The 71,243-nt window shown below is 43.2% G+C and overlaps 3 protein-coding genes across 11 annotated transcripts; 2 read left to right on the forward strand and 1 right to left on the reverse strand.

Annotated features, from left to right (window-relative positions):
• The first annotated feature begins 596 nt into the window (after positions 1-596).
• Positions 597-19,503, forward strand: LOC130200555 (fibulin-1-like). Its single transcript, XM_056424946.1, has 23 exons — positions 597-1,003; positions 1,161-1,266; positions 1,858-1,993; positions 2,150-2,300; positions 4,139-4,247; positions 5,606-5,741; positions 5,898-6,051; positions 7,581-7,649; positions 7,827-7,916; positions 9,741-9,809; positions 9,984-10,073; positions 11,378-11,446; positions 13,402-13,437; positions 13,615-13,704; positions 14,526-14,669; positions 14,773-14,895; positions 15,001-15,126; positions 15,279-15,398; positions 15,519-15,650; positions 15,770-15,893; positions 17,987-18,126; positions 18,620-18,760; positions 18,861-19,503. The coding sequence occupies exons 1-23, from the start codon at positions 949-951 to the stop codon at positions 18,998-19,000; spliced, it is 2,550 nt and encodes an 849-aa protein (XP_056280921.1). The 5' UTR covers positions 597-948; the 3' UTR covers positions 19,001-19,503.
• Positions 19,504-20,897: 1,394 nt separating this feature from the next.
• On the forward strand, positions 20,898-29,928 carry atxn10 (ataxin 10). Of its 2 annotated transcripts, none has more exons than XM_056425418.1 (11): positions 20,898-21,028; positions 21,849-22,040; positions 22,171-22,256; positions 22,336-22,432; positions 22,663-22,827; positions 22,971-23,051; positions 23,285-23,441; positions 23,601-23,718; positions 24,097-24,278; positions 26,407-26,470; positions 28,019-29,928. In XM_056425418.1, the coding sequence occupies exons 1-11, from the start codon at positions 20,898-20,900 to the stop codon at positions 28,201-28,203; spliced, it is 1,458 nt and encodes a 485-aa protein (XP_056281393.1). In that variant the 3' UTR covers positions 28,204-29,928. The 2 variants fall into 2 exon arrangements, with proteins under 2 accessions (XP_056281393.1, XP_056281394.1); XM_056425419.1 differs by having other exon boundaries at positions 26,407-26,492; positions 27,983-28,049.
• Positions 29,929-29,986: 58 nt separating this feature from the next.
• On the reverse strand, positions 29,987-53,804 carry wnt7ba (wingless-type MMTV integration site family, member 7Ba). Of its 8 annotated transcripts, none has more exons than XM_056425425.1 (7): positions 53,788-53,804; positions 47,368-47,424; positions 38,664-41,675; positions 37,106-37,466; positions 35,877-36,099; positions 32,866-33,137; positions 29,987-32,090 (listed from the first exon to the last, which is right to left on the reverse strand). In XM_056425425.1, exons 4-7 carry the CDS (start codon positions 37,196-37,198, stop codon positions 31,611-31,613), a joined length of 1,068 nt encoding a protein of 355 aa, XP_056281400.1. In that variant the 5' UTR covers positions 37,199-37,466; positions 38,664-41,675; positions 47,368-47,424; positions 53,788-53,804; the 3' UTR covers positions 29,987-31,610. The 8 variants fall into 8 exon arrangements, with proteins under 8 accessions (XP_056281400.1, XP_056281401.1, XP_056281398.1 ...); XM_056425426.1 differs by lacking the exon at positions 53,788-53,804 and adding an exon at positions 49,777-50,376; XM_056425423.1 differs by lacking the exon at positions 53,788-53,804 and adding an exon at positions 49,166-49,234.
• Positions 53,805-71,243: the final 17,439 nt, after the last annotated feature.

A 71,243-nucleotide genomic window follows, 5' to 3' on the forward strand; every position in this document is an offset into this window, starting at 1 on the left:
CTTTTGGGTTTATATATTTGTAAATCTGACACTAAAGGAGTCAGTGCCTCACCGCATGTCACTGCTTCATAGTTATATTCATCCTGTCTGAATGCTTAATTTCCCTCCTGTCATTCCAGATCCTGTCATCCTCACCTGATTGTCTCTCATTCCCTTCACCTGGTCCTCACGCCCTTCTCACCTGCAGCCCATCCCCTCATTAGTCCCTCACTATTTAGCTCCCTCACTTCCGCGTGTCCTCTGCCAGATTGTCTTGTGCGTCAGCGCCAAACTCCAGCGATTTCCTAAATACTAATTCTGATCTGCCCGTTACGACCCTGTGTGCCTGTTGACCCGACTTAAGACTTTTGCCTGCCCCTTTTTGGATTTGTTGCCCTGTTTGATGGACCACCCGGTTTTGACTCTGCCTGAATCACTAAGTAAAAAGCCTCCTCCTGCATTCCTGGTTTTTTGTCGTGCTTTTGGGTTCCAGTACCTGTAACCCTTACAACATTAGTATCTAAGTACATTAGCATATAAGTATAGAATTAGTACAATATTATATTGGTAAAAAGTACATTCGTATATTATTATATTAGTACAGTGATCTTGCAGAGACACACTCCGTCTACATCTCTCCAGCTGTTGGAGCCGACTGACAGCTGTGATCAGCTGTGAGGAACAGACGTCGCTTCCCATGACGCTGCTGAGGAGAGGACGTCTCCTTTCTCTTGAAATCCACTCTCTCTCTCTCTCCTCACATGATGAAGGAAACGTGGATGAGATTTGGGGATGTACCCATGGGACGGTCCACCCCGCCCCCCACTGCCCTCTCATATCATACCCTACAAGGCTGGAGTCACCTTTGACTGAGATGCTCTCCTTCTTGACAGGACACTTTCACAGTAGAGGCACACACACACACACACACACACAGATACAAGCGCACCCACACACACAGTTGGCTCGATGGCAGAGTGGATAATACTTCTGTTTTCTTTCTACGGACTTCTGCACGGACAAGGTAAGACTTGACATTGAAATGGCCAATTGTCGTCTTTGTTAGTGGTTAGAACAATTTTAATATACACTAATAATGTAGGGGTCATGTTATAACCTTATGTGATACTTCCCAAGTACTGTCTGTCTCATCATGTCTCTGCTCTGTATTTCATTCTCAGGGATTCGGACTCCGACTGAAGAGGAGTGTTGCCAGGATGGGAGGAATTGGGCCAAGACTGGACCGTACTGTATCCTACCATATTTATCGTACTCCCACATATGCAGGTAAACAACACACTCTACAGTACAGAGGGAATGCATCACGTCTTTTGTGTTTATCCGTCACACACTTTCTTCGGGGTACAGCGGTTCAAAATAGATCCCATTGACTCTTCTAATGTGTGCAATTCTACTGAGGGAAGCGTGTGTGTCCTGTTAGCCGGCGTTATGAAGGTATGTTGTATCCATCCTGATACAGGAGAGGATTACCATAGTTCACTACACAGTGAGGACATGGTGTTAAGGGCCCCTCTGGATCATTTTAAACCCTGAAGGGCCCTGTTTGACTAAGAACACGGAGGGTGGGATTGATAAATAGAGGAACACCTGGTCAACACATGGAGGTCGGTGGAGAGAGACGTTTTGCCCATGGAGAAATTAAACATTTTCATTATTTAAAAAAATGCCAATGTTTCAGAGTAGCTGCTGACATTACAATGTCTTTTAAGCTAAGTTACTTATTGTTGCCAGTCAAAAGATTGGCGCTATCTTACTCAAATAGCAATCATTTCTTCATAGGCTCTGTATTCAGTTATTGTCTCATGGAGGATGCAGTTTCTCGTCTGGATGAGGTGAATATCTGACGTTTATTTCCAGGATCGCCCAGGAGCAGTGCTGCGTGGCAGCAGTAAAAGACCGACTCTGTGAAAAGGGCATTGAGATGTCCAAGGAGCCATCGGCCTGTTCCAGGTCCTCGTTCCAAGGAGAAGCCTGGGAAACCCAATTGTCTAAGGTTATCTCCTCCCGAAAGTCAATGTCTTTAACTTTTACATATCTCTCCATTCTTGCGCGCACAAACACGGCTAGTTTATTTGGACAATATCACAACGGAGATACGGTTCCTTCTTGTTCGACTCTTCCTGTTTCACCCTGCGTGTCTCCCGTTCAGACGTGCTGTGACTGCTGTATGCTCGGCCTGGTGACAGCGAGCCGAGGCTTGAGCTGCGAGCTCGAGGGTTTGATGATGGGGAGAAAGTGTATGCACACAGCTAGAGACTGCTGTGCCAAAAACACAACGGTAGAAATACAACCGGCGGCTGGTAAGAAAAGTTACCAATGTTTTGCTTTCAGTCTGTTGTGTCCACTCTGTCTTATCTAGTTAGGTTTTATTCATGGTTTATAAAATTCCTCATACTTCATAGAGCAAATATAGAATCCATTAATAAAACACGTCTTTTTATCAGTGGAATGTGAAATCTCAAATTGACATACTGCAGATGATCTGGACCAAAGTCAAATTATTTACCCCTCCTATAAACTCCAGGCTTTTACATTTTTTTTATTTATTGGGGAACCCATGACAATTTGTTCGAGGATTACTAATATTTATAATTGCAGTATTGCTCAATAGATAGAATAAACAAGTTTCAAGATATATATATAAAAAATGTAATAGAATATACATCATGGCAATATATATATAATACAATATATATATATATATCAAAGATACGTTTTTAAAAACACGGAGACCCAAAATGTGTTCAACCAAACCACTGACAGTCTGGTTGGATGTTCCCATGTGTTACGGTACGCCCTTAAGAATCTATTTTAATTTGAAATTTGAAACAAAAAGCTCCAACAGATGTTGACTCATGTGACATAACTCGAGGCAATTGTTCAGATTTCATGCGAGTCCCTCTGGAGCCCTTTTCACACATGAAGTGGTCCTGCCCTCGACCTGGAGTTCTCTCCTTTAGTGACAGGCCCTGTTTTAAGAGGTACTTACTTATTTATTATGTTATTAGCACAAGTAGAAACAACTCAGGGCCAACTGGTGTTGTGGCTGAAAGCTTTTGTCACCTAGCTGGCTTCAGGTTAACAACAAAAAACCTGTTGGCAAGGACAAAGTTTCATCAACACTTGATATGAGTTTAAAGCAAACGTGTCTCGCTAATCTAGATTGAAGGCCAAACCTCAACAATGTTTTGGCACAAAGACTTTACTGTTCACACTCTGAGATAGTTCAGAGACATAATTATCACCTCGATATCAGCCGCTAACAACAGTGTGTGTTCTCCAAATTGTGTCCTTGCCCTTCTGCAGCATGATCACTTTCGCGTGAGATTAGGCCTGAGCCTTGTGCTCTCAGCTGGTTTCCCTCACTTCAATACACCTTTCTGGAGCTCACATGGCATCGAACTCGTACTTCAGTGTAGATCACTTGGTCAAATATTAACACTTTTATTATTTATTGAGGATACACAGGACCTGTAAATGAACTCTGCAAACAATGTTATTACCTGCATGTACAATGTTTGTAATATACAGGGTTTAAAGTAGATCGTACTTGGTCTTTGCTCCCACTGTCATCTTTATTTAGTTTTCTTTATTTTATTATATGAGGTGACGTAAGATGCTGCACCCTGAAAAAAAGTTGAGGTTTTCAAACATTGGTCTGAATCCCCACAAGGGGTCGTAATAATACGTTGAAGGGCCACGAGCTGATTAACAACAGACGCAAACAGAAAAAAAACATTAAAGTTATGCCAACTCTCTAACTGCAGCTTATTTTAAACTTAATAAACTACTTGATACTTTTGCACATTATGAATTCTAAATAAGAAACAACGGCACATTCAAACCAAACAACCTCCTTGAAAAAATTACAAATTACATTTTTAAAAGAGTTCACAAAATAAATAAATTTTCTTCAAATTCATCCTTGTTATTTAACTTAGAACCTGCAACATCAACTTTGGAATCACTTATTGTTAATGGGGGAATATTCTAACCTTTTGTGAGGTATTGCGTGGTGATATTTCCCAACTGTTTTATCTGAGAGTGTGAGCCGGATTACATTCAATCTGGTTTAGTCACAGGCGCTTGGGGGCCGCCATGCTAATCACCATGTCTCTGCTATGTGTTTAATCAACAGAGATTGATCTTCCTACTGATCATGAGTGCTGTCAGAATGGGAGGGATTGGGCCAAGGGAGGAAAACACTGTGCAAACATCGAACTCTTATTAACTCCCCACACCTGTAGGTAAGCAACACTTGCTTTCACAAAGGAGAAGGTCTCAGAATGTGACGAGGGCAATACAGAGGGAATACATCAAGACTTTAGTGTTCATCCATCACACACGTTCCTCGGGGTACAGCGGTTGAGCAGGGTTTAAAATATATCCTATTTAATCTTCAAATGAGGTGTGCAATTATACTGAGGGAAACGTGTATGTCCTATTTCTGATGGTATGTTTAACAGTAGGAAATAGCCCAAAGGTTGCGAGCACCAAATTATCTCCGCGCCACTCAGCGATCCATCCTGCTACAGGAGAGGATTGCCACATAGTCACTACACAGTAGCGTTAAGTGCCCCTCTGGATCAGGGGTCCCCAAAGTGTAAAAATAAAGTTTAAAATTTTTTTTTTTTTAATCAGTCGGAAAAATATATTATTTTGAAAAAGGACCGGATACACCCGTGTGTGCGTCTGAGCCGCGTTCAGGAGTCTTAAAGTTCGGGTTTATCGCTGCAGGTGAGTCTCACGCGCCGAACCCTCTGCTGGCGGCACATTTCAGTGACAAAGAATCTTAAGACATATTCAACCTGCTCAATCAATTCTGTCACTTCAGGGAAATGACAACTGTTTTCAAGTTGGCCGATAAAGTCGCTGCTGTGTGGGCGAGTGAACAGTGGAATATTCGACATGTTTCAGACGTTGACCGGGTGGAAGAGGCTTTTAAAAGAGTTTGAGCGGTACTCCAACCACAAAAGACCCGACTGCAAAAGAATAGACCTGCAACCCATTTGTAAACAAACCCACCCAGTGAATCGAGCCCGTCCGAGCTAGAAGAAAATGTGTTGGAGATGCAAATGACGGTGGCCTTAAGGGACATTTCACACAACTGCCGGTGTTCTAATGACAGCGACCAGAACTCGGTTAGGAGCAGCGGACCAAACACACGTCTGTGTCGCCGTCTCCATTAGCGGCTCGTTGCAGGTAAACAAGCGCACGGCTCACACTAATTCGGCGTAATGATGAGTTGTAGTTTTGGCACTTTATGCCCTTCGTATAATTGTATGACGTCATATTTATTACGTCATTTATATTGCCGGTCCGTGAAAATAATTTCTGACACGGAACCGGTCCGTGGCTCAAAAAAGGTTGGGGACCGCTGCTCTGGATCATTTGAAACCTTTAAGGGCCCTGTTCGACTGTAAGAATATGGAGGCTGTGATTGATGAAATATGGGAACACCTGGTCAACACATAGAAGTCGGTGGAGAGAGGAAAGGCAAAGGGAGAGAGACTCTTTGCCCACGGAGAAATTCAACATTTTCATTATTAAAAAAAGAATGAAGTTTCTCTTCTGGATGAGGTGAATATCTGTTGTTTTTTTACAGGACAGCCCAGGAGCAGTGCTGTGCGGCAGCAGTAGAAGACCGACTCTGTGAAACTGGCATTGAGATGGCCAAGGACCAATGGGTCTGTGAGAGGCCCTTTTTCCAAGGAGAACCCTGGGAAACCCAATTGTCTAAGGTTATCTCCTCCCTAAAGTCAATGTCTTTAACTTTTACATATCTCTCCATTCTTGCGCGCACAAACACGGCTAGTTTATTTGGACAATATCACAATGGAGATACGGTTCCTTCTTGTTCATCTCTTCCTGTTTCACCCTGCGTGTCTCCCGTTCAGACGTGCTGTGACTGCTGTATGCTCGGCCTGGTGAGAGAGAGCCGGGGCTCGAGCTGCGAGCTCAAGGGTTTGATGATGGGGAGAATGTGTATGCACACAGCTAGAGACTGCTGTGCCAAAAACACAACGGTAGAAATACAACAGATTGCAACTGGTAAGAGAAGTTAACAATGTTGTGCTTTTCAGTTGTTGTTGCGCCACTCTGTCTTATCTAGACCGAATGGCTACTCGCTGTAAGTGACCCTCAAAACAATAAGTATCCTCGGCTTTTTGCTCACATTAGTTGCAAAGTGATATGGTGGTACCTAATAAGGGCTTTTAGTAAAGTTTGTAATGCTTTATAAAGTTCCTTAATACATCATAAAACAAATATATTAGCCATTAATGAGAACACTTTTTTTATCGGTAGAATGTTAAATCTCATTTTGACTTACGAGACCATTTATTTCTAGACAAAGACTGCAGACAATCTGGACCAAGGTCCAATTATATACCAGACTTCATGAAGCCTTTTTAGAAATTGGGGAAGCCATGACCATTTGTTAGTAGATTATCAACATTTAGAATTGCAGAATTGCTAAATAGAAAGGATAAACACGAACAAAAGAGATGTTTTATAAACCTGGTGACACAAAATGTGTTCAACCCAACCACTGACAGTTTGGATGGATATTCCGATGTGTTATACTACGCCCCAAGAATTTTCTTAAAATTTCAAAGTGCGTCACATCAATCCAGGCAGCGTTTCTAGAAGCACAGACAGCGGCCTTGATGTGGCATCTGTGTAGCAGATCGCTAGCAGAGAAGCAGACACACTGGGTAACAGGGCTATTCACTGGGCTAATCTGTGGACACCTTGCCAAAGGGTCTCAGGGCCAACTGGTGTTGTGGCTTGTAGCTTTTGTTGCCTAGCTGGCTTTAGGTGGAAACACCCAAACATCTTGTAAACAGAGCTGCAAAAACAATTGATTTGAGTTTCAGGCAAAAGAGTCTTGCTGATCTAGAATGAAGCCAAAGCAATGTGAGCATGCCAACAGGAAGGCCGCAGAGCTTTGTGGAGCTCCACTGTGTGACGAGATGCCGAAGTGTTTGACCCCTGTATACTTTGTCTCGGTAGCTCATTACACATCAGAGCTGATGAGGATGATATGTGGGGTTCCCCAAGGTTCAATTCTGGGGCCCCTTCTGTTTAACATCTACATGCTTCCACTGGCTCAGATTATGAAAAACAACAAAGTGTGTTAGCATAATTATGCAGACGACACACACATCTACATAACTATACCACCAGGGGACTATAATCCAGGGGCTGGCTAAATGCAAGCCTTCAGAGACCCTCAGAGACCCTCAGCTCCTTTAAATCCAGATTGAAGACTTTTCTGTTTGCTGTTGCCTTTAATTGAACAATATTCAAGGATATAAATCAATTTCTGTATCTCACTGCAACCTCACTGCAACATGTATTCTATTTATTGCTTTTTGACTACTTTTTATGTTTTAATGTATGTTATTAATTGTTTTAAAATCTTGTTTTCTTTTGCATTATGTTTCGATGCTTTCAATGGTTTTATTTGAAGCACTTTGATTGGCCTTGCTGTTGAAATGTGCTCTACAAATAAACGTGCCTTGCCCTGTGCTTGTTATTCGGGGAATTTCTTTTTCATGAGGCCTTTTCTTCCATAGCACCAGTGACAGAACAGCCTCAAAGAGTCGTTATCCCTAAGCCTACAGAGGAATCGGAAGCTTGTATAGGTTTGTCACCTTCATTTCTTAATATAATCTCCTTTGTTATAAAATGAAGAAAGAGGTTTAGGCACCTGCCTCTTGGTGCGTTGCCTTTCATCAACCAGTGACATGATTCCTGCGATGTAGAACTCACACTGGATACAGTGATGTTTACTTCTTCACCTGTGTGTCTGCTGTTTTCAGACTCCCTCTGCTCCCAGTTGTGTGAAGGTAACGGTATATGTAAGTGCCTTGCTGGATATGAACTGGACCATGATGGAGTGACTTGTCAAGGTGAGTAATATACATTGCTGTAATCACCTATTTCCTAAAGTATTCCTTCTCAGCAGCATGGATCTGGGGATGGCAATGTCAGTGTATCAGTCTGTTGGTCGGCCCAGACTGAAATATTAGATGGATTAGATAGATGGGCCCCTACAGGATGAGATGTGATCCACTCCTTTTTCATTTAGTGCCGGCAGCATGTCAGGAGTTAAATTGGTTCAATACTTTGGCAAACCACCTGCACTGTGACGAGGTGCTGAAGTGCTTGACCCCTTTATACTTTGTGTTCGTAATTCTTTACACATCAGAGCTGACTAGGATGACATGTGGGGTTCCCCAAGGTTCAATACTGGGGCCTCTTCTGTTTAACATCTACATGCTTCCACTGGCTCAGATTAGCATAAGTATGCAGACGACACGCACATCTACATAACTATACCACCAGGGGACTATAATCCAAGGGCTGGCTAAATGCATTGAAGAAAGCAACAACTGGATGTGCCAGAATGTTATACAGTTAAATAAAGATAAAACAGAATTAATTGTTTTTGGTCCCAAGGACAAACGATTGAAAGTCAGCGCTCGGCTTCAATCGCTGATGTTAAAAAGCACAAACCAAGCCAGAAATCTAGATGTATTTATGGATTCAAAACTTAACCTGAACAGCCAAATCAAGAAAATTACAAACTTAGCCTACTATCACCTGACGAATATATCAAGGATTAGAGGATTTATGTCTCAACAGGATTTGGAGAAACTTGTCCATGCATTTATCTTCAGTAGACTCAACTCCTGTCACCGTGTGTTCACAGGTCTCTGTAGACAGTCAATCAGAAAGCCGCAAGAGATCAATCCAGTTCTGAGGTCTTTGCACTGGCTTCCTGTCCAAAAAAGAAAATGTACTTCAGTGTTTCTGTTCCACATATCTGGAACAAAGTCCCTGAAAGCTGCAGGTCTGATGAGACCCTCAGAGACCCTCAGAGACCCTCAACTCTTTTAAATCCAGATTGAAGACTTTGCTGTTTGCTGTTGCCTTTAATTGAACAATATTCAAGGATGCACACTACCGTTCAAAAGTTTGGGATCACTTTATAAATGACTTTATTTTTCAAAGAAAAGCACTGTTTTTTCAATAAAGATAACATTAAATTAATTAGAAATACACTCTACATTGTTAATGTGGTAAATGACTATTCTAGGTGGAAGTGTCTGGTTTCTAATGAAATATCTCCAGAGGTGTATAGAGGCCCTTTTACAGCAACTATCACTCCAGTGTTCTAATAGTACATTGTGTTTGCTAATCGCCTTAGAAGACTAATGTCTGATTAGAAAACCCTTGCAATTATGTTAGCACAGCTGAAAACAGTTATGCTGGTGATATAAGCAATACAACTGGCCTTCCTTTGAGCTTGAAGTTTGTAGAACAAAATTAATACTTCAAATATTAATCATTATTTCTAACCTTGTCAATGTCTTGACTATATTTTATATTCATTTGATAAATAAAAGTGTGATTTTTCATGGAAGACACGAAATTGTCTGGGTGATCCCAAACTTTTGAACGGTAGTGTAAATCAATTTCTGCATCTCACTGAACCTCACTGCAACTTTTATTCTATCGATTGCTTTTTGACTACTTTTTATGTTTTAATGAGTGTTCTTAATTGTTTTTAACTCTCGTTTTCTTTTGCATTATGTTTCGATGCTTTCAATGGTTTTATTTGAAGCACTTTGAATGACCGTGCTGTTGAAATGTGCTCTACAAATAAACGTGCCTTGCCCTGTGCTTGTTATTCGGGGAATTTCTTTTTCATGAGGCCTTTTCTTCCATAGCACCAGTGACAGAACAGCCTCAAAGAGTCGTTAGCCCTAAGCCTACAGAGGGATCGGACGCTTGTATAGGTTTGTCACCTTCATTTCTTAATATAATGTCCTTTGTTATAAGAAGTAAGAGGTTTAGGCACTTGCCTCTTGGTGCGTTGCCTTTCATCAACCAGTGACATGATTCCTGCGATGTAGAACTCACACTGGATACAGTGATGTTTACTTCTTCACCTGTGTGTCTGCTGTTTTCAGACTCCCTCTGCTCCCAGTTGTGTGAAGGTAACGGTATATGTAAGTGCCTTGCTGGATATGAACTGGAACATGATGGAGTGACTTGTAAAGGTGAGTAATATACATTGCTGTAATCACCTATTTCCTAAAGTATTCCTTCTCAGCAGCATGGATCTGGGGATGGCAATGTCAGTGTATCAGTCTGTTGGTCGGCCCAGACTGAAATATTAGATGGATTAGATAGATGGGCCCCTACAGGATGAGATGTGATCCACTCTTTTTTCATTTAGTGCCGGCAGCATGTCAGGAGTTAAATTGGTTCAATACTTTGGCAAACCACCTGCACTGTGTGACGAGGTGCTGAAGTGCTTGACCCCTTTATACTTTGTGTTCGTAATTCATTACACATCAGAGCTGACTAGGATGACATGTGGGGTTCCCCAGGTTCAATACTGGGGCTTCGTCTGTTTAACATCTACATGCTTCCACTGGCTCAGATTAGCATAAGTATGCAGACGACACGCACATCTACATAACTATACCACCAGGGGACTATAATCCAAGGGCTGGCTAAATGCATTGAAGAAAGCAACAACTGGATGTGCCAGAATGTTACACAGTTAAATAAAGATAAAACAGAATTAATTGTTTTTGGTCCCAAAGACAAACGATTGAAAGTCAGCGCTCAGCTTCAATCGCTGATGTCAAAAAGCACAAACCAAGCCAGAAATCTAGATGTATTTATGGATTCAAAACTTAACCTGAATAGCCAAATCAAGAAAATTACAAATTTAGCCTACGATCACCTGAAGAATATATCAAAGATTAGAGGATTTATGTCTCAACAGGATTTGGAGAAACTTGTCCATGCATTTATCTTCAGTAGACTCAACTCCTGTCACCGTGTGTTCACAGGTCTCTGTAAACAGTCAATCAGAAAGCCGCAAGAGATCAATCCAGTTCTGAGGTCTTTGCACTGGCTTCCTGTCCAAAAAAGAAAATGTACTTCAGTGTTTCTGTTCCACATATCTGGAACAAAGTCCCTGAAAGCTGCAGGTCTGATGAGACCTTCAGAGACCCTCATCTCTTTTAAATCCAGATTGAAGACTTTTCTGTTTGCTGTTGCCTTTAATTGAACAATATTCAAGGATGTAAATCAATTTCTGCATCTCACTGAACCTCACTGCAACTTTTATTCTATCGATTGCTTTTTGACTACTTTTTATGTTTTAATGAGTGTTCTTAATTGTTTTTAAATCTTGTTTTCTTTTGCATTATGTTTCGATGCTTTCAATGGTTTTATTTGAAGCACTTTGATTGGCCTTGCTGTTGAAATGTGCTATACAAAATAAACGTGCCTTGCCCTGTGCTTGTTATTCGGGGAATTTCTTTTTCATGAGGCCTTTCTTCCATAGCACCAGTGACAGAACAGCCTCAAAGAGTCGTTAGCCCTAAGCCTACAGAGGGATCGGACGCTTGTATAGGTTTGTCACCTTCATTTCTTAATGTAATCTCTTTTGTTATAAGAAGTAAGAGGTTTAGGCACCTGCCTCTTGGTGCGTTGCCTTTCATCAACCAGTGACATGATTCCTGCGATGTAGAACTCACACTGGATACAGTGATGTTTACTTCTTCACCTGTGTGTCTGCTGTTTTCAGACTCCCTCTGCTCCCAGTTGTGTGACGGTAACGGTATATGTTAGTGCCTTGCTGGATATCAACTGGAACATGATGGAGTGACTTGTAAAGGTGAGTAATGTACACTACCGTTCAAAAGTTTGGGGTCACCCAGACAATTTCGTGTCTTCCATGAAAACTCACACTTTTATTTATCAAATGAATTGAAAATTGAATAGAAAATATAGTCAAGACATTGACAAGGTTAGAAATAATGATTAATATTTGAAGTATTCATTTTGTTCTTCAAGCTCAAAGGAAGGCCAGTTGTATAGCTTATATCACAAGCATAACTGTTTTCAGCTGTGCTAGCATAATTGCACAAGGGTTTTCTAATCAGATATTAGTCTTCTAAGGCGATTAGCAAACACAATGTACCATTAGAACACTGGAGTGATAGTTGATGGAAATGGGCTTCTATACACCTATGGAGATATTTCATTAGAAACCAGACGTTTCCACCTAGAATAGTCATTTACCACATTAACAATGTATAGTGTGTATTTTTGATTAATTTAATGTTATCTTTATTGAAAAAACAGTGCTTTTCTTTGAAAAATAAAGACATTTCTAAGTGACCCCAAACTTTTGAACGGTAGTGTACATTGCTGTAATCACCTATTTCCTAAAGTATTCCTTCTCAGCAGCATGGCTCTGGGGATGGCAATGTCAGCGTATCAGTCTGTTGGTCGGCCCAGACTGAAATATCGCAACAACTATTAGATGGATGGGCCCCTACAGGATGAAATGTGATCCATTCCTTTTTCATTTAGTGCCGGCAGCATGTCAGGAGTTAAATTGGTTCAATACTTTGGCAATCCACCTGCACTGTGTGACGAGGTGCTGAAGTGCTTGACCCCTGTATACGTTGTCTCGGTAGCTCATTACACATCAGAGCTGACTAGGATGACATGTGGGGTTCCCCAGGTTCAATACTGGGGCTTCTTCTGTTTAACATCTTCATGCTTCCACTGGCTCAGATTAGCATAAGTATGCAGATGACACACACATCTACATAACTATACCACCAGGGGACTATAATCCAAGGGCTGGCTAAATGCATTGAAGAAAGCAACAACTGGATGTGCCAGAATGTTATACAGTTAAATAAAGATAAAACAGAATTAATTGTTTTTGGTCCCAAGGACAAACGATTGAAAGTCAGCGCTCAGCTTCAATCGCTGATGTTAAAAAGCACAAACCAAGCCAGAAATCTAGTTGTATTTATGGATTCAAACATTAACCTGAACAGCCATATCAAGTTCACAGGTAAACGGTCAATCAGAAAGCCGCAAGAGATCAATCCAGTTCTGAGGTCTTTGCACTGGCTTCCTGTCCAAAAAAGAAAATGTACTTCAGTGTTTCTGTTCCACATATCTGGAACAAAGTCCCTGAAAGCTGCAGATCTGATGAGACCTTCAGAGACCCTCAGCTCTTTTAAATCCAGATTGAAGACTTTTCTGTTTGCTGTTGCCTTTAATTGAACAATATTCAAGGATGTAAATCAATTTCTGCATCTCATTGAACCTCACTGCAACCTTTATTCTGTCGATTGCTTTTTAACTACTTTTTATGTTTCAATGAGTGTTCTTAATTGTTTTTAAATCTTGTTTTCTTTTGCATTATGTTTCGATGCTTTCAATGGTTTTATTTAAAGCACTTTGAATGACCTTGCTGTTGAAATGTGCTCTACAAATATACATGCCTTGCCCTGTGCTTGTTATTCGGGGAATTTCTTTTTTATGAGGCTTTTTCTTCCATAGCACCAGTGACAGAACAGCCTCAACACACGGCAGCAGGTTTGTCACCTTCATTTCTGAATATAATCTCCTTTGTTATAAGATGAAGTAAGAGGTTTAGGCACCTGCCTCTTGGTGCGTTGCCTTTCATTAAACAGTGACATAATTCCTGCGATGTAGAACTCACACTGGATACAGTGATGTTTACTTCTTCACCTGTGTTTCTGCTGTTTTTAGACTCCCTCTGCTCCCAGTTGCATCAAGGTAACGGTATATGTGCGTGCCTTGCTGGATATCAACTGGAACATGATGGAGTGAATTGTAAAGGTGAGTAGCCTAATATACATTGCTGTAATTCGTCTACCTATTTTTCTAGTATGAGCATGTTAGCATACAAACATTAGCATAAGCGGTGCTTTTTAATACAAACTATACTAGTATGCCAGAAAACGGTGGACCAGGCTATTTATTGTGCCAACAGATTGAAGCTGCATATATATAATAGCCAACAAAAACATAGGCTACTGGCTTCCATACTGCAAAATGTGATCGGATGTATTAAAACATTCTGGTATTTTTGGCATACTGCCTTTGTCATGTATTGGGGCATCCTAAACCTTTTCCAACATACCAGGTAATATGGGGATGGGAAGGCACAGTTAGGATGTCCTAACACGTAGCATGTCAAATTCAGTTCCCTCAAAAGAAATTCCTCGATGTTCTGCCTCATCCCATCCCACAAGGCAATACAGATGCACTGCTTTTCTTATTTTTGATTGGATGTCTCTCTCCTCAGATGTTAATGAGTGCCTGGCTGAGACTCACAACTGCGTCGTAGGCCAATATTGCGTTAACACAAAGGGTTCCTTCAGATGTCAGAAGGAAACCAGTTGTGGCACCGGATATGAACTCCAAGACGATGACACTTGCCAAGTTAACAATACTGCTATTTTAGTCTGAGGTCAAATAGCCATCACGTGTCCTATAGCTTAGTCATTCATGTAAAAAAAATAATTTATGCATAGCATATTTATGCTCTCTTTATCTGTTCCTCCTTGCCTGTTCCAGACATAGATGAGTGTGCCTTGGGTAAAAACTTTTCCTGGGTAAAAGTTAACCTGGCTTTGCTCAATGTGTTTTCTCATTAGATGTAAACGAGTGTGTGGCCCGTACCAGTTCATGCCCGCTTGGCCAGACTTGTATCAACACATTGGGCTCCTACACTTGTCGCTGGCCCATAGTACCCTGTGGACGCGGCTATCGTCCATCTCAGGACGGCTCGCGTTGTGAAGGTGGATACTGTCCCAAAAAATGTTTTTTGTGTTTTATTTGCTGCAAGAAATCACCTTAATTTTCCTTCATCTTACTTGTAACTTCTCCCCTTCATGTCTACAGATGTGAATGAGTGCGCTATTGGGAATGTGTGTAACGGCCACAGTTGTCTAAACCTGGTGGGCACGTTCCGCTGTAATTGCAAAACTGGCTATACCTTTGACAATATCAACAAACGGTGTAAAGGTGCAGTACACATTATTCACAATTGCTTTTTAACATCATCTTTGATATGTTCTGGACATCAGCTGTGATATATATATATATATATAGTCTGTCCCCTGTGCTAAGATATCAATGAGTGCAGGCAGTATTCCGGACGACTCTGCAGCCACAAGTGTGAGAACACAGCAGGGTCCTACAAGTGTAGCTGCACCGCTGGCTTCAAACTGTCCTATGACAAAAGAAACTGTCAAGGTAAGATCACTTTTCATTCCATGAATTCATTCAGGCACGTGATGTTGTGAGCTCAGCTTCCTGTGATTCACATCGTATCGTAGACTTGGTCTTGTGAGGGTCCTGATGTGACACGGTTTGAGGTCTCTGTTTCTGTGCCTGTGTGCTGACAGATGTCAACGAGTGTGATGCCAACCCTTGCAGCCACGAGTGTGCAAACGTCTATGGCTCGTACCAGTGCTACTGTCGCCGTGGTTACCAGCCGAGTGGCACCGATGGGAAAACATGTGAAGGTGCTTGTCGACTTCGTGGTGCTCGGTGATGTTGCAAATGAACCCGGGACGGGATCACGTGTGACGGACAAATGTGTCACAGAGTATCTCTAACTATCTTTTCCTGTCTGCCACTCTCAGATATTGATGAGTGTGCTGTGGCCGGCGGAGGCCGTGTGTGTCCCTACCGCTGCGCCAACGCCCCGGGAAGTTTTTACTGTTCCTGCCCACACAGAGGCTACACACTCGCAAATAATGGACGCACATGCCACGGTCAGTAGACAAACCATCAGTACTCATGTAATTTAAAAAAACTCAATTGTAAATCAGTGGTGTTATTTTTTTAGTTCATGTCTAACCTTTGCCCCCCCCCCCCCCCCTTGTGTTTCTAGACATTGATGAATGTGCAAACGGGAGACATACCTGTTCTTACGCTGAAAAATGCTTCAACATCCAGGGAGGATTTCGCTGTCTGACCTTCAGGTGTCCTCAAAACTTCCAGCAAGGAGATCACAGGTGAGTGCTGACGGCTACCTGTTAATGGCGAGCCTTTGGAATGAAAGGGTTGATTGTCCCGGGCTCGGCATGATGCATCGTACTCTGCAGTTTCGTATCGTCCTCAGTTTTGCTCTAATCTTCTCTCATTTTTGGCGGCTGGTGGTTGAATCCCCGCCCTAGTCGATGTGTCCTTGAGCAAGACACTTGACCCTGAATTGTTCCCTGTAGCTGTGTCTACAGTGTATGGATGGCATATGATTGTAAGTTGCTTTGGATAAAAGCTTATGCTAAATATACAAATTACATCTGTATAAGGCCAATATTGCAGTGTTTGTCACACATGAGCAGCCCATCCAGGCCTCAAGAACATTTACATATTTAAAGACTGAGAAATTTAAAAGGTATAATTTGGAGTGTTTTAAGTCCACCCCTATTTTTCACTCACTCCTCATGTATTATGAATCGGGTTTTCATTAGCCCAGAATCCCAAATTCCAAATTTGCCTCAATGGGTTTTACAATCTGTACTCATACAACATCCCTGTGGAAAAACACTGATTGACCCCAAACTAAAATGCCGCTCCAGCAGTCGAAATATGTCAAATTTCATTATTCTCAGTATTCAGAGAATATTAGTATTCATCTTCACCTAATTTAAAGTTAGATTTGTATCACATTACTCTAAAAAGAAAAAAAAAATATTCCTCAAACGTGTTTACAATTAATTATTGGTCAAAATTGCTGATTTGATTTAATTTTAATTTGCGACCTGGTCTTGGGGATGACTTTCTTTAAAACAATCCCTTGTTTTTCTACTGTTTTAACCACTCAATGCCTTTAAAAAAAAATCTATTCCAGCATACGAGCAATAGATACAGATAAGAGTAGGAAATACCACTAGATGGGGCTCATTAGCTTTTGAGGATCTCGACAACGCTATCACAGGATGTGCATTAATTTGCATGATGGCAGCTCACTCTACCTCGTTTCTGTGCGGCAGCTTCCCTTTATGTCTACTTTCTATGTCTTTGGAATTAAAAAGTGACAGATGAAAACGACTTTTCACTCTTTAATATTCAAACACACACACACACCGGCATTGGTTTCTCCCACTACTCTCGCGCTTCCTCTGCTGTGGTCGTTCCTAACGTTTTCCTATGATCTGTTCCAAGTGGCCTCACCATCGGATCAAACAGACCTCGCTTAGCGGATAGAAAGAAAAATAAGCGTGGCACTTATTTATGGGCACCTGGGACTCAGCCAGCATGGGGGCTCAATTAGTGGTGAAGTAGCATTGCAGCTCACATGATGGATAGTGCTTTTAGTGTTGGTATTGGGTGGTTATCAGTTGATTTGCTGTAAATGATACAAAAAGGCCCGTAGCTGTGTTGGTCAGCTGGTTAAATGCAGCCAGAGAAATGTTCCACTGTTCCATTTCCTGGTGGTTTTGGGGGTTTAATGCATAGCGCTGATTGAAATTAAATATATGAGGTAATTATTCTCTTCAATCTTTGTATTATATAACCACCCACTTTCCAAATGCCAAACTGATTATTTCAAATATGTAAAACTAGGGGAATGCTGTACGTAATGATAATAGTATCTGTATCTGTCTTTATTTGGAGAGACGCTATACAATCATTTGGAAATACAATTATGCTGATTCTGCTGCGGATTTTGTCAAAATTGAATATCCTGGTGTTCTACCATCTTTTCTTTGTGGCATACCACACAATCATCTCTGTGGCTTTGGGCGAACAACTTGGACTCACCTGCGTGCTGCTGATTGCATGGCTCTGCTCCCTTCGCACTTTATGAGTTCCCATTGAAAGTGCTGCTGTCCTCATGGTTAACCATGGAGGTCTCTGGTAGCTGTTCAGGTGGTGCCAGGTTCTTCTGGCTCAACCCAGCTGACAAGCTGTGGTCAACATGTTTCTTATAAATACTGTTGTCTCCTGTGCAGATTCAAATTGTGAGGAACCCCACACTTCTCCTTGTGTGTGTATTCCTCTTCTCTTGGCACATATGCAATACGTCTCTATCTCCTCCCCATTGTCTTCATCTTTCCATCGTGCATGTCTACTTACCATCACTTCTGTTTTTTCTTTACAGATTCACAGATCCTTCAGTCCTTGGGAGTTGTGTTAAGAACTGCCAACCCAAGGACACCGCCTGCATTCAAAATCCCGTCTCCTACATCACCTACACCTCTATCTCGCTGACGACCATGAGAGAATTCAATGGACCACAAGGTAAGACAAATATATTGTAGTATCCTGTATCATATGATTTACATTCCCATAGTCCTTAATGGGGAATAACTTTTAATTGGTTATAATAATCAAGTAAGAGTTACCTTGAGTAAAAGTTTGTGGTCCTGGCAGAGTCAACTGGTTAGTTAGATCAATGTTTCTGTAGTGACACCATCAGAGTTCTATTAATTATGTATTTTGGGTCAAGGTAAATCCCACAAGTTTTGAATTGCAATTATTTACATACTATATTGATTTTCAGTGTTTATTCTGATCCCAGGTTTCAACCAGGGGCTGAAAGGGTTAACTTGGTAGCTTCAAATTCTAAAGTTATTTGCAGCCTCATTGAAATTCAACTTTCCAGCCACATCAATTACTTTGTTCAACCCAATTATATCATAAATATACATGTGATATTATTTGGAGGACCAATTGCACTCTGTGGTTTGCTACTATCAGACTAATCCAAACTTTAAACCAAATCTTCCAACAGAAATAGCCTTCCTGCAGACAGCTGCAGTGGCTCACAATGCTCGTCAACGACATGCCATGGACGTCTTCTTTGACATCCTGGTTGCAGATGCCCAGGTCTCTTTTGATGTGGTCAAGCGTTCATACCGTGGCATGGTTATCGGTAAGTGGAGAGACGAGACTATCACTTGGAACCAAGCAACCATTGCATTTAATCATAAGTTTCCAAAAATATAATTTCTCTCTTCTGTGTCATCCCTCAGGTACGGTTCGTCTGGTGAAGCCTATCTTTGGCCCCAAGGACATTGTGTTGAAAGTGGCTCTGAACTATGTCAAGTCAGGGGATTTCTCCCATCGCAACATTGTCGTCATCAATGTCTTCGTCTCTCGCTCGTGGTTCTGAGTTAAGGAATTGAACGATACAGCGTTAGCTTCACAGCACAAACGTGTTTTTTGTGATAAAGTTACCGAATCAGTCTGCAACCCATGAGGTATTTATAATTTCAACACAATACATATGAAACACGAACAAGTTATCAAATGATATGGGACTAAGAGTCTGCAGGACTGCTGACTTGCGTTAATAAGCCCTGAACATAAAGCACAGGGGAATGTGATCATCAGTGTTTGGTTCAAAAACCAAAGAATTGGACACTAAACTAAATTTCACCTAATGGCGGCATTAGATTAAAAATAGTGGAATTCATTGATGTTATAGATTTACACGGTGCTTTCATCTCCTTCATCACTTTTCCAGTCCAACTTGAATTCAGACGTTGTTGTCACGGGTGCCATTATGACAGACCATTGGCGGACCTATATGGCACTGTTTAATATTTCTCCATTTCATCTGCATTGAGAGACCAGATGTGACATGCTCCATTTGATAATAATAAAAAAGCTTCATCTCTGGACTTGCTTTCAACATGAATTGTGTACCATCAGACTATGCGACCATCTGTGGATAATAATACTCTGTGGTTAATTGTGTTCATGTATTTCACTGAAAAGAGCTGGATCCTCGACCACTACCGACTCCACCAACTGTCCTCTAGTTACTTAGCATAACTGAGGTTCCCATAATAATAACAATAATAGTATGTCCTGTTTTTCCTGTAATTCAACTCTGGTATGGTCTGATTTCCCATCACACCATACCACTCTGGAGCAGTTTGCAAGGATATTGAGAGTTATCCAACTAAATTATGGGAATCCTCTACTGGGAATGTTTGGATCTTGGAATACCTCAACTTAAAGCTGACAAATTGCTTGAGGTGGATAGCTTTCACTATCCACAATGAACCCTCTTTCCACATTGATTTGCCTTTCACCGCTGCTGTGCTGTGCCTGGCCAGTGAAAACACAGGGGACAACCACATGGAGGTACATCCTGTAATCTAAAATGTGCCACTTTAAATGAAAATGCCAAAGGCTTGTACTGTGGCTTCGCCGTTGCAGCTGCAACCATTGTCCCATAATGTGTCTGGTCTCAATTAATCGATCTTCTGACCTTTAATCATTGTTTCATGTGGGAGTGCAGCTGCAGTTTAGAGCCTGTACAGAACTTGTTTCTCAAAAATGATTGGATGTTGTATTGTGGGTAATTCTAAGTATAGGTATACATGTAATGACTCGAGTGCTGCCCACTTGCCCAAATGACACTCTCAAACACTCTTAGATTAATGGATATAGTCTGCATGTGGATAAATCTCAACAGCGTATTGAATAAATCCCGTAAATTGCATTTTTCCCCCTAAAAAGCTATGGTGATGTTCGAGGACAACAGGCACCAGCCAAACGGATTGTTCATAACTGATCTATATCAAATACATTATTTATCAACCAATATTAAATCTATTAGTTACCGTTTATAGAGGGTTCCTTTATTGAAAGTTGTATCGTTATTTTGACCCAGCTAATAAAGAATTGAATATGAGGAAAGTAAAGTTGAAGTTGCCAAGAACACCAGAAGGCAATGGAGCATATTTAATTATTATTTTACACCATTTCATGAATTAAGGGCAATGACTAAAACAAGTGTAACGCTGGAGATACGATACAGGTTCTTATCACCCTAGTTTCTCTCAATAAATTACTACATCTCCAACACTGACCAATATTTTGTATCAGAGTTCTCCAGTCTGTTTCTTCCTCTGACAGACACGTGTCACCGCGATGCAGGTGACTTGTGTGTGCAAGCAGCACATGCTCTGACTCCGCCCCCTCCCCGATTGAACCAATAGCGAACCTTGATATTTATCCGGAAGTCTCGCCCAAACGAATAAAGCAGACGGGGAAACATGGCAGCTATCACCGACAGAAAGTTGGACATCTCGGCGTCTATCGCTGGCATTTTGAGTGAAGAGCACCGGCCCGAGCACTTGCGGGTTTTAAAGACATTCACGGCTGCATTACGGGATAAAGAATACAGGTGCGGACACAGTGTTGTGGCTTCTTCGAGAGGAAACGGAGGGCGTTAGCTTACCGGCTAAACTAGCCTGACGTGCAGTTAATACGGTCATGCGGGCATCACTTCACGGGTCCATCGGCTCCTTTTACCGGGGCCTGTTTCCGGTCCTTTCTGTGGTAATGAACAGAAAGGTGGACATTCATTAAGCTACCGACCCTGCAGTATAGCTGTGTTCACTGCACTGACCTGTTCACTTCAGCTGTGACTTGCAAAGACGGCTGTCCCAGCTTTCGGGTTGTCGCCACAGAAAAAGCACAGGTGCCACTATTTACTGGTGATTACAAGTGTTACAATGTAACCAGCAACAGCACATTATAACGGTATTATTACTTAGACCTGTGTTTGACCAACGAAGAAGAACTATTCCTTCTAAACCTCCCCCCTCCCTTCACACACACCCTGGTGGACCCCAGACTTGGGTCCCACTACAATAGAGTAACAGTCCAGGGTTGCCAGGTCTGTGTGACAAAACCAGCCCAATATCAGAACTCAAAATATGCCCGTGCCAAACCATATACACTGCTTTTAAAGTCCATGTCCATGTGTGTACGTGCTGATCTGGAGTCAGTTTGGTAGGATTTGGGTATAAATAAATTATTTGATTTAAAATATGGATTTTTATTTCAAGATATTCATGTAATTTGCATGCAAAATAGGTCTACCCGAACCAGCGGACAAAAAATTCAACCCGCGGCAACACTTCAAAAGTAGCCCAATACCGCAGACCTGGCAACACTAACAGTCCCTCCCGTTTCTGTTGGTCCACTATTTTGCGTCCCAGAGATGCTGTGGAGGAGGAGGCGTTCTCCAGCCTCCTGAAGGTCTTCTCCCGACTGCGCGATGAGCTTCTGACCATGAGCTGTGACGACCACGACCTGCAGTCCGTCGCCCTGCAGCTGCAGCTGACCGCCGAGTGCTTCCGGGCTCAGAGGAACGCCTGTGTCCAAAGTACTCGCAACCAGAGTCTGCTCAGGTAACGGGATGAGACGTTGCATCCTCCTTTGAGATGTACGTGTTCATGTTTATGTGTGTCTTCTTTCACGAAATAAACATGAAAGGAAACAATTAATTGCACATTTCACACAATTCTCTTTTTCCTCAAGGGAGCTTGGCTTCATTGATGTCTCCCTTAAACACCTGAGCTTCCTTCAGAACACGCATGTACAGCGCAGAGATGGCATTTTTGAACGTAAGTCACGATAAGGTTTTTCATAAGGCAGACTTTTTGATACTGAACAAAAAAAAAGTCATCATTCTCCATGCCCCAGCTCTTCGTTGTGGGATCCAGTTCATCGGTAACATGTTGGTTGGAAACCAAACGTGTAAAGATGACATTTGGCAGATGAGCTTTCCAAATCTTCTGCAGTAAGTTTTGTGTGCCACAGTTGCAGTTATGTTTGTTTTGTCCCACACTAAGCAACGCTCTTGCATACAATTGTTTTATGTCACATGGTTTATTGAGGGGTAATCTTTCACCACATTAAGCCCTTCACTTGCTCCACTAATACACATTCTGAATCTGTATATATATATACATATACAAATAAATAGTATGTTTGTCCTTGCATTGAGTCAACCCGAACATGTGTTAACAGGCAGCTTCTCAGTGTTGATGACGAGAAGGCGGTAAACTATGCCTCTATGGTACTCCACACGTGTCTGGATGAAGCCAAGGTGGAAGAACTTTCTGATCCGCAGAACATCCACCTGGCTCTCAAGGTGATGGAGCTCTGCAGGACCCAACCTAACCTGGACTGGACGTAAGTGTGTGTGTCTATGATGGTGTGTGTCAAGCAATGGTTAGTTTACATGTCTGTAGAGTTAACAGTGCATGTATCATAATTAAGAAACCATCTCTGCTTCTTGTTGATACAGTTTGTATTTGCTATTTATACATTCACAGGGTTATCATTGCTACCCAGTATTTCCTCAAGTCTTCAGTTCTGGTGGAGAGCATGTACTCTGGGATGTCTCACCATGAAAGGTACTTTACTTGATATAGTGACAGGCAATAAATGCCACTACTGACCTATAAACCTTCTTAAATTACACAGAAACTAATTTTATTATAAACACCGCCCCAGCAAACCTCTTATAAAGACTTGTCTGATACTGCAGAATAACACGTTACAGATCTAATCCTACCTAGTGCACATTGAGAATACTAATATCCAATAAAAGTGAATCGATGTTTCATATAGGTGTGTGTGTTTTCAGAGTCACTCTTTTAGAGCTGCTCTCTGCCCATCTACAAGAGGAGGACTCGGAGGAGTGTGGCATCCCTCCCAATGTGGCTCGCTTCATCGCTACTTCCTTCCAGGGAGGTTGTGGGGCTGTGCTGACTCTCGCTACCAGCTCCGCTTCCAGTGATGAGGTACAGATAGTAAACCTGACTGATGTGTGTAAACACAGTCAAGTGCCCTTTCCAGTTTTAGTTTTCTATCTTCTAACTGACAAGTCCCCACCCTAACCTTATCTCACATCCAATACCCTTTCCCCATGTGACTGACAACCTTGGTGCAATCCCCTGTAGGTCCTGCAGGAGGCACTGACTGTGATTAATTTGCTGGACGTGCTGTGTGAGATGACCTCTGACCACACGCAATTCATGTTCCTCCAGGAGCATCCTAACCTTCTAGTGGCGACTGTTGGTAAATGAAAACATACACTCATTAAACTTCTCTGACCGGATCCACAACGAGAGTCTGAATCAATTGTGGTCGTCTTAGTTTAAAAATGTCATCTGTACAACGTATAGACGCTCCTTGATCCAGATCCCTCATTAAGTCACACAACCCTGCCTTATGTTGACAAGAAAATAAAAACAAAGCAAATAAGACTCACTCAAATTACGTTATTAGTTACTAAAACGTCATGTCTTATTTGGATTTATTTAGGAATTTAAATCCATAAATTGAATAATAAGTGATAACAGCTTGAATTTATGATTGGGTTGGATTTTTTTTTTTTTTTTTACATCTCACACTCGTGTGCTCTCTTGCTTTTTGCTCTTTACGTTTTCTTTGCAGAGCTCCTGCGGCAGGTGCACGTTATCGGGAAGGCCAGTAAGAACATTTTCAGTGCAGCTCAGAACTTCACCTTCAATCCAGAGACAGACCCCGCCTCCCAATCTCCTGTCATCAGCTTCAAGGCACACCTCATCAGGCTGATAGGAAACCTCTGTTACAGCAACACCGACAACCAGAACAAGGTTTGGAATAGATGGATGGACAGAAAGAGGGCGCTTCACACATGTAATTTGGTTGAGTTGCTCTGAATCGTGGGAAATATTATATTCTGAATCAATTTGCTTTGACACTAACTTATTAACAACAAACCAAGAACTGTAAACGGAGAGGTCAGATCATAAACAAAAAACTCACTTCTGTTAATGTGCAGATATGAGTGGCTATCAAGTCATCTTGCAGATAGCATCCTTGACAGTTCACAATCAGTAGGTGAGTGACAATAAATGAATCCAATTCTGTTGTTGGTTCGTTTGCTTTCACACCAGAAACCAATCGAGCTGAAGTTTGTCTGTCAGCGGAACCAGACTCTCCGGTTCAGGACGCGGTTCAGTGGCTGATTCTTAAATTTTTGTGTGCAATTAATTAGTAAACTTAAATTACTCATCAACCTGCAGATGAGCTTATTAATATATAGTTGTGCAGTCATATTTCATGTTAAACACACTGGACTGTGACCATGCAGCCCTGTTTACAGCAGGTAAAATGCACTGAGGGTTTTCAGTTGTTCTACACACATGCACAAAACCAGCTCATCTGCCATTTCACATATTGTAATGCTTGTGTTGAAAAGCACAGTTCCCCGTTCTACACTAAGCCAAACTATAATTATTATCATATCCAGTATTGATATCTGCTTTTGTAAAAATGTGAGAAAAATATGCTTCTTCAAAATGAATGACATTGAATCAAATGATGGTCTGGAGAAAGTAAGGGTTTTAGAAAGTTGAACTTGGGTGAGCACCCTAGATCAGTTTTAACACAATGGGGTCATAGGTCAAATAGAGACTAGGAGGTCTAGGAGGTGCCCCTGATATTACTTTAACCGACCTATCCTCACTAAATGGGTGAAGACAGGTTCTACGAATGGGCTGCTGTGTCAAACCACACGAACTCTTGAGGACCAAGGACAACCGAGTAATGAAAATGATATAATGACTGCAAGATTATCAGTTCCTTCAACACAATTTCTTGGGTTTTATAGAGAAATGTGAAACATTTCCTCCCTCACTTTGGTGATGTTATCAGTTTCCCTCCATCGCCATCTGTCAGCATCTCACTATTAACATAAAGCACAGACGGATAATAAAGCGGGTGGGGAGGAGTTGGCCTCTATCTGTGGCACATTATGATTCAGTTCTGCCAAATAGAAACGGATTAGTGGAATGCTTGTGGGGTGGCCACCCTCAGTTGACCTCTCCAAATAATTTATGGATGCTGATCTGCGGTCTGTCAGGGCTCTGGAATCACCCTGTATCTGTTTTCAGTGAGATCTCTGCCAGTAAACCGAATGTCGTTCTGTTCACCTTTGGGAGATATTGTAATTTAAGATGCATGCAAAGTGTTTTACGGCGTGCACCAGACAGAAGTCAGGGCCCAGTCGCTTGTTATTCATCCCTTTTTATGGGTTTGGACATAATGTAAGCAACTCGGATAATCATTTTGAAAAGTGGAAAATCCGCCCCGGTTGCTTGTAATGGTCAGCGACTTTGTTTCCTTTTCAGTTTAAATGACATTTCTGAAACTCAGCACTTTGTCTCATTCTGGAGCTCCCGCCAGCGTGTAACCGCAACGGCAACTCGACGGCGAGCACGGACAACAATTAAGCCTATAGAATCAGACGCATGATACGAAGCAGATCGCCCTGTTGTGACGGGTTGTTGTGCTTTCGCATGGCGGTGAGGCTCGGCTGAGGACAGCCACAGAGTTTGTCTCTGCTCCTGCGCTTGTTTTTTACCCGACAGAAAGCTAGGACATCAGAGTTGCCTCGTCGTAAACAAAACCTATTTGTGCCATTAATAATAAATTACCTATTGATTGGAAAATGCAATGAGAGGCAGTCCAACCCCACATTTTGTTTTTCATAGATGTAATGTCAATGTTTTATTTCTTTTCCCGTAGGTGTTTTTTTTTTTTTCAATAGATAATGCACTAATAACTAGTCTAATATAATCACGAAGCAAATAGTATTTCCAGATGGTATACAATAATGTATTATTGAGCTATTGTAATTGTCTGCAAAAACATTGGTACAGAACTCGTATTAAATTGTGAAAACTATTTGATGTTCATTGACGGTGAATGTTTCCTCAGGCGAGAGACCTGGAGGGCATCCCCCTCATCCTGGACAACTGCAACTTGGACAGCAACAACCCATGTATCCTTTTGGTCTGGAAACGGTGACCCCATCTGTGTTTATGTACATATATTTAAAAGTGACTTTTTCTTTGCTCCGCCCCGATGCGCGCAGACACGGCATCAGAGCTCTGCGGCGCGCGAGACTGAGAGCCGAGTAGTGTTAACGCGACACGTAGAGACAGAAATGACGGCTGTTTAGTTAGTTTAATAAAAGAATAAAGACGTGCTCTTTAAGAAAAGGGACCTTAAATTACTTCCGCTGTATCTGGCGCGATAGAGAAAATTACAGGGTGGCGGGCGGAGATTTTTTTTTTAAACTCAAAATTGTCTTTGAGCCATATGCCGTCACCGGAAGAGCCATATATGGCTCGCGAGCCATAGGTTCCCGACCCCTGTATTAGAGCTTTGATTACAGCAGTGTGTTGAGAGCTCTCAATAGATCTCTGCCAGCAGCCGGTTAACTGCATTCATTACTGAAGTTTGTTGGGCTGCACTTAAATGCTACCATTTGTTTTGAGGAGCAATCGCGTCAAGTCTGTCGCTATCAGAACATGAAGTCCGCCATTAAGACCTTATTTGTGCTTTTGAATGAGGTTACATTTGGATGTGTTTTCTAAAGTTTCACCATTCCCTGTTTACATGCATGTGGGAGACGAGTGTCAGTCTGATACAACACAACTACATCGCCAACGACACAGACACATAAGCTTCACAAAGATATATATATATGTATAAATAAATAACTAAAAATCTGCTTTTAGTGCCCGTTTTCACAATAGTTTGACAGACGAGCCACATGGTGTTTCACCGAGTCGCTCTCGTGTCCTGCTACCAGTTGGTATTAGCTGGCTGAAGCCAGGGCGTCGTGCCAGATTGTCATTTAGCCAGGGCAATAGCTTGAGCCCATCCTTTGTCCCCGTGTCCCTCTCCCACTTCCACACACACACACACATTTAATCCACTTCGTCCTGTTTTTTATTTCGCTGTCAGCGTTTCGTTTCTGTGCAGAAAAAGACTGTCAAAGAAAAAAAGTGTTTATAGATGAATGCAGGAAACCTGAGAGCGGAGAATGTTTTGTATCACAAAACCTAACTTGTCTGCGTAAGTCTTTTGTTTGTGGGGCTGTCTGCGTACTTGGCGACCTGAGGAAATAGCAGGCACAGTTTGAGTTTGGCCTGTGTTGCATGTCACATTGTGAGCTTCTCTAGCAACCCTTTTCTATATCTATCTTTCTTTTCACATCTGCATTTATTCATGAAACGAGTTCTGTAAAGGCATCCGCTTGCGCAAGTCTAGTATTCATTATTAATATATTTGAGATGTTACCAACGGTCTTGCTTTTTTTTAAATCTACAATTGGGACATACGGAAACAAATTAATTTTGAACTTAAGCTATTTTAGTGTGTTGTCAAAATAACACAACTTGTTAGTTTTCCTCTTTTAGAAAACAAGTGCTGGAACAGGCTTTAGGAAAATGCACGACAAAAACACACAGAAGCAACAACGGTGCGTTTCATTCTGTTAACTTAGGTTCAGACGTTGCTGTCCTTAACCAGGGGCCGGTAGTCATCAGCCAGTGGGCCATCTTCACCATCAGGAACCTCCTAGAACACAACACGCAGAACCAGGACCTGGTCGCCGCCCTGGAACGCCGCGGCACCGCCGACTACTCGGCGCTCAAGGAGTTGGGGTTCGTGGTGGAGAAGCGAGACGGAGGCTTGCTGCTCAAAACTGTGAGGAAAGACACTTGAGGGCCTCAGAGGAGCAGCCAGGAGCCCACCAGCAGGTTTCCATGTGAAGTATTTGTTTAGAAAGGAATACCGTACGGTCCTCTTGTTGCGCTACAAGCCTCATTAATGTTACCTAATACTTAAGCTTCATCTGCAGGTGAATGACCTCTCCACTACTAAACACACACCTGTTGTGCCTGCCCAGAATAACCGACAGCCACACTGCCGATAGTTTCAGAAGAACAACGCTTTAGAATTTAATTTCATCAGAGAAGGATGCATACGTGACTTAACTACCTTTAGTGTTGCCTCCCCTCGTGCCCAGATGGGGTTTGAGGTATTCTTGATACACAAAAGGCCCATGGGGTGTGAAAGATGAAGAGTTTGGGAGAGGCGAACACATGCTGGGTCCTTTGGCCGGGCGGATGCTTTGTGGTTTAATCCAAAGACAAAGAGCACCACAGTGTCCGGACTTTTCACTTCTCACAGACACCGATGTTACCAGCAGGGGTTGGGTTTTAATCCCCGGCCCATAGTGACTTCTGCAGTAACCGCAATAACAGAGAATGACCAAAACATGATGTAATCAACCCCCTCACCGCCTTCGCTACTTAAACAGTGGTTTCGTTGCCAGAGGGACGTTCCAATGCTTCCAACTATTTCTCTTAACAGGCATGACATTAATATTATAATCTGAGAACATCTCAGTGCAAAAGGCAATACTGGAACTACTAACTGAAGCTATGCATGTTTTGTCATTGAAGAACTGCTCAGTATACAACATGAGCTCGTCACGCTCTCTGCTTCTTGTATTCAGGCTATAACAGTAATGAGTTTTATGCTCAAACATAGTGTCATTAATGTAATTGTATTCCTCATCACCTTATTATTAATCATCTATTTCCGTCCTATTCCATAGTACTAGATAAATAGGAGATGAGGGCTGATGGCGTGCGTCATACATCATTAACCATCTTTAGACTCACAACTTTGAGTTGGTGTGACTGCTTCTCTTCGCTTTGAGCTCGCTGTATTTAAGTTTTACCAGACTCCATAGACGTTCTTAGAGTATTAGTGATTACTGTACTTCCTATCTAGCAAGATATTGTGATAGTGTTAGTAGCCGATGAATGAGATCATACTTATAGTGTACGTGCAAAGAGTGAGTGGGACCAGAGCCATTAGTTTGCAGAATGACATCGCTCCCTGCTCCTCCCGCTGCTGGATAAGCTGAACCGTCCTGACACCTCAACAATGCCGTGCTTTACTGGCCTGCTCCACCCTGTTTGCTCTGCCTCTTGATTTTTTAATGACAAAATGTATTGAAACAATTGGCTGGACTCTCGCCTCAATCCGCCGGCATAGTGACGGGAGCTCACGCTGTTCCGGTCCCCAGGATTTCAGACGGCTAACAAAACAGCTGTTACTTGCGCTCGACTGCCTGGCTGCAATGCTTTTCAGCCCCACAGAAAAGAGGCTGTGCCAGTCAGCCGGGCTGAATGAGGTGGCATGGCCGCCCGGTCACCTCCCAACACATTAGTCCACATCAGTCGAGGCCAGAAGTTCTTGTGTTTCTCATATCAGCGTTTTATACCGCAGGCCTCTACGAGATCGTATTGGCGCCTTCTGGGTTGATATTCGCCTGAAACAACAACAAAGACACTTTGTCGGGGTGTTAAGGAGTATTGATGCTTTGGTTGAAATATGTTTATATAATGCTTAATAAAATATTGTGTGTATGACAAACAGCTTTTTTTGTGAATGTTTAAAAAAAAATGTTTATTTATAACTCAAGAGGCAAAAAAAGGATGCTCAAATTTTATTGGAAAAAAAAATACAACTGTCCCATGTTTCGTAAGTGATGCACGGGACAAATAAAGCTAAACGAGCTCAATATGAAGTCCCAACTCTAGTTGTTGCTAGTTTCTGAAACACAAATCTCTTGGTTCTAAAGAGGCACAGCTAGTTCTCCGTGTGTTATCTACTCGCCATTTTATGCATTTACTCAAATACTCAAAATATCCTGGACTTTCCAACACTCGATGAATCACTCGGTTTTTTTGAGCTACGTTGAATTGTGAAGGTTCGCATCGAGGTGGACAATCTGTGGAGTATTTACAAGTTGGGGACTTTGATCAAAAAACATGAAAACCCCAAATAAGTTATAGCTCTCAAATCTGAATACAATGACATTAGAAAACACTTGTAAATAGTGACTTTCTGCTCAGTCTATAAATGACATAAAGTGCCACGTTCCTCATATAAAAATAAACTCTTCAAATTGTTTTGTAAGTTATATAAAGCCTAAATAAACATTTCTGAATACATTAAGGGTGCTGTCCCAAAATAGCTCTGAGGCCTTTGATCCTCCGGTCCCCCCCTCTGTGTGGTTGGGGGACATGCCGTCCACCGGGCAGGCCTAAACCGCGCTGCGAGGCCTTGTGTAAGCAGAGGCCATCATGTGGAATTCCACGTCTCTGGCATTCATGGGAACGTTGGATGTATCCGAACCCGGCTGCACCTCTATGGCGTTCCGACGAGGCTCACGTGCTTTTTCTCAGAAGTCGAGAGGCCTCCGAAAACACAGCAATGAACACGGTCGGGGTGGAAAGTGCCGCTCAACTGACACGTCGGATGCTTTAAATAGTTTGGGGAGTATTTTCCGCCTCTTTGGCTCTCGGCGTAACAAAGGGGTCAACGACGCAACGTACTGATGTTCCATGAAAAACAAACGAGATGTGGCGGTGTAGCGCCAAAGAAAAATCGCGTATCTTCAGCCAAATACGCCACAGACAAACTAATAATGAATAAAAGGGAATTTAGTTTAGTGGCTATACGTGTGTTACTCCCAGCTTGAAGTGTTTCAGTAGCAATTTAAGATCCTACAACCGATGGGAAATAAACAGCAATTCAGTTTGTTATCCGTCCTATAAGACTTAAGTTTGAAAGATGGTTTTTCCCCCATAAATACGTAGTGTTTTATTTTCAGTGTTCAAACAGAATACAGTGTGAGCGTACAGTTAAAAGTATTCCACGGCCATCTTTCAATGTTCCGTCTTCTGTCGTCTGCAGCGCTTCGCTGCTGTCGCGGAAAAGTCTTCTTCACATCCAGCAATAGTCTTTGTTGTCTTTCCTCTCATGCGAGAGACATCCGGGAGCGACATCTTCTCAAGATGTTGTCTTCCAAATATTGAAACGGAGAAAATCCTCTCAACTGCAACACGTTTGGTAAACCAGCGCACAGGAAGTGCTTTTTCAGTCCTCTCTAACCCTCAAGTCTTTTTTCCTCTGTTTAAAGAATTCCCCAAAAAATGTGCAAATTGTTGAATAAATACTTCACTTCAAATTCCACTTTACCGTAACCCTCTTTACCTTCAACCATTGTCCATTTTTCAGCAGCCTCTCCGATGCCCCCCCCCCCCCCCCCTCTACTTGCACGTGAAGACTTCCGACTTCTCGCTGCACGCGTTGCACTTGACGAAGCAGCACCAGTGGAACTTGCAGTTGCACTGCCAGATGCGCGTGTAGCGGTGCGTGTCGTAGCCGCGGCCGCAGCACATCAGGTTGCAGCCGTCCGCGTGGGCCGAGGTGCCGTTGCACAGCCTGCCCCGCGTCCCCGTGCTGCCCGTGGCCGCGTCCTCCTCGCAGTAGTTGGGCGAACGCTCCAGGTACACCAGGTCCGTGTCCGTGGGCTTCTGGTAGCCCCGGGCCTCCATGAGTCGGAGGAAGGAGGGCTGGCGGAGGCGCGAGGCCCGGACCGGCTCCACTTGGAGGGCCCCGCCGTAGCGGTCCTTCAGCAGGTAACCGATCTCTCTGAACTTTGGCAGCGTGATCCAGCAGGTCTTAGTGGTGCAGGAACCAGACACGCCATGACACTTACACTCCAGCTTCATCCTCTCCTCCAGGATCTGAGCACACAGAGAGTTGAAATCAGGTCTGTATGGATTTTTTAAAGAGACGGTTAAGAGCGGAAAATGTATCCTATGCGGTTATCACATAAATGGTCATTCTACACACGTCCGTAGCTTCGGCTTTGAAACGGCTAATAGCCATCGCGGCCTTCGCATCCGTCTCCTTTGGCGAGCCGGGCTTTCTGCGGACACTTCAGCTTTCAGCACTCCAACCGGCACGCCAGCTTTACGTCAAAAAACCTGGGGAAAATAACTCGTGGGCCAAGACTGTAGCCTCTAATTAACTTTACCTTTCTTCAGACCACAGAATGGCGTGACAGCCCGAGAAAAGTGACCAGAGCTGTTGTGCAAAACCATGCACGTATAGAATTACATCGTGGTTTCAGACGGATTCATATTATAATACTAGACAAATATGTTTGGATGACAACATTGACAGGTGACTGTTTGCCCTCTCTTGCCTGAGCGTGATGCTAACGTGAAAAAGATTACCGTCACGTTCTCGGGATAAGACGGTACGATTATGGAGTCATAGGAACATCGAGATCAGGGACTTCCCCTTCGTGGCTCCCTCATTCTGGTGGGCATTAGTCCTCTGAAGCCTTTAGTGATGCCACTGGGGGGGGGGGGGGGGACTTGCAATCGTATCCTCTGTCCTTCCTTAATTCGGAGTAATTCACTGATTCAGTCTACATATCACACAGATGTCATGTGATCGATGAGATGGATTCTCGTTTGTTTCCCCCCGACCTCAGCGGGGTCACCGCGTTACCTTTCGCCCCGCCTCGTTGTTGTGCAGGTTCATCAGCCGGCGGGCGTTCTTCTTGATCTCGCGGGCGTCGACGAAGCGCCGCGAGAACTCCACGCCGTACTTGACGTCGGCCGAGCAGCCGCCCCACTTCCAGCCGTCCTCTCGGTCGTGGTAGCCCTGCTTCTCGCGGTCGCAGCCGCACTGGCTGAGGTTGCCCTGGCTGCAGGCCGCGGTCACCGCGTGGGCGACTCCGGCTGCGGTGATGGCGTACGTGAACGCTGCCTCCCTGCTGCCTGATGAGAAACCAGCAGACTCTGAGTGAATATGGAAAGGAGTGATACGAGCACTCTCAGCGAGCAAACTACAAGGACTCTGATTTAAATCGGCTTTTCGTGAACTTCTTGGTCCACGTTCTACAGTCGGTTGCAGCACTTTACTTAGAATGGCGAATGTTGCATGGCCATCACAGTCACGCTGGAGTGGCACCAGCGTAACTGTGGTTTACGATGACTTGTTATGAGAAGTACGACCAGGAACACATCGGTATCATGTCCTTCTGTGAAATAACCCCGACGATGTCATCGGGGTTATTTCAACTTGAACTTGAACGTAATCGATGAAGGTGTAAATCCTCCACCCAAACACTGGAGAGAGATGCCAATCGTGCCGGTTTCAAAACACGACGTGGCCCATAGAGTCTCAGGAATGGCATCGCAACATAACAGTTTGGGACAGCCCCAAAATATATGGACATTATTTGCCTTTCTTGAGCCACATTGTCCCCAATATTTCTTTCTGGTGTGGTGTTTTAAAATATGGTACAATATTTTTTGCAGCAGACCTATATTTAATTGAGGATCACAGTAAACTCAAAACTTCTTCTCCGACCCTTCTCACAAAGCCTCATTCCTTATTTTTCCCACTTAATGTTCACATTGTTATGCATGAAAGATAACTTTTCTCCTCTTGAGAGATGTACTTATTTGGCTGGTTTGTAAAAAAGCTGCCGTCACTGTTTCAGAACAGGAATCCGGACAGTGAAGACAACAAAAGTGACATCTACTGGCTGACTCGAGGATCTTTTTCTCGTAGCCTCGCCATGTCTTAATGTTATTCATCAATGGAGTTTCTCACGCGGCTCACATGTCCTCCTGTGCCTGACTCAGGCGCTCCACATTATTATAGCACATGATACTCGCTGTGTTTGCATGTCAAAAGGATCTGTGGCCAGGCTTGACTGAGATGAGCCATTTCCGAGCTTTTAGGTGTCACCATTTGAACTTGAGAATAAACACTTTTATATTTATGGCTTGGAGGGAAGAAATTAATTTATTGGCAAAACAATTGGGTGTAGGATATCCTCCCTGCCCAATCGGTTAATACCAGAGTATTAATGCACGGCTCCTCTGGTCGAGGCGATTCTAATGGCTCCCTTCCAACCTGACAAACTCACTTGCAGAAACCATCGGGCCTGCGGTTCCCCTGGTCCATAACTCATAACAAACCCCCGAAGTCCTCTCTCATCGCGCTGGATCCGCGACCCCGATCCGATATATTGTACGTGGAGCATTCCTCGAGGCATCGGGCGCATGCGATAGCCAAACAGCCACCTCCTTTGCTCCGGGATATGTTTTGATTGCCGGGCTTCGTTGTTGCCATCCAGCGGCTGGAGCTGACTTCAATTAGTGGTGAGCATGAATCCCTCTGCTCTTTCTCCGAGCTTAATGAGTGCTTAATGAGGTCAATCCATGGCGGACGGTACGTTAGCGGCACGAGAGGTGGGCACGGCTCTGGCAGGGGAGACCAATCTCACCGAGAGATGAAAGGAAATGTGCCCCTACCTGTTCATACAGTAATGAACCATTTATAATTATATTGTATACAGATGTCATAGGATTTAGTCTTCCACAAAGTACTTATTTGGTCAAAGTGTCTGAGGGTCCAGAGAGTCTCTCCGAGCCGGTTTACGCACCACAAGAGAAAAGAGACATTTCCTCCGACAAAAAGAAATAAAGGGATCCAGACGTCGGTCTGCCGGTGTCCCGTGTAGAAGAAAAGTGATTGCTCCCAGGGCTGCTAGATTAAACATGGATCCAAACCCACAGCAGGGCCGCAACAAAACATTTCCCATTGAAATGCAATTCATATAAGAGGTTCACATTCGGAGCAAACGGGCTTCTGTGAGAAATAAAAACGGGGAGGAATGTTGACTCGAAGCCGGGAGATGAGCCGGTTCGTAGGTCGGATGTATGAATGCTTCCAGGGGATGGCACACCCAGATAGGCGTGAGACCTCGCTTTATAAGGTAGTCTTCACATTCCATGTGTGACCGCTTCGCTGTGACAATGTGGTGGTGCGAGCGCAGTGGTGTCACCCGCACGAGCTGCAGATTACATGTCCTTCGGGGAGTTGCAGGTTTTTGCGTTTAGAAGAGGCGTCAAATGTATCGCGGTCGCCGCATGTGGTATTCCTAACAGAAATGCTTTGTGTCAAAGCTTCAACGCTTGTCTTTTTTTTAAGACTTCAGCTGCGCTGCAGCTTTTTCTAATGCCGCTGAGAACAAGTCCAGGCGGTTTCGAGGGAAATTGAAACAAAGAGAATGAGGAAAATGGATGATGCGGCTCAGCTGTGGGTTGGTTTTGGCTCATTAACATACCTGTTGACATTGACATGAATATGCCTGTGGACAGAGTAAAGGAGGGATGTGTCGCCCAGGTCACACGTCAGTCCACACTCGTGCCTCAAAGCGTGGATTAGCTGCGTCTAAAGTGACTTTACCTGGAGTTTACCAGGTGAAACCAGTTTTGCCCTTGGGGGTTTAAAGTGCCGACCTTGAACCTTAGCGTCCTTCGAAAGTTGTCCAGCCAAGGACAATTGTTTCATACAATTTCCCATCCTTCTCCCCTCCTTTACTGCCATCTGTCTATTGTTAAAATCTCTAATAATGGCATAGAAAATGCACAACGCCCCCCCCCACACACACACTCATTGAATAGACTTAAAGAAGCTGCGTTTCAAACAGACTGACCTACTCTCAGCTCCTGTCCGAAGACAGTCCTCTGGCCCAGGGCGGAGCAGTTCCAGCGGCCGGAGCGGAACTGGTGCTGACACTCGTTGATGCCCAGCTGAGCGCCTTCGCCGATGATGATGATGGCGTCCGGGCGACTCTGACAGAGGGCTCTCTGACGGGGCGCCAGTCCCGGTATCTTGTTGCAGATGATGTTGGCACCGAGTGCTACCACAGAGGACAGCGCCCTGGAGCAAAGAGAGAAACGACGGGGATTAATCGGAAGGGAAGATGAGAAGAAAACTAATCGACACCTGAAAACATACGCAGCATATTGTTTTGAATTCTGGGCCCTGAATTCAAACACGGCTGAACATTCAAACACGAACACGACTTGGTGGCGATTTTGGGACGACATTTATGAGATTTGTTGTTTCCAATAACCAGTATTTACCAAATGAGCCAATAGGAGCAGGATCTGGATAATCTAATGGACCTTCATAAAGACATGAAAGAGAACAATAGCTCATTTAGGTCCAAATCCACTTCATTTCTGTCGGCCTCTCTCTTTCTCTCCGTGTCACAGAAAACATGAACCACCACAGCTATTTTTAAGTTCCAGGGCCTGCCCTTGTTATGAATGAGAGGCATGTATGGTGCAGCAATCATTCTCTTTTTGCGAGGGCCCGGGTCTTTTAATGCCATAACAAAGAGCTTGTTCCATAGGCCCGCGCCTATAGGCAGAGCATGAAGTAGTCCAATATGTCTCTTTTCCATATGCTGCTTTCCAATCATGGCTCATGTCTGACGAGGTGCTCCTACAATAAAGTCGCTCTGGTGGAATGTGTGAATCCATAGGAGCCGGTTATCTCATCAGCTGCACGCGTGTGTCAGAATCAGGAGGATTAAACATCGGCTTCATTCAGTCCAAGTCATTGAATCTTAATAACAAGTCGATTTGGGACAAAATATCTACTCATATTATTTTGGGGGGATTGGGGGGGGGGTGTACGTGGTAGCCTGTGATTCCATTGTGGAATAGCAGGGAAACGATTACACGCGTTTTCTAAATGTTTAACTGCATTTTTTAAAACAATCTCGCTATGGCAGAACAATATAACAATATTTAGCAACATTAGAAAATAAGTGATCTAATAAAACACCTGCAACAACCAGCTAATGCTCACTCCGGGTGCGTAAATTGGCCAGTTCGCGCGTAAAGCACAACGGAGTGCATCGGTGAGAAAGACCTACAGGTAGCTCCCGCTGGTGAGGATGAAGAAGATCTGCGGGTAGTAGATGGACAGCAGCGCGCTGCGGGATGAGATGATGAGCATGGCTGCGCATTGAACACAGCTGGTTCTGCTCGCTCGCGGTTCGGAAATGGAAGAGAAGTGTGATATCCTTTTTTATTTGCGGTCCCAGTGTTAAAACGCGGGAGCGTCGTCTCCGCTTCTTTTTCGTCTCCTCGGCGCTGGGTGAAAGCTGGTGTCTTCAGCTCGTGGAGCCGTGGCGCGCTGCGGCAGCTCCGAGCTCCGCTGTCCATGTGTTGGAGAGGAGAGGCTGCATCCCACGGCCGAAGTGCGCGCGCTCTGCCACCTGGACCGATAGAGGACTGGGTGGGAGAGAGAGGGAGAGAGAGAGAGGGAGGTTGGGATGGTGGGGGACAGGTTGGGTTCCGGATGTCGTATACGAGGCGCTCACGTCTCCAAAAGTGAGACTATTGTGACTTTGGAATGGTGCGTGACAGGGTGGCTTCTCTCGCTGCACCAGCCCCCGGGACGAGTCTGCACCCCACATCATAACACCTCCTCTCTCTCTCTCACTCTCTCTCTCTCTCCCCCCCCTGTGTCTCTCACTCTCTCTCCCCTGTCTCTCTCTCTCTCCCCCTCTCTCTCTCTCTCTCTCTCCCCCTCTCTCTCCCTCTCTCTCTCCCCTGTGTCTCTCCTCTCTCCCCCTCTCTCTCACTCTCTCTCCCCCCCCTCTGTCTCTCTCTCTCCCTCTTCCGCTCTCTCTCACTCTCCCCCCCCCCTCTGTCTCTCTCTCCTCCTTCCTCTTTCCCTCTCTCTCACTCTCTCTCTCACTCTCTCTCCCCTCTGTCTCTCTCTCTCCTCTCTCCCCTGTGTCTCTCCTCTCTCTCCCCCATGCTCTCTCTCCCTCTTCCGCTCTCTCTCTCTCTATCTCCCCCCTCTGTCTCTCTCTCTCCTCTCTCTCACTCCCCCCCCCCTCTGTCTCTCTCTTTCTTTCTCTCTCTCTCTCCCCCCCACCCTCTGTCTCTCTTTCTTTCTTTCTATCTCTCTTTCCCTCTCTCTCCCTCTCCCACTCTCTCTCTCATCCCACCCACAATTCATCATGAATGCATTTTACACGTGACAATCGATTCTGTATCAATTAAAAAGGAAAACTGCTCTCTAATGTATTTTATATTGTAACAATATAATATTGTCAACCATCATAAATCACGTCTTCATCCTGGTCTCTGAACAAGAGAGACCATCGCTCTTTTCCAAATAACCTCACAGGGCTCATGTTAATGTGCCATGTTTTCTTTATTTACCATCAAGTGGGCCAAAGAGGGCGGGAAAAGACAACAACAACAAAAAAACTGCAACTATTTGAAATATTGTGAATGCATGTGATCGTTTGATGCTTTTCTTTGTCTCATATGATAGTGAACTAAACATTTCTGGGTACTGTTGAGCTTTGGGAATGTAGAATGTGTACGTGTAGACATCTATCAGCCAAAACGATTCATCGATGAACCGAGAACATAGTTACCGAGAAACGATGAAATATAATAACCGTTTATCACCTGGTGTGCATTAGGAACCCGTGCGGGGAAGTTCTCTGAAACGCTTTAGTCGGTCATCGCCGAGAGTCTGTGGTCTCCAGCTCCTGATGGTCTGCTGGTGCATCACCAACAACACGCCCTCATGTGGCGGCATGGAGGAAATGTCATCATCCCCAAAACATCTGGCGCCGCATGGACGCTGCAGTGCCCGGCGGACAGTCGAGTATCAGTTCATCCAGTTGGACTTGGTCGTGAACGAGGCTGCATCGTTGTGGAACGTGGGAGAAAGGAGGAGAGGTTGTTGATAACGCACCGTGAGGTTAAACCCCGTCGTCTTTGAAGCGAAGCGTCGAGGTGTAAGCGCCGTAAGGACGACACAACGGGAATGTAGGCCGATCCGTCCCTTTAGAGAACCACAGCAAACAGGGTGGAACTTTAAAGAGGTTTCTCTTTAAGTAGAATGAAGGGGGGGGGGGGTCAGTTCAGTTCCACTGCCCCTTCAAAGCACCAGACGTTTTATAGGTCTACTTCACAGAGTGGACATGGGGACAAAGTGCATGTCTTCTTCACTTGTTGACATTTTGGTCGAGCGATATGTGAGACGCTCTGAGCTTCGCTTGAGCGGAACAAATAACCGCGACGAGATAATATTAATAAGATCCGTTCCACAGCGAGATACCGATCTGGACCAGAGTGAGACCCCGGCTTTTAGAAAATGACTGAGGGTAGTTTGTGGAAAATGAACCTTTTAATTCAAATTCTCTCCGGCTGCCAACCGAGCGTTTTTGAGAGATTGCGGCGATGTACGAAAAGTCTAAAATAATAGAATCCTTGTCATTCTTCGGCTGTTCTGGGATTGGCCTGATCCTCATGCCCACTGTGTGTAGCTGGACCCTCTTGGCTGCTGAACCCTGGTCTCAGGGCCTCAGCCGACAGCTATTTCAGAGGACAAGTCACAGATAACGTCTCGTGGTCAGCGGAGGCAGAACCCTTTGTGTATACACGTGTGTGTGTATATTTTGTATGCCTCGTACTCTCACTCCCTCAACCTCTCGCTTTCTTTTAAAATAATCCTCCTAAACCACAATATCCAAAGCCAAGACAGCACTTAAGCAGCGTGCACTCACTGTCCTGGCGCTCGCACCGCGATATCTGTTTCTTTTCATATTTGTCAGGAGGCGCGACGGACCTGGAGGCTCGGGACGTTTGGGGGGGCCGCGCAGGAATTCTTGTTCTTGGTCAGGGATGGAAGTGGCTGTAAAACCAACACAACCTGGGTTTTCATTTATCTATTGGGGCAGCTGTCAGAAAAGGTTTGGATAGCGCTGTAAGGAGTGACGGGCCTGGAGACGGGCGGGGAGATGCCGACGCAGAGGGGCCCCCGAGCTGGACGCAGGCCGAACAACAAGTCCAGATTAATAACGGTGTCTTATGACTCGATGGGCTTTTGGGCCGATCTTGTCCTCGAGCCCAGAATCCCCAGCCTGGGTCCCTAAGCGGTCGTCGAGGAAACAATGTTGTTGCACATAATAGTAAACATCTGATAATTCATCACCAGTGACATCTTTTCTGCAGAATAGCCGAGCTCAGACGTTAAAATGTGAGACGTGACAATCCCATCCACACTTTGCATACTTTGATATTTTAAATACATGTATACTTCCCTCGTGTGGAAGTCAGTGAACACCTCTTTGGTCCCAGACATATCAAAGTATGCAAAGTATCTGACATATTCTGATCATATTGTACCTTTAAAGTTATTTAAAGTCAATCGGGCGATGTTGTGAAAACACATCAGGTGGCATGTTCCTTAACCTATTACCACTGTCAATCTTCTGAACACCAGCACTTCCTGTTTCAGTCATGTTTGCTAAATTCCCCTTCACCCAATCGAATTAGTTCACCTTTATTTTTAAAGGCATGCATTAGAAACCGATGGGCACGGGGGGGGGGGGGGGGGGGGAATATTGAATAGCGCTGACGTTATTCAATATCCCCACGTATTTCCGATGGGACAAGCCGGCCATCAAAGGCCTCATGTGGGCCGCGTGAGCACGCAGCTCCATGCAAGTCAAGTGGCTTTCAAGCTGTACCGCAGTGTCAGAGGCATTGTTGAGCCCGTAATGTGGCACGACCAACACATGGAGCTGATATGTGTCATGGGCTCCAACACATGCTGGAATGCGAGTGTGGTTCAATATCGCCTCCTGCACTGCGGGGGGGATTTTGGAGTGTGACAGATCAAAAAACAAAATAACGACCCCCCAGGGGTTAACGGGCAAGAGAGTATTTATGACGGAACTAAAAGCAACTACTTTGTCATCAAATCTAATTCCAACTGTTTGGAGCATTCATGGGACCCGACAGAGCTGACGGCGGGGAAATTGTTTCCATGTTGAGGAACGACAGTTCCACTTTTGAGCGATTATTGCCTTTGAAGCATCGTGAAGCTTTTTCGAGCGCAGATGAACGATGGATGCCACGAGGCATATAAAAGTCTGCGGAAATTATTCATTTTTTTAAACATTTTTTTATTACGTAAACAGGATTCATCTTTTTTGGTGTCGAAATTCAGATTTGGAGTTGTAAACATGTCGCAGATGTTGAGAATAGGGCTACACGGCATCACCGCAGGGGGGTTGAAGTCGACACCATGAGCTAACTAACTAAAGAAAGTCCTCAACGGGCTCATCTACAGGACACCACTTCACCACCAATCAGACAAGCAGGTCAAAACTCATGCTTCTCATTTAAATTTTCACTTTTATCTAAAGGAAGTCATGAATGCACATGTCGCCCTGGATAAGCCTTTTCGAACTATGCGCCACACACACACACACACACAATATTGTACAGGGCACGCTCCCAACAAAGGAATGATCATCCGGGGGTATTAAAGGGATCAGAACATGCAGACTGTTTGATTGAAATGTCGTATGCATGCAGTGCTTTGCTGCTTTCTTTCCACTTTCGGCCTTTTTGCTCCTCACTCTGTTCTTCCTTTGTTGTCAGGCTGTCTTTACTCCGCCTCCCCTGCAGAGGGAGACAACGCACCAGAAGAAAAAGGCCTCAGTTCACTTCAGTCCTCTCTGGTTTGATTTCCTTCCAGCGTTCTGTCTTTCATGACATTAGAAAAGCAGCTATTACACGCTTCATTACAACAGACGCTTGCATTATATTATCCATATGCTTCCAGAGGTTTCATCTTCATCTTCCATTTCTATCATTTAGTATCGAATGCGAGACACAAGTTCATCTCTAAACTACGGAGACCTCTCTCGCTTCGTTCTCTGTCCACTTATTTCAGACCCAGACATTTCGTGTTAATCCTGAGGCGACTTTGTCATTGTCCTGTCTCGGTGTGTCAGCGGCACGAGTTAATGAAGTGAGTCATTTTGAGATCCTCGAGGGGGCTCTTTGCTCCTTCAAAGAACAGGAGGGGAAGCTGCACACAGCAGCCTGTCGTTCCCACCACCCGGCAGAGGTTCCACCATCTTGGTTCCTATCATCGCAATTTCAAAAACGTAACCGTCAATGTTTGTTCATTTAAAACTGGGCACGCTCCAAATGTTCCGTTAGAGTCGCGACGCTTTAAGTCGTCAAAGATAATTGTGTTCTCCGTTGGTTTTCATGAACTTGCTTCAACCACAGAGATAAAAGAGACTTTTCTACACTTTTTCTACACACAATCTGATCGCCCACGTGTCACAAAAAGACAGCGGCTTTACTTCCCCACTGACAGCATTTTAGTAACGTGAAGCATTTAAACGTACAGATGGACATGACTAATGTTAGTTAGCATTTGACAAAGAGATTCAAAAGCCATCAGAGCTGCTCCAGGGTCCACAGCTACAACAAGAACACGTCTAATGTGCTTATTGTTAACATGAAGTGACACATTTGGTCATGTTGAGATGTCCTGTTACCTAAACAAATATATTAGTAAGAATTACTGAAGTAAGAATCCAGACTCATGCATGCAAAAACAAATGTAAATGTGCTATATAATGTAGTATTGTGTGTGTGTGTGTGTGTGTGTGTGTGTGTCCCCCCCCCCTGTGTAATCCTGGGTTAAAATTCCATTCAGTGATTCTGTGAGTTGCTTCGGGTCGGACCAGGACCCCAAAAACCCAAACTCCTGCTTAAAGTCCACCAGCAGCAGCAGATCGTTTAGTTTTTTTTGTGGTTATTTTTATTTGAATTAGTTATTTTTACTTGTAAAGGTGCATTATTTCATGAAAACAAAGTGTTTTGACCTGGTTGGGAGCTGTTATGTCTCCCCTTTTAACCCGTTTAGATAAAGAGAAAGAATCTATGAAGTACCCTTTTCTTTTTGTTAAGGAGACTTTGTTAATTGTATAATTATTGTCTATGTATCACCAATGATTGTTACTCCACTGCAGCCGGTTTGATCCAGCTCGGCTTGATTTGATCTGTTAGTAATTTGTATGTGAACATTTATTGCACTGGGGCTTTGGGATTCAAACATGTGTTGCACTTCTGTAAGTTTCTACTCCCTTGAAGATACACTCGGCCCTCCATGGGTTGGGCCTTACTGCCGAAACACACACAGAAATCGCTCCCACTCTCTTTCTCTTCCTCTCTCTTTCTCGCTAACACAACACACACACACACACACATACAAATTGATATAACCACAGCCTCTAAACTCTTTTAGCAGTCTCTAATAGCTCAAATCAAAGAGAGTCGGGAAAGAAAAGAAAACCTCCGTCAGAGTCACATCATGTTAGTGCTGACCTTGCTGATTGAGTTTGCTCACAATCACACGGGTCACGACTGAGTTCAGGCCAGCGGATCATTTAGTTTAATGGCTGTTTCCTGCCTGCCTCAAATGTGCATGTCACGCTGTAGGAAACGGTCAGATGTGTGCGGGGGACAGAAAGAATGAATGAATGAAAAAGAAACAAGTAAGAAAAGCACCTATAGAGCTTTTCTCTATAGGTGCTTTTCTTACTTTTTTTTTTAGGGAAAGAATGAGGAGGAAAGAGGGACTGGGAGAGGAAGATCAAGAGCAAGAAACTGAGAGCTAGAGGGAAGTAAAGAGATGGGGACAAAGGCCGAGGGCAAGAGCGCTCCTAATTTTGTGGGCTGTCTGTGTCACCAGCACCCTGTTGGGACGACAGATGTGCAGATGATGTCATGTGGAAAGGGGATAGGGCGGGAGGGTGGAGTGATCGGAGCGCGGGAGGACAGTGGACAGGCGGAGCCTCGATCTGAGCGAGAGGAAAGGAAAGGAGGGAGACGGGGAGCGCTGCTTTGCCCTGCATTCACGCATTTAGGACCTTTTCAGTCTTCTTAAGATGTGACTCTGCAGAGTTTAGAACGTGTGAGTGCTTTCCAAAAGGAGCTACTTGTGCCTCTCAACAGCCCTCTCTGTCGGTTGAAAGCATTTTGCAATCGAGAAGAAGAAAAAAAGAAAGAACAAAAAAGAAAAAGTCTACGTTTGCAGTGCCGTGGACATTTGCACAAGTGCTGAACTGGTGGTTTTTAGTTGCAGGACCTCTCTCACACAGCGCAGCCTCTCACACAGGCCGTTGCAGCTATAATTTACTTAGTGCAGTCATTGCTGAAGTTTATCCCCCCCCATCCCCTGACCGGCCGCAGCATAAGCACCCAATTGTTCTGGTGGGCCGCGGTGACAATGGCTGTCTGTGGTCATCCAGAGAATAAGAAAGTGAGAAAGAGAAAGGGGATTGCAGAGAGGGAGAAAGCCAAGCCATGCGATCCGCTCATTTGTACCAGACACTGGTAAAGATATAGTCCAGCTCAGAGTGTGTGTGTGGGTGTGTGTGTGCGTCTGCTGGGATCGCCTGAAGGACAGCATTTTCCCGACTGCCTGTCCCGTGCTTTAACCCACCGACTTTAGCCCCCCCTACCTCCCCACCTCCCCACCTGTGCCCTTTCTGGCCCAATTGTGCTGGCATGGCGAAGGAAGACGTTGAATGAATGAGGCCGTCGGATGTCGCCTGATGGTCGCACTGCACAGATGCAGCCATTCCTGGCATTGTTATGTGTTGGAGTGAGACCGAGGGGGATTGTGCTTTTCGGCCCGGCGTAAGAAAAGCAGCTAACAAGTGAGGCAACCTGTGGGAATCGGCCCAAACCAAAAGTGGACTGAGGCAGTTTTTTCCCCCCTCGGTGTTTGTGTTAGCGTTGCTTTAGCTGAGCGCTGCTTTTAAACATTATTGATGTGCAATGAAAGACGGCAGTCATTGAGTCAACCGGGGCTGAACAGGTGGCTGCCCCGTGACAATCATATGAATACTGTGAGAAAAAGTAGCGCCACCTTGTTTAAAATTTTTTTTTTAAAGGGTAGTGTCATTACTTTTCTAAATAGGGCACGAACTCCTGAAGCGTGGCCCGGCACATGCCACACACACACACACACACACACACACAATGCAGCTTTTTCAAGCAGATAAGACTGATAACTGCACAGAGTTACAGACGGCAGCTGCAGCCCACTGTTGTCTCTCGCTCTCATGGGGAAGTGCTTCTGACCTGAGCTTGAGGACACCCTCGGCCCTCTGGGTAATCATTGACCTGTTCCCTGGCAACCACGCCACAACATACTGTACAGCCACAGGGCGGCTGATAATATAGTGGTAACGCGGGCACGCGTCAAGCCATGCACGTGCGCTCACACTTTATTGATTTCTAAAAGAGGAAATTAGATAAAAATGATACATATAAAAAGCTATTCCTCCTTTACTCCTTTTCATTATTTCAATAAGCAGGGTGTGGCTGTAGAAACATGCATGCTCAGCCAAACTACACTGAGAAAACTTGAATCAAAAATATTGTGTGCACGCCCATCACATTGGAGCTGATGTACAACCAGAAGCTGTTTGGGAGCTTTTGGGCGTTTTCTCTCCGAAATACTTTGTACCAATCTGATTCCAGTGTTCTTTTATTCCTAAAGGCAAAATCTGTGATCTGCGGATCACCTTATAAAAGCTTTATTTGGTGCGTGTGCAGCGAGCAAAGTGAGCTGCTCGAGAGTTTACTGAACTTCATACTCGTACTTATAAAGACTTATTGAGGAAGTAACTTTAGAGGTCGAAGAGGAAGAGGTCACGATCTGCTCCCCGGGTCTGAGCAGCGATCGAATCTCCAACGTGGGGTGCGGCACTGCAATGCAGCACGTTACGGGAGGACCAGGCCGGGGGGCCGTCCAAGGAGAGGAAGGAGCAGCAGGAGTAGGGTGGGCGGCGAGGGCAGAGCCAGCAGTTTGGCCCTCAACAAAGACTCCTCCCACTTTTTTGTCCACAACTCCCCTCGCTCTCTCTTTCTCTTCGTCCTCCAACAACCTTGTGCCTTCCTTCTCTCTCAACCCCCCCCCCCCCCTCTTTCTCTCCTCTCTCTCTCTCTCTCTCTCTCGATGACGTACTTTCTCGGTGCTCCATGCCGAATGGTCTGTGTCTGAGAGCAGTGGCCTGAAATAAAACTAAGAGGGGCCTTGGTCGGCGGAGAATGCTAGCTTTGTCTCAGCTGCCATCCACACTGTCTGCAGACATGGTCGGACTCAAAAAGTCCAAACAGCGCCCTGGTCACCTCCACAAGACTCAACCCCCCCTTTCTCCTTTCCTTTCCTCCTCGGACACGTTTTTTGATTGAAATTCTGGAAAACATCTTGTTAAAGATGATTCATGGTGGAGTCAATACTTTCCCTTTGTCAATACTCTTTGCTTAATTGGCTTACAAATGTATACAAGTTGTGTAAAATGAAAGATTGATGAGTGTTGAGTGCTAAGATTTTGGATGCTAAGTGCATGTATCTACCGTATGTCCATTACAAACATCTCGTAATATCATACTTGAAGTGGTATTTAGAGAATAATTAGATTGTCTCTTCTAAATTTGGTAGCTGCTGTTTGGGAATGTCTCACTGAAGATATTAATTTTCTCAAGACCACTTGAGTAACTAATTGTTTCTCTCCTTATTATATATTCATCAGCATATTAATGTACATCTGAAAATAAATATATATCTTGGATGTGGAAGATATTAAACTTTCACAGTTGAAGAAAATCTGTTAAATTCCAATTTAAAATAAAGAAATAGGGTCCATAAGGTTTAAGGCCAATGTGATATATGATATAAAATAAGACAGTAAAGATTTACGAGTTGTTACAGGCATGTATATTTGTGTCTGTGTTCAGAAAAAAAACACAGCTTCATAAAAGTAACCTTGTTTACTGTTTAAAAAAGTCATTATTAACTACATGAATTATGTATGTGGAAAATATCTAATTGCTTTTACACTGTTATAAATACTTATTTTTTCTGTACACTAATTAATTATATACCAATTATGTCACTCATTTGTTTAAAATTGGCTAAAAGGAATCAGCCGCAAATTAGTCAATGATAATAAAAATGCACACACAGCTTTCTAATTTGTTGACCACCCAATTTTTAATATTTGTGAAGACATTATTTTTTACTTTTAAACACTCAATTGTATGTGTGTGTTTTTCTGGAGTCACATCAGGTGAATAAGAATGTATGTCACCTTTTAATCCGAATCCAAGCTATAGACGGCATGCTCAGTCTGCAGCTAAACTCCACACACACACACATACACACACACACACTCTCTACTATCCAACCTTTCTGTGCTGATGGATCGGTACACTGTAACCAGAGTGAGGTCACCGAGTGCAACCTTAATATCACACGACAATGACAATACATATTTACCACCACTCGGTCGTCTCTGTTGTCCAGGTTCATGGTGGAACTGCTGTTGTTTAGACTCTGGTGCAAAAAAACAAACAAAACACACACAGTGATTTGAGAATGAACAATAGCTTTCTTTAGTATTTTAGTAATTTTCAGTAAAACATTTGTGTTTTGTTCATATATTATATTAGCGAATCACTTACATGTGTTTATTTAAATTGTTCTATGTAAAACATTTTCTTCAAACACATTTTATTTTAAAGGTTTGAAAATGGATTGAACTGACATGCACCATCAGGTAATTTTAATTAATTAATTAACTAATTTACATCACAGTTATACATGCTGTTTAGGGCTACATCTGAACATTTATGCATTTAACATGCACTTTAATTTATGCCTCTGCATTTTTAAATAGCCTCCATGCAAGGGTCTACATCAGTTATTGTTTGATCTGTGTGTCTCTGTGTGCTTTCAAAAGAAGAAACATTTTAAGAGAGCATATATATATATATAAATACATATATATATCTATGCTCTCTTAAAATTATATATATATATGTATATAGATATATATGTATGTAGATATACATATATATATAGATAAATACATAAATATACTTGTATATATATAAATATATATATAAATACACACATATATATATAAAATACATGCATTTGGAGAATAATCTTATAACACGCTCATTACTTTTTCAAGTTCAAGGTCATGCAACCATGCACTTAAATGAAGACTAATATAAAGTAGCATAATAAATGAAATATCTATTTTTTAGAACTTTGTGAATTACAGACTGGTCCTTTATCAGCTCGGTCTTACCTCATGTCCACAGCCAATTAATCAATGAAGTGTCTGTGAGGCTAATGGTGAACAAGTCCGGGCCTGTCCTCGAGTCACCTGTGGCCTGTGACTGGATAACTACCTGCATCAACTACCCGCTAATTAACGCAGGCAAGCAGGTGTGATAAATGCTCCTTGAAATCTCGCATGGCTGTGTTTTGTGAGCTGGCATAAAAAGGAAAATAATTATCTGTGGAGCTGGACCTGAAGATAGCTTGAGAGATGAATTTAGCCTTTTGAATGTGGTTTTGTGTGTGGTTGGTTTGCTGTGCTCTTTTATTATTGTTGGAGGGAGATAACCGTCCCAGGAATATTTAAGGTATTAAGTATTACTCGGTTATTGCTAATTTTCTCAGTTTCGCCTATTGCTTGTTTTAAATATATATATATTTATATATATATATATATTATGAATAAGACTTTATAGCTAAAGCACGTGGGAAGCTGTTAAACATGTTGTTGGGGGACAATACAAACCGGGGGAAAGCATTTTGTTTTTAAGATGGAGTTGATGTCTGTGCACGACGTTAACATTTGGATTTTTTTATAGTTACATTGTTGCGCTTAATTGAAACTAATGCCCTAAAACCGCAGCGTGTTGTTCCTTTAATTGTCCCACGTGATAATAAAGTGTAGCTTATAATTTAGCGATGGTAGTCTGGGCTGTTTTCAGCAACAACGACAACAAAAAGTGACGCGAGTGAAACAATGCACATTTATTTTTCATAAGGCTGACATCAGGTAAATTCATTAAAGCAAATAGTGCTTTTTAGATCTGCGGAGGGGGCCGGAGCGGGGGTAGGGGGAGTGAGGCAGCCCTTAATAGTCATCTCAACAGAGCCTGGTTATTGCAGATACTTCGATGCGATGTGCCCTATTTTCTTTTTCTCCTCTGATAGGAGACACGAAGCCAGCCGGCTGCTTCTCATCCGGCCCGGTTGCGTAACGGGGCTTCACCTCAGCTGAACTTGACGCATGTGGTTCATCGGCGGCGGCGAAGGACGCGCAGCGCAGTCTGCAGCCGAGTGTCCCCACTGAACCGAGCTGGAGGGCGGCGGAGAGAGATAGAGAGGGTGGGGGGGAGGGGGGAGAGAGACAACTCTTCCGTGGCCGGTAGCTGCTCGCGGATACTGTCTCCCAGCACTTCCAATATGACAGCATTTAGCCTCCTATTTACCAGCCTTCCCCTTTTCCTTGTTTTTTGTACATTTATTTTTATTTTCGCATAATGGCAGCCGAACCACCGGATAGAAGATATAACTCCCTCGGACTTGTGAGTCGGACACCCAGGAAGAAGAGAACAGCCAACTTGAACTCGAGAGCTGCCGGTGCGTAGTCTTAAATTGACCCTTTTCTCTCTTTTTTTTCTTTCAGCGGTTTTCATTTGCGTAAAGTGCGTAAAAATGACAACGAACGTAGAGCTATTTGTGTGTGTGTAAGCATGTAGCGATATTATTCCTCCGCAAACTGGGTCAGTGGATATATTGACACTGTTATGACTGAACCAACCCACAGTCCGCGAGGGGAAGTTTCCGGGGTGATAAAAACGAGCACTCCCACAGCCTCACATAATTGTCTGCAAATGTGCTAACGCGTCTCAAACATCTCCCGGTCCACACGTGAAGACGAAATGGTCGCCAGACTGTACATTCCCCGCCTTGCAGCACGAGTAGAGACGTCGCCTTTCTGTGCCCTACTTTCTCTTCGCGGAGAGGCACAATCTCTCCCTTTGTTGTCCCCAATGCAAATGGAGATAGACGGCCGGGCAGATCACGTACATCCAGCGCGGAGACACCAACGCGCGCGCTCTCCAAGTGAGCAATTTACAGCCAAATGTGCGTTTAATTAGAACAGCGGCGTCCCCCGAGCTGTTCACCCTGAGATAACAAGTGTATGTAAGACACCAGCACATATGGTAGAGCTGTGCGGTTTCCCACTGTGGTTTCCCGCAGAAGTTGTTGATGAAATTAATTCATTGCAATCTGAGAGGAGCTAAGCAGTTGCTGGATGTATTTGTAATGGTGAAAAGGCCTATGAGAGCTCCCGGGACTGTTTCAGATGTGCAGTGCTTCTTTAAAATACTTTTTTAAATTTAAATGATAGATATCTACACATCCCTTGAAGGAATTAAAGTGATGATGTATGTGGTATTATTTGTTTGGTGTGAGTGTGTGTGCTTCAGCAGTCATAAGAGCAGCTGCACATTCATCAGGTAGGACGTTTAGATAAGAACAGAACAAATACGAGTGTTTTTTTAAATTCATAAATAATTCATTCTGTTGCCTGAATCTTTTCTTTCTGGGGCTACAGAATATTAATGGAGAAAATGTTCCTAAAATAATATTTATTGTGGGCCATCGTCTTCCTCTCGGCCATTAAAGCAAATATGCTACAGTGCTGTCCAGAAGGAAGAGTATTACTTTGCAATAGAATCACATTATTGTTGTATAGGATTTAAATTGTGCGCGTCCACCTTTACACCTTTCACCTTTATCCCATGTTTTTTGTGAGACTCAGACATTGTCTCCTTTTAGCTCAGTTGTCTCATATCACGCCACAAAAATTACTCATGCCAAATAACTTTTTTCGATTGTTAAAATGTGGCTCACACGCACCGCACTCAGTTAATCTACAGGGCTTGTTTGACCTTTCAGGTCATATCTGTGCACATCTGCCCATTTATTCTACTCAATCTGGGTGTGTTTGTTTGTGCTCTTTAAAATGTTGCATGCTGGCCCGGGTAAGATTCTGCTCAGACAAGAAGTGTTGAAATTGCAATGCAGTTTCCTAATAAAAGATCTGTGTTGGCTGACAGAAACATGGTGTTGTGCTACTACCACATTCTCTCCCCGCTGGAAAGAGGAACAGAGCTGTGAGAAGCCGAAACACGAACAGGATCCGAAAGACGTTTTGGTTGTGTCTTAATACCATAGTTCTGCATGTGTATAAAGCACTTTTACTGCTATAAACAGGAAAATGCTATTGTGCCTTCAAGAAAATGGAGCAGAAACACAGGTGGCCTTCAGACAATGGACTGAGGCTCATTTCTCCACTGAGTCAGTGGGACAGGAGAAAGCACATGGCTGCAGAGGGAAAATTGGTTTGATTATGGTCTGATTTACCGTGCCACCCTGCAGCTCAGAGCCCAGTTGTGGGCCATACTGGCAGTCGCGAGCATGGAGAAGACATGAGGAGTGGATTCACCCAAATTCTCTCATTTGCTTTCAGAACAGCTTCATCCTCCCTCCCGCTCTTCCTCCCGTTCTCTCATATCTCACACAATTGATTGAAACCCTAAACGGCAAGATTGGGCCGGGTGCAATCCAGCCTTTCTATGAATAGTTGATTGGATGTGATGAAGATGTGGTGTGTTGTTTCTTTAAGGGCATTTCAGGTCAGAGGCGGAGGGTGGGGGGGATTTTCGGTGCGCGCGGCTGATACTGCAATGTGGCATGTTGTGCTGTCCCATCCTGAGCTGCGTTATAGGAGCACACAGAGACTCCTGTCACTCCCTAATCAGGTCATCTGGTGTTTTGAGAATGCGAGCACGTATTGCTTTAGTTTCGGCCTGTGAAAGGACATGGAAGGTGGTTTGCTGAGCCTCTTTTTAAACACACATCATTTATTTCATTGTGTGTGTCTGGGCCACCTTGTCATGTTCTGAGCTGCACAGATGGATGGTGTATTAACAGGAGAAGCAGTGGGTGTCTGTCACCGGTTCTTTCTATTTTTTCATTAATTCTTTTTATAATGCGGCAATCCACGAGCTGACGGTATAGTGTGTAGCCAGTGCATATTTAAAAGTGCAACAAGCATTTGTGTGTGTGCCTGTCTGTTGGTCCGGTATGCCTTTGCTGTCCTCAACTAACACTTCACGTTTTAAATCCCTGCGCATCTCAGTGCAGGGCATTTGAGTGCTTGACCTAATTTCTCTGGCAGCGAAGAATCCACCAGTGAAGGCCTTCCTCTGTGTGTATTTGAGTGTGTGCGCATGCGCGTGTTGCTCTGGGTGTTTCCTCCTTGCTTTTCTAACAGGAAGCTGATGTGGAGTTCAACTGAGGACAAGGAAAATGCCTTTTCTTTCCACTGTGAATCATTTGAGAGTGAAAAAAATGGAAAAAAAGGGGAGAAAAAAAGAGACCAGGCCGCTGCATTGATTCCACTCTGCAATCTGTCCTGCTTTTCTCTCTCTCGCTCTCTCTGTGACTCTCTGTCTCTCTTTTTCTTTCTTCTTCCATCACTCTCTACCTTATTGTCCATTTCAGCTTTTTTTTCTCCTCACTCTTTCCTTTATTTCTTGTTCAACTGATGTTGGATAGAGGGCAGCCTTCTGGGGAGAATCAACGGGTTTATTGGGAGTTCATGAGTGCTGTGAGAGGATGGGGAGGGGGGGGAGGAAAGGAGAGACGAAAAGCAAATGAAGCAGAGCTCTGTGGGGAGCAGCGCAGGTTCTTCCGGTTCATTTTAACCCACAAGAGACTACCATGTACTTCAGAGGCACAACAAAAAAACACCTACACACACCGTAGCACTGGATTTATTAAGGACATCGTTGAGGCACTGGAAAGGATTCTGAAGCCCTTTATGTTCCTTAAAGCTGCAATATTAAGGACAGAACAAAAGCCCAAAATAACTGATAAACCCTTCTGGGTGAAAGAAAAATTGCTAAAATATTGAAATAGATTTTCTGTCGTAGCCAGAATGCCAAAGAACAAATATGGTTGTAAGCAGATATCCCTAACTAAGCATTTTTGTTGACATACATGTGACGTGGACTTATTTGCTTTAAATGAAACTGAATTTTAATTTGTTCTCAGACACATTTCATATGAACTATTATATATATATATATATATATATATATAATATACTGAACCCCCAGTTGCTCCCCGGGCGCTTCACTGCAGCACACTGCTCCTTAATTACTAAGGATGGGTCAAATACAGAGAATAATTTCCCCACTGTGGGATCAATAAAGTGTACATTATTATTATTATTATTATTAATAATAATAAATAAAAGCAGTTATATTCACTGAAACCACCTACTCAGCCTCTGTCAAGTGTTTACAAATAATATCTCTTGAGTCGTAGGTCTGCAAGATTGAACGAGTATTTAGAAGGACATACGCACAACAGAAATGAGAGAATAGAAATGCACTCTGTGAGAACATGTCTATTTAACCCTCCACCTTGCCCAGGTATAATTGGGTCAAAGTCGTTGTTGACTTAATGCTTTTACCTTCCAAAGGGGCACAATAATCAGTGACATGTTGTTTTACTGTACAGTCTGAATAAACACATTTTAATGTTGAATGGCTGCTTAATTATACTCTCTAGCTTGTTTGTTTCTTTGCACATACATTTCATTTATTGTGCTGATTTAATATTGAGAAGCATATAATTACTTTTATCCTGATTCAGTCTTTGACATTTTGTAAATTAATCATTTCTTAAATATTATTTATGAATCCATTTTTTATCTATCTACAAACATAACTCATGGTTAAAATGAATGAATAAATTCCAGCTGGTAGTCTGCCCAACATCACTGAAATGTAACTGCAGAAATCGGCTCACCGTGGGACGACAAAGCACCGCACGTCCTAATCAATCACATATTTCCACCGCTTTTTCTTCACAGTGCAGGTCGCAACAACGGAGCACGATGTTCTGCACAATTGTGTATCTGTGATTTGACCCTTTTTTCTGTGGCTTGTGTTTTTGGTGCAGGGCAAGTAAGGACACAAGTAGACGTGAAGCCACAGGACCTCAGACACTGCAATGCAGGTGAGCACATTTTCATGCTACAACACACACGCATCCACCAGGCATGGATCCAAACTAAATGGGCAACTGCAAAAATATAGTTTTACATAGAATTTCATCTTAAATTATTTTGGTCACGATCTTACCGAGTAGGATAACATCAACTTTAGTATTTAGGCTTGACATACAAATAAAAAGTTCAGTGAGAAATGTATTTTCTAAATAATCCCCAAAAGGCACTGCACAACAGTAATAGTTTCTGCGGAGCATGCATTGCCACAAATTCACTCAGGCAGTTCAATGATGAGCAAACATCTTTTTCTTTTTTTAACTGAATAATTTTTTTATTATGGAGCCTAATTTTTCACCGTTTCTAAATTATTATTATTTTAGTACAATTCACATGTTATGTGTCGTCCATTGATTTGACCCATTTGGCTTTATGCTTTTCTCTAAAGCAGACATCTTTTTAAATATACGTTATTAATAAAAGGTACGAACCTGGTTTTTAGGAAGTTTAAAGAATAAAATGGAATCTGATCTAGAAAATCAGCAATTCTTAATAACACTGGAGTTTCAAAACAGAAGGCTCTCAAAATGGATTGCACATTGTGGGCCACCGCTCGTCGAGTGATAACAAGACAGAATATAAGATGATTAATGCTCAAACTGATAATCTTTGTCTAATGTTTTAATACAGCCAATTTTATTTTAACGGACCATTATAAGCAGAATGAGATCGGAGTGATGAGCAGCAGTTTGTCGAGCACACATTCAGCAGCGTTCACTCAGTGAAGGAGAACGACGCCTGGCTTTAGTTTAGGAGCGTCCTCATTATGCAGGAGGCTTGGAGGGTTATATGACCACAAACGTTATGAAAGGAGACTTTCTGGGAAGGAATACAATCGTTGTGTGATCATTTTAGATTTGTATTTTAACATGGTGACATCTTTGACTCTTCATAATACAGCCAGATCATGTTGTATTGTTTATTTGGTGAATTTAAGCTTTTTAAAAATGTGGTTTTGAGAGAAGTAACTTTTTACTCTAAAACGACAGTGTTCTGTATGTAAGGCTTCACTGAAGCATGTAATGCTCGTATCAGATGAAATATTCAACAACCTTAAGACGCTGTCTTTTTATGAACTTTAACGGGTGCTCAGGAGTTTTGGGGCCGATCCCCAATCACTCGAAGCAGTATTGGCCAATATTATATATTTTACACCGATGACGGGCTCTATTTGAAGCTTTCTTTTTATTATACAGCATTATTTATTGACCAGTTCTGTCTTCACTGCGAATTTCAAAGCGTCGAGCTGCAAAGAAGCAGTCGAACTTTCTGTGCTGTGTACAGTATTCATTGGACATGTTGCATTTGATTATACTTGAGTACTCATTCAAAGTAATTGTCCCTTTCTGGTAACTAATGGATATGTAAATTATTGATTAAAATATTTTGTTTAATTTTATCTGAGCCTGGTGGTACTAGATCTAATGACGTGTTGCGTTGGGTAGTTGAACATTTAGCAATGTATCCAGTTGCAGCATGTAAACAATATATTCTGCATGTAAACCCTCGGGTTTAAAGTAACTAGTAAGTTAGTCAGACATACAAATAAAGGACTGAAAAGTAATATTGAAATAGCTTCAGTTGTATTACAGAATAACTTAATGTTCTTTCAGTTGTTTTGTGTTTCTATTGATTAGTTACTCACAAATAAAGCAGAAATGACAACGGTTATTTGAATATGTACATTTATTTATGTACAACATTTTAAAATATATTCAGCACGAACATATCTCAGCTTAATATTTACACGTCAAAATAAGTTACCAGAATATTAGATGAAAAGGTTTTCACTCAAGGAAAAAAAGCAGAATTGGGAAATGTTCATTGAATGTTTTTCATGTGTTAAAGTTTTGTAACATGTTGCATTTAAAGAAGAAGAAAAAACCTGTCATATTAAAGATATTGTATGGCATATAACTATATACAACATTGTTTAAAGGCTCTGTAAAAACAGCCTGAACCCCAAAGCACAAATCTTCAACCTGGCTGGTAAAATAACAGATTGAGCAGAGTTTTCACCAGAAAGAAATGTTACACCCTGCTATCCATGTTCACAGCTATGACGTTACTGGTGAATTCATATTCATCGTTATAAACTCTCTCTATCGCTCTTGACCACACACTTGCCAACGTTACACACACAACATACGAGTTGTTGCTTAAAGTATCTCGCTACTAGTATCATACATTTGTTATCTGCCCTTTGGACTGCAGGTGAAATCTAGAGGAAAGGCAACATCCTTAAATTCAGGTGGGACTGCAAAACTCTTCCCAGAAACCAGATCAATTTAGGTCGTCATTCGGACAATGTCTCTAGGTAGTCAAGACAGGCGGAAAACATGTTGTTGTACAGCTCGGCTTTGTCTTTGGTTGTGGGTAACCTGGTCAGAGGAATAAAATGAGCAGTTTTGGAAAAAGAGTCAACAAGGAGAGCCGGTATGCGTCCAACCCCAGGATGACGGGCCAGGCACGAGGAGTGTCCCCACTGGAGGACGTACGAGCATACATGAGCGGGGACTGTGAGCTGGATGTTCTTTTGGTCGAATCCCCAAGAGACAGCTCCAATGCTAGGGAGGATCTCCGCTGGCAGTGTCCTCGGACTGGAACTGATGCAACCGAGCTTCTGGCTTTCCATTTTGGAGCCTGGGCAGTAGGAAAGGTAAGGAAGGGAGCTTTGGGGAAACAATGCTTTAACTCCGTGAGGGCCTTCTCAGCAGACTTGGACCAGACAAAGGGAGTATTCTGAGAGGAAAGTGGGCTTCCACACAACTGTATTACCAGATGAAGGGCTTCTAGAAATGGGTGAACCCTAGGAAGCAAAGCAACCGTTTGCAAAAGTACGGGACGGGCCAGCCTGTAACTGTCCTGACCTTGGTGGAGTCCACCTGAATGCTGCCTGCAGTGACAATGATCCAAAATGAACAGCTGGTTTAATAGACGCACTGCTTCTGCAGTTCCTTCTGCATGAGCATTGGAAAGACCAAAAGGCATCACCGGATAGTTGTGGCCACTTGATGTGTGCAAAGAAGTCTTCCAGGTGACACAGCCAGGTCCAATGGACCCTATGCGACGTGAAGTCACAAAGTATCCAGGGAGGAAACAGTTAGTAATGTGCAATGGAGAGATGTACATTCATATCCATCACGAGAGAGAGAAGAGGAGCTCAGTGTATCCTAAATTGTCCCCCAGCAGCCTATAAGCCTATAGCAGCATACCTAGAGGCTGGACCAGGGCAAACATGATTCAGCCCTAAATATAAGCGCTATTAAAGAGGAAAGTCGTAAGTCTACTCTTAAATGAGGTGACTGTCTGCCTCCAGGACTGAAGGTGGAAGCTGGTTCCATAAAAGAGGAGCTTGATAACTAAAGGCTCTGGCTCCCATCCTACTTTTTAGGACTCTAGGAACTACAAGTAGTCCCGCATTTAGTGAGCGCAGCTCTCTAGTGGGGCAATATGGTACTACAAGCTCCTTAAGATATGATGGAGCATCACTAATTAAGGCTTTGTAGGTTAAGAGAAGAATTTAAAAAGTGATTCTTGATTTTACAGGCAGCCAGTGCAGAGCAGCTAATACAGGGGTAATGTGATCTTTTTCCTTAGTTTTAGTGAGAACACGAGCTGCAGCATTCTGTATCAACTGGAGGGACCTAAGAGACTTATTGGCGCAGCCTGATAAGGAGTTGCAGTAATCTAGTCTAGAAGTAACGAACGCGTGAAACAGTTTTTCTGCATCTTTTTGAGACAAGATGTGCCAGATTTTTTTAATGTTATGTAGATGGCAAAATGCAATCCTTGAGACTTGCTTCACGTGGGAGTTAAAGGATAAGTCCCGATCAAAGAACGCAGAGATTCTTTACAGTGGGGTTGCCAGGACAATGTCATCTACAGAAACCACATCACCAGTTGATTGATCTCTGAGGTGCTCAGGGCCGAGTAAAATTAATTCAGTTTTGTCTGAGTTTAACATCAAGAAGTTGCAGGTCATCCATGTTTTTATGTCTTTAAGACATGCTTGAATTTTAGCAAGCTGGTTGGTCTCTTCTTGATCGATAGATATAATTGAGTATCATCTGCATAACAATGAAAGTTTATGTTGTGTTGCCTGATAATATTGCCCAAAGGAAGCATGCATAAGGTAAATAAAATTGGCCCAAGCACAGAACCTTGTGGAACTCCTGACTAACGTTGGTGCTTATCGAGGCTTCATCGTTTACAAATTGAGATCGATCTGATAAATAGGATTTAAACCAACTTAGTGTAGTACCTGAAATACCAATCAACTGATCCAGTCTCTGTAATAGGATGTCATGGTCAATAGTGTCGAACGCAGCACTTGTCACGATTTCCCCACCTTCATAGTTATATTCATCCTGCTTGCATGTTTAATGAACTCTCCTGTCGTTCCAGATCCTGTCATCCTCACCTGATTGTCTCTCATTCCCTTCACCTGGTCCTCACGCCCTTCTCACCTGCAGCCCATTCCCTCATTATTCCCTCACTATTTAGCTCCCTCACTTCCACTTGTCCTCTGCCAGATTGTCTTGTGTGTCAGCGCCAAACTCTCCAGCGAATTCTTAAGTCGGGTCAACAGGCACACAGAGTCGTAACAGGCAGATCAGAACTAGTACTTAAGAATTCGCTGGAGAGTTTGGCGCTGACACACAAGACAATCTGGCAGAGGACAAGTCGAAGTGAGGGAGCTAAATATTGAGGGACTAATGAGGGGATGGGCTGCAGGTGAGAAGGGCGTGAGGACCAGGTGAAGGGAATGAGAGACTAACGAGGTGATCAGAGACAGGTGAGAAGGGGCGTGAGGACCAGGTGAAGGGAATGAGAGACAATCGGGTGAGGATGACAGGATCTGGAAGGACAGGAGAGTTAATTAAACATGCAAGCAGGATGAATATAACTATGGAGGTGGGGAAATCGTGACAGCACTAAGGTCTAACAAGACCAGTACAGAGATGAGTCCTTTATCTGATGCAATTAGGAGGTCATTTGTAATTGTAACCAGTGCTGTCTCTGCTGTTTTCTAAATCCTGACAAACTCCTCAAATAAGTAACTCTTGAAAGTCTTCCTCCCTAATCCAAACAGGTTTTCACCTTAGGAACTCTCCAAGATCCATTCTGAATAACCTTTCTCTTTACCAGGATCTAGTATTAACTGGAAGCGGAAATTCTTCAAAAATGCTGTTGAGTTGGTCATTAGGAGGAACTCATGACTAGGAAGCTCTGTGAACACGGACCCAGACCGGTAAAATGAAAAGTTTGAGTTTACAGAAGGTCAAAACTGGCAAAAGTCAAACTCAGAAAGCCAGTGAAGATAAGACCAACTTATCCAATATGGGATCGGGCTAGAGAGCAGGAGTCCAAAAGGCAGGCAGGAGTTCGTAACAGGCAAAACACAGGCAGCCTGAAACACAGGCAGAAGCTCGGAAGCAATCTGGCTGGGAAGGAATATAAGTGGGCCAGTATGTATATATTACTGTGCTGCAGGGGAAATGGGAACAGGTGTGCAGGTGGGTGGGTGAGTTCAGATCAAAGGGAATGGCACCGAACATGAGGAGCAGTGGGATGACGAGAGTTTGAACAAGGCAGGAAGAAAACACACAGCCAAGGAAAATGTGAGACAAGGAATTGGATTGTGACACATGGAGGTTTGTGCTTTACGCAGCTTCATACTGCATATCTGCACTATTAGATGCATCTGCAAAATATTTCATTTCTTGATCAAATGAATCCAGATAAGAGCCATTATTATTTAAATTCAACAAACTAATTTCAAAGGAAACAATTTGGAGTCAAATGAGTCTAAGAACTATTAAAAGAACTTGAGACGGTTGCTTTAATTATGTGGGAAGCTGCAAGTCATTATCAGAAAACACATTAACATCCAATTCAAACTATGAATTTACTCTCCACACATTTACAGTGTATTGGATTGAGATGATGGATAAAGTGACTTTGGCTCGTTTACCTCTCATCGCACCCATTCTTTTGGAATACAACCCCTCATTTGAAAGACCGGCGGATTATTGGAGGTCCGGTAGGCAGCAGGCTTCAAATCAGGTGTTGTCCAGATGTGCTGGTGAGAGCGAGAGCCATCCCCGGGCTCCTACTAATCTCTTATTTGGAGAGAAGAGATGGAACAAGAAAGCCCTCCATGACCTCTAAGAGCCTAATGCGCCTAATATTGTTCTTTTAGTATCAGATAAAGATTTGTCTTTACAGAAACGGCAGTATTGCGTCATGTTGACTGTCAAGTGAGCTCAGAACTGAGTCTCACAGATACACGCTGCGTTTCATTTAATGGTGGTTTTTTTGGCATTTTGGGAGATATTATTTTATCCCAAAGCCTCCCACAGTGCTTTTTTAGCAATAGACACTACATTTAAATGCAGAATAATTTTGTTTTTGTAACCAGGTTATCCCCGTTGTGGGTTGACTCATACAAATCTAATTTCTTAGTTGGAATAGCTCATACTCTTATGATGGAAAACCTCAGTTGGGTTGTCTTTCTTCCATTCTGTCGTATGTAAACTTGGGTTAACTACTAATCATCACACTGACTTTAGATTTTATTTGTTTCCCCCATATTAAGTTTATTAGATGGATTAGTCCAATGAGGTTGCTGCTCTTTCATATCTCTATTTATTCTATCTAATCTAGATCACAAATATGTATTTACTATTTATCTACCACTTTCCCACTTGGTTCCTCACTTCATTTTGTCCTCTGTTCCCCATGAACAGAATTAAAAAGTATAATACGATATTAGTCAAAGGAATACACTAAGTATTCTTGCAAAAGCCAAGGTGGGTTAAGCAGTGTCTGCTAATCAAGCATGAGTGGTGTCATGAACAGTTCAGGTCCAATTACAAAGTATTACATACAGGGTAATTATGGGTTAATGTTCAGAGCAGTGTAACAGTTTTTGTGATTTAGTTAGAGCTGGATTACTAAAGAGGTGTAAGGTAACTTTATCGTGTGTGTGTGTGTGTGTGTGTGTGTGTGAGTGAGTGTGTGTTCATGAAGGAGAAGTAATGAAAGTAGATGGTTGCTCTCAACCAGACAACCAGAATGAACTGCAATGGCTAAAAGAATCGTGTCTCTCGCTCTCTCAGACTGGGGGGCTGCCCTGCCTCCACAGAGCGCTCGACCGCTGCTGCATTGTGGCCCGGGGCCTCATGTGAATGGGCCTTTAGTATTTTGTGTGAACAAGTCAGCGCCATTTGCATTTGTTCCAGTCACAAAGGTTTAACAGGTCAATAGGGATTCCCTGGCAGAAAACTAACACGCTAGGGTACCTTTTTATCCCCCCCCCCCCCCTTGCGTCTCCTCGCTGTTGTTGTCAGGCACCCGGCTGGCGTGTCCTGGTCGTATGTAACCCAAGCATGTGGTGCATATACATGTGTGTGTATGTTTCAGCACACAGCAGGGTGCAGGGTCACAACATAGGAGCTGCTACTCTCCAGGCTGTCCTCGCAAAGGTGTATTTAACATACAACGTATAGCAGTCACTGGTTTTAGTGGCAGAGACGGTTTACTTTTGCACATGTGTGTGTGTATGTCTGTAAAGTAAAAGCAGGTACTTTCCTTTCCGTATACTAACCTGCACATTTGGGTCTGCAGGCCTGCAGAGTTTGAATTCCTGATCCTGAAGTATTTACACTCTAAATAAAATGTTGTGGAACAGCAGTTGATGATATGTGGGAGCTGAGAAGTCTCGCTGCAAGTGTGATGGCAGGACAAATCACCATTGTGGCATTTAGACAGTGATAAAGTAACACTTTGCTTGAAGGGTTTTTTGTTTTTAACTTATTTTACTGGCAACTGGACAAATTATGTAAAAAAAGTTTCATATTTAGAAGCAGACAAACATTTTTATAGCATTGGTAGCAGTCCTATTTATTTTTTACCAACATAATGCTTATATACGTAATTATATATATTTTTAAGTTAACTTATAGCGGACTAATTGCTGATCCACAGCGTTTCCAACCATGTTATGTGAGTTTTAGGTACAATCGGGGCAGTTTAAAATGTCAAAGGCAGCATCCTCATAACAGCCAGGTGTGCTGCTCAAGAGTCCTCAGGTAGGAAAGCTGTAAAACTGTAGTTTCCAGAGAGCTGCCTATTGTTTGTGTCTATTTTTATAATTGCGAGGAATTAAACTATCGCACAATCTCCCTCGGCCTCTTTTATCTCTTTTTCAATTTACAGCGTCGCTTTATCAAAATGTAATCTTTGGCAAACAGCGTGACACACAATAGATATTTACCACAGTGACATTGCCCTGAAGAATTATGTGTAGACACTGTGTAGTGCAGAATGAAACTCTATGCCCTATTCAAGGTCGAGTCTTTGAGCAGGCGTTTGGATTTTCTCATTTGTGCGGTGGCAGAATCCACATCAGCGTAATCCTTCACAGTTCAATAAAGTTGCATTATTTGTGATTGATTATATGAAATTGAGCATGTAAAGCTCACGTTTTGAATATGTATAACGTGTATTTTATATATATGTACACAAACTATACATATGAGTAAAACTAAGAAAAAAGCATGTTCCTACCCGTGAGTCTCTTGCTTGTGAAGATCTGAACCCCCATGTTAAATCTCAAGCATTAGCTAGTTTAATCACTGTGTACACTAACATGTACGCCATAAGGGACGTGCCTTAGCCACTTGGCACGCGTAGCATAAATATAGCAGAGTATACACACAGACACGGTGTATATAGTAGGATACAGAAATATGTGCACATCACGCACAACTGTAGGCTACATACGTGTACTTACATCCACAACTTGCACTGCCTGTATTTATATCAAAAGCAGACCTGAAGAGCATTCCACCTGGCTCTGTGACAGACAGCAGAGGAGGGAAACGGCAAATATTCGGTGCTCACAACTGCTCCCGTCATGCTGATCTCGGCTCGCCCGGCTACAGCCGTGCCCGTTGCGATTGTTTGTGTTGAGCTGTGGGACCCACTATTTGGACTCCTTACCCACTTATCTTTCAAAATGTGCTGTTTTCCGAGCCCCAAGCGAAGGAAAAAAAGCAACGCGGGAGCCCGGCGTCAGGTGCTACGAGCTGCTAGCTAGGCCTGTAGCCAGACCTGGCAGCTCCGAGGCTGCGACGTGTGAAACGCTGCACACAAAAGAGCCCGCTCCATCTGTATGCACCCTCCATAGGCAGGCTTTTGTTGCAGCCGACAGGCACATGACTGCTAGCGTCTTAACCCCTGAGAGCCAGCGCCTCGCTTCCCCTCTCGCCGAACTACGCACTGCAGCACCACCGAGTTCACTTGATTTCAGTTTATTGCTGATTTATTCATTTGGGATTACTGTGGACATTTTCATTCAGTAAAAAAAGGATAATATAGATATCACAGTGTGGTTTTAGCGCAATATGTATAAACCCAAACACATCTGTTGGTGTTCAGGCAAAACGAATGCTATGCATTGTTTGAAGAACTGGATCAGGATTTAATTTGTAACATAGATTTGGGTTTCATGTCGAGGTCAGCGAGGGAAAGACCAGAGGACGAAACAAAAAAAGTCTTCAGTGTTTTCACATGAATTATATGTAAAAACATGCAGATTCATATTTTCTGCGCCATTGTATAGATCTACGACACAATAATTATGCAGGTCACATGTCATTTTTTTTCCACATGTCAGCTTTAATGGCCTTTTCTGTTCACTGCAAGGCCAACTAATGGCTGATTCTTCCTCTTTACTTTTTGCAGAAAGTTGTCTGGACGGTTCAGAAATGACTTCCACCGGGAGACCCCTCTGTAAAATCCAATTAAAGACAAATCAGCAGCATCAAGACTCGACGGCTGTGACAGTAAGGAGCAGCTCCGACCCATTAGCGCTCTTCGTTTTTCAATTTTAGCCTCCTACGCGTACGGCCTTGAGTAGATCACTAAATCGCACGAACACACACAATTTCTTTGTCTGGGGAGGATTTTCTTATTAAAACACATGTGAACCAGCAATAAAGAGAATTGATAGAAATTATCTTCTAAATTCTGAACCGTTCCTTGTGAATCTCCTGCTCTCATAAATAGAAACTGCTGGTTTCATGTAGACGTCGTGTTGCCCTGCGTAACCCAGACAACTCCAGACGTGTGTGTGAAGCCTGGAGCATGTGCTCACTGGTGCTTGATATGAAATCACATTAAAAACCTCCATTTGGAGGGTTCCTGAACAATTTACCATCGGCGTGGGACACGGCTGACTCAAGCGGACATGCCGTCACTCAGATAAATGCCTGATTGATGTAAATACGAGGGAAATAAAAAGAAGGACGGAGAGGTTGCAGTTAAAATAAAGCATGGCCTCTCATCAAGCCTCATCCCTCTCCTGCACCACAAACCTTCTGCCCATGAAATGTGGGTGCACGGTCCGGATGAGGGCCGTGGTGCAGGGGGGCTCCTATCTGGGCCGGGCTAGGTCAAACAAGTCCGTCCACTCGGTGACGTGGCATTGAACTAGAACCCGTAGGTCCGAACCCTTTAAAGAGCTGGTACCACTCCCTGAGAATGCCAGAGACCTGCATGTAAGCTGATGTTTTATCATAGCTGCAAAGATAATCATTTATTAATGCGGGATGGACCCCGAAATGTGAGCAATGATCCAGGGGAGGTGTGTGTGTGTGTGTGTGTGTGTGTGTGTGTGTGTGTGTTTGTGGGTTAGGAAGAGGAAAGAGGAAAGAGGAGAGGTAAGTCTCAAATATCAAAAATGCGTCAGAAAAAACATGTGTAATTTATCCTTTTGACCTGACTGCAGTTCAAAATGTGCCGTTGTTTATTTGCATTGTGAATAACAAGTTACTGCAAAGAATCAGTTTGATCAAAATATTATTTGAGCTGAAAAGTTGCACTGGACTTGGCATTTACAGCATTTTTTCTGCGTCGTCTAGCGTTCCAGAATATTTCCACGCCTCAAAGAATGTAATGCAAGCTCGAATCAGACCAAGGGAGCAAGGTAGCAGCAATAGGTTTGATTTGGACTGAAAGCTTGCCGTCCTCTACCCTCGTGTTAGAAATCACAGGAATAAAAGATCAGTGGCATTTTCTTTTGGTTGAAAGTCCTTGTAATTCCATTTATTTAATGTCCCCAAGATGAGCGCTGTGCTCTGTTCACTAAATTGAAAAGCACACTTCGCTGATAAACCTGACAGAGTGACCTAGAGAGGGGACTCTCATGGTTAACTGAAAGTAGGACGATGCTTTTTACTTTCATGAAAAAAGAGCTGCCGAGAAGGACGGGCTCGCGGAGCCGTCGAAGCGCAGCTAGTTTGGAATTTATTGTCCGTTGTTGCCTTTCGTTTTTTAAAGCTGCTCGGGACACTCGTCTGGAGCGAGTGCAGATCCATTTTGTCGGCCCTCGTTTCCAACCTTTGCTCTGCCTCCACATGGAGGAGCCGGGTCCTCAAAGGTGAGCGGCTTAATGATTATCACAGGAATGCATTTGAATAAAAGTGCTGCTTCACTGCTCTTGATAAGTGAGAGCTGTATTCGGAAAACACTCAGCAGCGCTTCTTTGACCTTGCAGGCTTTTACCACCATGTTTATTTAAAGTGTTATTAGTCGGCTTCTCTGCCTTTGTGTGCATTTTCTAATAGAAAAGTTTCAAAAATAATTTTGAATACCGTGATGAACATTTATAATGTATAAAATACTTCACTTTGTGAAATATATATATTTTTAATGATGACATCTAAGCAATTTGCATTAATGACAGCTGCATTTGAAAAAGATGACCTTTTAGTTTCACATTCAAAATGTCTGAAAGGTCCTACAACGCAAATTATTTTGTACACGCACATTGCCGCTTATTTTCTTGACATTATTGTATTTTTAGAATTCCTTCTTTTTATAAAGATTTAGAGTTTCATAAGAAAGTGGCGTCTCAGAGAAAAGCTTCTCCAAACACTTTTAATTTCACAAACTGGGACAGAAAATCCTCTTTCATGTGTGAGTGTCTCCAACTGAGCCTGTAGCTTTAGTAGTTTATAAAATTGCCATAATATAATTTTAAGCTATAATTGTATTGTTTCTTTAATAATATTTCGTCATGAAGAAAAGGCTGAAAAGAAGTAGACTCCATATTCAACTTTTCCTTATTACTTATTACTTACTTCAGGTTATGAGTGAGGGCAAAGTGACATTTATTAGAACATTCTGTGAGACAGAAGGCAAGAAAAACTAAATTATCATAATGTTCTGTTAAAATATACAGAATCTTTTCAGAATAAAAGTTTGTATTTCTTCATGGGACCCTTTTGGAAAATCTTGCATTTTCTTTTCTTTTATTAGGTGACATTGACATTTAGAATTGGAATAGCATTTTCAACGTTTTCTTTGAGACAAAGCCTTGTATTCAGTCGAGTCACTTTTTAAACTAATTAATTAATACATTTTACATTTTGATCCCTGACTAAAACATGTGCCTCTTTTTGACTTCAGACTGCAGGTTGTACTGGCTCACATTGCATAACCAATTATTAACAACATAGTCTTTATTTTAACTCTGTTAGTTATACAATGTATGATCTATACATTTGGTTTCTCCTCTCCTCTTTTTATAATATATCTTATTTGGATATATATACAGGACTGTCTCAGAAAATTAGAATATTGTGATGAAGTTCTTTATTTTCTGTAATGCAATTAAAAAAACAAAAATGTCATGCATTCTGGATTCATTACAAATCAACTGAAATATTGCAAGCCTTTTATTCTTTTAATATTGCTGATTATGGCTTACAGCTTAAGAAAACTCTAAAATCCTATCTCATAAAATTTTAATATTTCCTCAGACCAAGTAAAAAAAAAGATTTATAACAGCTGAGTGTTTGTCAAGGCTCAGGAAACCCTTGCAGGTGTTTCGAGTTAATTAGACAATTCAAGTGATTTGTTTAATACCCTACTAGTATACTTTTTCATGATATTCTAATATTTAGAGATAGGATATTTGAGTTTTCTTAAGCTGTAAGCCATAATCAGCAATAAATCAGAATAAAAGGCTTGCAATATTTCAGTTGATTTGTAATGAATCCAGAATGCATGACATTTTTGTTTTTTTAATTGCATTACAGAAAATAAAGAACTTCATCACAATATTCTAATTTTCTGAGACAGTCCTGTATATATATATTTGTTTTTTAAAACAATATATTTTATATATATTAATATATATATATATACATGTATATGTGTATCTATATATGAATTAGTAAACACTGACTCAGTCTTTTTCTTCTCTCATTCTGATTTGAAATAATTATATTTCATACTCATTGTGAACTTGGAAACAATAAAAAAAATCTTTAAAGAATAAATCTATGCATTGTAATGTAATAAATGTGATGTGCATGAATCAAATCTAATTATAGGCTGCAGTGTATCTGCCCACTCGGACCTCCGAGGGTTAAGCCCGTTGTGTCTGTTTGGTCCCAAAGTGACTGAAGGAATTCATATCCATATCGCGTTCAGTCAAGTCATTGCAGCTTCCTGTTTGGGCATTTGATAAATGAATGAAGTAACTTTGCCTTCCATAGAGAGACCTGTTGTATGACGCACAGTGTTTGTGGAGCGATTTGGGAAGTTAGAAGCCGTGTGTGAGTGACTGCACCATGAGGCCGCCATGTTGTCTCCTCCTGTCCTCCATTTTGTGATTCTGCCTCTCGGCTCTGGATCACCTGCTTCTATCCCAGTTGAACCGAACTCTGTTTTGATCAAAGTGGGGCAAAAAATACATCGACTGCTTTCACATGATATTTGGATGGACATTTTATTTTTTCAAAGGCCCGACAGGCTTTTGTTATATTGATGCCCTGATGGCTCGTAACTTGTTCTGCCAACATCTGAAACCAGATCAAAGCTGCTGGCTCCGTGTCCTGTGAGACCGAACAGTTTGTCCATGTACTCGGCAACACGTTGCATACGGCTGGAGGTTTTTACGGCTCTGCAGCGTAAGCGACTGTGACCCGGAGCCCTATAATGTCCGCCGGGGGGTCACGGAGGTTAATAGAGACTGATGTATGAGGCCCCAGAGTGACATCCCAAAGGGGATGGCCCCTTAATCCTTATTATGCCTCTGTGTTAGTGATCCTTACCTTTCAAAGCAAACAGCACGCTCCCTTTGCAGCAGGCCCCTGGCGTTACACTTCTGACCCCGGGGTCGTGGCCTTTGTTTGGAAACCCTTCAGAATCTGACCTCGGAGGTCACGGATGTAATAGAGAAGTTGTCAAGGCACGTGCTGCGGAGGGGCCCCAAGCAGACCACCTCGTAGACGGAGCGGGCGCAATGGTCACCGGAGAGAGGAGGAAGTGTGGCAGTAACTTATAAAGGGAAAATACGTCGGGGGTTATATGTGTGAGTCTATAGAAGTTAAGCATGTAAAAAAAAAAAAAAAAAAGACTTGAACTTTGGCATTTTAACTGCAATAAGTCATGTATTTAGAGAAGTAGCTACTGCATAGAGGGTCAACTCTCTTTACTAGCAATCTCAGGTGTCTCTACTTTTATTAACTGTTGACTAAAAATGACATGTAATAAATACATTGAAGAAATAACATTTTTGGTGCAGATGTGGATCATAAATTAAAGTAAAATGTGTTGGCTAATGATGAAAGAGAGAGCTGCTCGTTTGCTCATCTGTTCTACTTCCTCTGAAATGAATGAATAATCTGTTATATAATAACAATTCATGTTGTGATTTGTCTATATTTATATTGTATTTGATTGCCATACAAGTATAACCCGTGTTGTGGCTTGTATTATCCCTGCCTGTCCCATGGCGTGCGATGCATTTAATGTGCGTATGTCGCCCGGCCGTGTTTGTTGCAGTGCGTCTGTGGGAGGATTCATAAGGATGCGAAGGCGTCTGGGGTCCGATAAGACCACGGGATCAACAACTCCATTGTCTCTGCTCATGAACTACAACTCATTTGGACTGTGAGGCGTTCGCTGCCATGTCGACAGCGAGCAACTCGATCTTCCTGCGGAAGCTTTTGTTTTGCATCTTTTAAATATCGTGCGGCGGAACCAAATCACTCGAATGCAGCTTTTCTTCATTCTTTAAACATTTCGAACATCGATGGTGAAGATTTAAAAATATGACTTGCATGCATTACAGATACCTACAGTGCAACAGGCTTTTTCACACTGAAATTAAATGTAAAGACGGAGCTGGGATTTAACCCGTGGGTGAAGGGACTTGATGAAAAGAAATTGCGGCTGTGGACTCTTGGAGGTGTAATACATGAGGTTGTTAATATTGGAGTTCCATCAATGGCAGCATTTCGCAGGCCGCTCCTGCAGGGCGAGGCCGCGCTGAGGGCTACAGTGTCAGGAGTTGGCAGCTGAGCCAAAACCAGAGTCGTATCCTCAAGTGAACTCTGCACGCCGTGCGGGGCGGCGGGCTCTGCCAAGCTTTCTGAATCCCTGCCACATGTCGGATGGTAAACAACTGACTGTCTCACATAGACGAGGAGGGCGAAGGGAAACGCACACAATTGCTCATAAAAACATGCATTTGTTGACACTATTGTTGTGTTTGTGTTCTGGGTGCAGCTGCCGTGGCGTTTTCGGCTCGCGGCGATCGCAATTGGTTCAGAGACGTGGTGAGATGTGACGTCACGGGGTTCAATCTGACGACTGTTTGGTTGGCGCTCCCCCCGCTTTTTTCTTCTGATCAAGGAGCACGAGTGAATTTATATCTAGATAAAGTTCAGTCAACTGGTGGGTTGTCTTGTGAACCCCTGGATTTCTGTCTCCCTCGTGGTCATTTTTCTAAAGTTTTGGCGTTGTGTGTTTTTTATATATGCGATGGTGAGTTTTATCTGAGACTGTGGAAGCTGAGGAGAGTTAGGCAAGACAAGTGCACTCACTCTCTGTGTCTCTCTCCCTCTCGCTCTCTCTCTCTCTGGGTCCGTCCTCTGAGGTAGAAACACACACACACAGCAGTGTAACGCCTTTTCTTTCAGCTTCCAGGACTGAGAGTGAGGAGGTAGGAGAGACCGCTATAAACCAAGCAGCCATATTAGTTTGCTGTTTACTCACTCATACTCGCTCGGGTCTTCGTCGTCTCCTCCTCAGTAAAATTAAAAAAAACACACGAGAAAACGGTTGAGTGTATATTAAAGAGGTTTCCCCACCGTATTTGTTCTAATTTGCACGATTCTGCGTGAGCAATAAAGACCGATCGAAATCTAGACCAGCTCGCCGTGCTCCGCGATGTGAGCCGTCGTCTTTCCTGTGCAGCGTTCCCTTTTTTCTTTCTCTTTTGTGCGGCTGCTACTTTGGGGGGAGAGAGGAGGGAAGAAAATGTGCCTGTGCTGAGTTCTGGGTTTCTTTTGGTGAAGAGAGGACTGGTGGGAAGGGGAAAGGCGTCCACAAGAGAGGAAGTGGGGTTTTTTCTGCCGTCGGGGAATCTGCTGCAAACAGCTACGGGGCATTAAAGCATCTTGGCCACGGAGAAGTTTTCGGGGAGGGGAGTCGGGTGGAAACCGGACGGGGTGTGAATAACCTTCATCGGGCTGATGCAGAGGTTGTTAGGTGAGCATGAGATGGGGGGGATCGGGGGGGGGGGGGGAGGGGAGAGAAGAGAGAGAGAGAGAGAAAGAAAGAAGGACCCTCCTCATGCGGGCTGAGATTAACACTAGCTGCTCAGAGCGGGGCTGTTTTTTTACTGCAGGCTTTAACAGTGCTCCTGAAAGGACAAGAAAGGGTGGGGTACAGAATAGGCTGGACATAGGGGGGGGGGGGCGGAGGGGGAAGGAGGGTGCAGGACACGAGCAGAGTCATCAACAGAGTCCATTTTATCTTTTGGTTACTGCCCGACATTCACAGCATGTCAAGGGCGGCCTCGTCACGGCACATGGCGGGCGCACTGCGGTAAACGGGACAGGATCGGACAGCACGGCTCGCCGGTCCAACCATGGCGGTCGCACCCAGGTGCTCGACGGAGCTGCTCTCTCAACTCACGGCCGTGTCTGTGAGAGACAAAACCGTAATCTGCACGACGTCCGTCAGTGATCGTGCCGGGCTTTCATTGTCGGCTTTTATTGTGGGGACGCCATTGCTTCTGGTCTGCCCCCCGGAAGTTGTGGAAGGGACACCAAGGTCAAAGACAAAGATATTAAACTCAGAGCTCTGAAACAGAAGAGAGACTCGTCCA

This window comes from Pseudoliparis swirei, chromosome 10, assembly GCF_029220125.1.
Source record: "Pseudoliparis swirei isolate HS2019 ecotype Mariana Trench chromosome 10, NWPU_hadal_v1, whole genome shotgun sequence".
Classification (NCBI taxonomy): domain Eukaryota; kingdom Metazoa; phylum Chordata; class Actinopteri; order Perciformes; family Liparidae; genus Pseudoliparis; species Pseudoliparis swirei.

What these genes read in the sequence shown, in the direction of transcription:
- atxn10 (XM_056425418.1), top strand. Translation starts at nt 20,898, where the DNA reads ATGGCAGCTATCACCGACAGAAAGTTGGACATCTCGGCGTCTATCGCT. An exon ending in TTACGGGATAAAGAATACAG is followed by an intron (nt 21,029 to 21,848) that starts GTGCGGACACAG and finishes TTTGCGTCCCAG; the next exon opens with AGATGCTGTGGAGGAGGAGG. An exon ending in CAGAGATGGCATTTTTGAAC is followed by an intron (nt 22,257 to 22,335) that starts GTAAGTCACGAT and finishes TCCATGCCCCAG; the next exon opens with CTCTTCGTTGTGGGATCCAG.
- LOC130200555 (XM_056424946.1), top strand. Translation starts at nt 949, where the DNA reads ATGGCAGAGTGGATAATACTTCTGTTTTCTTTCTACGGACTTCTGCAC. An exon ending in GGGAAACCCAATTGTCTAAG is followed by an intron (nt 1,994 to 2,149) that starts GTTATCTCCTCC and finishes TCTCCCGTTCAG; the next exon opens with ACGTGCTGTGACTGCTGTAT. An exon ending in CGATGGGAAAACATGTGAAG is followed by an intron (nt 15,399 to 15,518) that starts GTGCTTGTCGAC and finishes TGCCACTCTCAG; the next exon opens with ATATTGATGAGTGTGCTGTG.
- wnt7ba (XM_056425425.1), bottom strand. Translation starts at nt 37,198, where the DNA reads ATGCGCAGCCATGCTCATCATCTCATCCCGCAGCGCGCTGCTGTCCAT. An exon ending in TCTTCGGACAGGAGCTGAGA is followed by an intron (nt 33,138 to 35,876) that starts GTAGGTCAGTCT and finishes GTTTCTCATCAG; the next exon opens with GCAGCAGGGAGGCAGCGTTC. An exon ending in ACAACGAGGCGGGGCGAAAG is followed by an intron (nt 32,091 to 32,865) that starts GTAACGCGGTGA and finishes CTGTGTGCTCAG; the next exon opens with ATCCTGGAGGAGAGGATGAA.